This window comes from Phodopus roborovskii, unplaced genomic scaffold, assembly GCF_943737965.1.
Source record: "Phodopus roborovskii unplaced genomic scaffold, PHOROB, whole genome shotgun sequence".
Taxonomy (NCBI): domain Eukaryota; kingdom Metazoa; phylum Chordata; class Mammalia; order Rodentia; family Cricetidae; genus Phodopus; species Phodopus roborovskii.
In genome coordinates this window covers 25,488,152-25,560,240 of record NW_026126410.1, presented here as the reverse complement: position 1 = coordinate 25,560,240, position 72,089 = coordinate 25,488,152, and the positions used below count along the sequence as shown (strand labels likewise).

The 72,089-nt window shown below is 35.0% G+C and overlaps 1 protein-coding gene across 1 annotated transcript; it reads left to right on the top strand.

Annotated features, from left to right (window-relative positions):
• Nucleotides 1-41,299: 41,299 nt before the first annotated feature.
• LOC127220778 (ferritin light chain-like) lies at nt 41,300-49,979 on the top strand. Its single transcript, XM_051182689.1, has 2 exons — nt 41,300-41,344; nt 49,605-49,979. Exons 1-2 carry the CDS (start codon nt 41,300-41,302, stop codon nt 49,977-49,979), a joined length of 420 nt encoding a protein of 139 aa, XP_051038646.1.
• The last annotated feature ends 22,110 nt before the right edge of the window (nt 49,980-72,089 follow it).

Below are 72,089 nucleotides of genomic sequence, written 5' to 3'. Positions count from 1 at the left end.
CAATACAATTTTCATCAATAATTTAAACACAATTCTTTATAGAAATTGAAAGAACAATACCAAACTTCCCATGGAAAAACAAAAGCTCAGGGTAATTAAGACAAAATTGTACAATAAAAGAACTTTTGGAGGTATCATCATCCCTGATCCCAAGCTCTACTACAGAGCTACTGTTTAAAAATAAAGCATGGTGCTGACATAAAAAGAGATTTGTGGGTCAATCCATTTGAATTGAAGATCCAGACATAAATCTACACACCTTTGGATACTTGAATTTTGACAAAGAAGCCAAAAGAGAAAAGAAATCATCTTCCACAAATGGTGCTGGCATAACTAGATGTTTGGATGTAGAAGAATGCAAATGGATCCCCATCTATCACCCTGCATAAAACTCAAGTCTAAGTGGATCAAAGACTTCAACATAAATCCAGTTACACTGAACCTAAAGAAGAGAAAGTGGGAAATAGTCTTGAATGCATTGGCACAGGAGAAAATTTCCTGAATAGAATACTAAGATCAAAATAATAATAACAATAATAATAATAATAATAATAAATGGGATCTCATGAAATGAAAAAGCTTTTGCAAAGCATAGAACACCATCAGTAAGACAAAAGAGCACCTACAGAATTGAAAAAGATTTTCAACAGTCCTGCGTCTGACAGAGGGTTGATATCCAAATTATATAAAAAACTGAAAAAACTAGACATAAGAAATCCTTAATAACCTAGTTTAAAAATGGAGTACAGACCTAAACAAAAAATTCTCAACAGAAGGATCTCAAATGGCATAGGACACTTAAATAAATGTTCCACAAACACTTCTCCACTGTTGGTGGGAGTGTAAACTTGTACAGTCATTTTGGAGATCAGAATGGCAGTTCCTCAGGAAAATTGGAAATAGTCTACCACAGGACCTGGCAATTCCACTCTTAGGCATATACCCAAATAATCCACATCCATGCAACAAGGACATCTATGTTCCTGTTCAACTATGTTCATAGCGACATTATTTGTAATAGCAAGAACCTGGAAGCAAACTGAAGAATGGATAAAGAAGACGTGGAACATGTACATAATGAAATAGTACTCAGTAGGGGTGAGGGGGATGAGGGAATGATATCTTGAAATTCCCAGGCAAATGGATGGAACTTGAAGAAACCATCCTGACTTAGGTAACCCAGTCACAAAAGGGAACATTTTATGTATTCACTCATATATGGATTTTAGATACAGAACAAAGGATCACCAGCCTATAATTCACACTACCAGAGAAACAAGAATACAAAGAGGAATCTAAGAGATTCATGCAAGGTCCCTCACAGAAGGAGAAAGGAAAAAGATCTCCTGAGCATATTTGGAGGAGGGTGCAGTGAGTGGAGAGGGAGTTAAGAGAAAGACAGGGGGAGAAGAGAAGAGCATGTGGGATTTGGAAGATTGATTCAGGTGAGGAATAGACAAAAGTAAAAAAAAAGAGAGAGAGAGAGATCATAATAGAGGGAGCCATTATAGGTTTGAAGACAAAACTGACTCTAGAGAAATGTCCAGAGACCTACAAGGATGACCCCAACTAACAGTCTGAGCAACAGTGGAAAGGCTACCTTAAATGTCTTTTGCCTGATAATGAGATTGATGTCTAATTTATGTGTCATCCTAGAGCCCTCATCTAGTAGCTGATGAAAACAGAAGCAGACACCCACAGCTGAACACCTAGCCAAATTCCTGGAATCCAGTTGCAGAGAGGGAGGAGTGATAAGAAAATGGGGCAAGACCAGGCTACAGAAACCCATAGAGACAGCTGACCTGAACAAGGCGGAGCTAATGAACGCCCCACCCCCACCAGACTGATAGCTCAGAAACCAGCATTGTACCCACTTATGGGTCTCAGTTAGAAGGCCTGGGCAGTCTAAGGGACCTCTGATAGTGGAAGCAGTATGTATACCTGGTGCACAAAAGGAATTTGGGAGCACATTCCCCATGGAGGGCTACTCTCTTAACCTAGAGTCAGGAGGGAGGGCCTAGTCCCTACTCCAAATAACTTGACAGATTTTGTCAATCCCCCCTAACAGCATCACTCTCTCTGCGCAGTTGGGGGTGGGGGAGTGGAAAAAGGTCAGGGGCAAGGGAGGGGTGGAGGGAGAGGGAACTGGGATCGATATGTAAAATAAGAAAATATTAATATTAAAGAAATGTTCCACATCCTTAGCCATCAAGGCAATGTCAGTCAAGATGACTCTGAGATTCCTATTTATACCTGACAGAATGGCTAAGATCAAAACCGCAAGTAACAACTTATGCTGTAGAGGATTTGGAGTGAGAGAACAATCTTCCATTGCCAGGAGGAATGCAAACTTGTAGAGCTACACTGTAAATAACTAAGGCACTTTCTCAGAAATTTGGGAAAAAATCCACCTAAAGAACAAAGGATACTACTCTTGGGCATATACCCAAAGGATATTCCATCCTACCACAAGGACACTATATACATAAAAGCTTTATTTATAACATTCAGAAACTGGAAACCATCTACATGTCCTCCAAAGAAAGGATAAAGAAAATGTGGTACATTTACTCAATGGCATATTACTCAGGTGTTGGAAAAAAAAAAAGTTACATCAGAAAATTATCAGGCAAATGGATGGAACTAGAAAAAAATCATTTTATTTGAGGTAACCCAGGCCTAGAAACATGAACATGATATATACCCACTCATGAGTGGATATTAACTGTAAAGGAGAATGATGCTACAATCCACAAACCCAGAGAGACTATGTAAAAATGTGGGCTTGAAGAGGACACATGGATATCCCTGGGAAAGGGAAATAGAAGAGATCTTTTTAGGTGGACCGGGGACAGGCGTTGATGGGAACTTTAGAGATTGGGGGTGAGTAGAGGAGGAGAACACTAAAAGAGAAAACTGAAAATGGGTGCAGGGCAACATTCCAGTGCCAGGAAGAAACATGCTGGAAAGGAAACTCCCATGATTCTACAAGTATGACACCAGCTGAGACTCCTAGCAATAATAGATATGTAGCCTGAACTGGCCATTTCCTGTGACCAGATTGAATTCTACCCCAATTTTCACCAGAGAGCTTTCATCCAGTAACTGATAGAAATAGATTCAGAGACCCACACCCACGTATTAGACAAAGATGAGGGGATCCTAAGGAAGAGAAGGAGAAGTGTTATAGGAGCCAGTGAGGTCAAGGACATCACAAGAAAACCCACAGAAACATCTACCATGGCTCACAGGAACTGAGAGTCTGAAACAATGACCAGGGAGCCTATATGGGATCAACCTAGGCACTCTACATATATGTGACAGATGTATAGCGTGGTCTATTTGTGGGACCCCCCGCTCAAATTGGCATCAGGTGCTGTCCCTAATACTTTGGCTGGCTCTTGGAACCTATTCCTGGAGAAAAGAAAGAGAGAAGGATGGGAGGTGAGCAGAGCCCTTTTAAAAGAAAACAGTGAATATGCACAGGTGGTGCTCTTAGTGGCTGTAGCTGAGTAAGTGTCCTGTCAGAACCTCAAGGACAGACCAGTACAGATATTTGAATACTAACATCTACCCATTTCTAAACAAAAACAGGCAGAGGAAACATATTTACAGAATGACATCTCCCAACAGGAGTGGATTTGGGGGAGATACAAAGGGGACATAGAGGTAGGGAGCTGTAGGAGAAGATGGGAAACTGTGGTGAGGATGCAAAACAGTAAAACAGGATGTAAATAAAGAGAAAAAATATAACATTTCAGCTTTACTTAATTTGATGTTATAAAAAAATGTTTTAATGTTAAATTTAACTGGCAACTCCAGGTATTTCTTACATTGGTTCCAACTCCACTGTGTCAGTTTTTATTATAGTCATGAATATGACAATTCTGAAATATTTACAATACATAAAATGTCTTTTCTTACTAGGCCACACAGACTAGACAACAGTAGTAACAATATTATATTTTTTATATTTATTATTTTTTCTTATTTTACATATCAATCCCAGTTCCCTCAACAATATAAATTTATTTCATGTCTAAAGTAAGAAAATACAATTCCTACAATAATTCCTACTTGATAATCTCTACTTCTGTTCACCAGGAAGTAAAATATCAAATAAAATACAATTTACACTACTAATGGTAATTCTATAATATTATTTATAGAAACAAAATTCTTTTTAACAAAATATAGCTAATAATTTTAGATATTTCAGTTGTAAATATGCATTTTATTAGTATTCTAAACCCAATGAAATTAATATTGTCAACAATTTTATCTACTACAACAATTATTTCATTCACATGAATTAATTAATAATTGATTCTAATGTCTCTTTTTCATAACATTTGTACCAAACCTTACCTACTTGGGGTATGGGGTTCAAGACAAAGTTCCTCTATGTAGCCCTGGCTGTCCTGGAACTCACACTGTAGACCAAGCTGGCCTCAAACTCACAGAGATTCTCTTGCCTCTGCCTCTTAAGTGCTGGGATTAAAGGCATGCGTCATCACTTCCCAGCAAAAACTTACCTATTTTGACTTTTTAGGAATAAAAAAATGAAATATGCCTTAATGTTTTCTTTTCCTTATTAAATCTCTGGAATTGAATTACAAGTTTATCTAGAGTTCTTTTCAACTGAATTTTATTTAGAAAAAAACTTTAATTTTCTAACAGAGAAATTGGAAAGAATAAGAAACAAAAAAATAGGAACCAAATAAATAAGATAATCTTTCATCGTGTACAAAGCAATACACATATTGCAATTTACTTAATTTTAGCATGTTTAGTGAAGGTTTTACAAACTTGTCTTCTCAGTTTTAACAAAAAAAAACCTTATTTTAAAAAAAATAGTGACTGGTTACACATCATGATGTCCAGTATATTCTTTACATATAATTTCTGGAATTGTTATCTTTTTATCAAACAAGTATAGGTAAGGTTATGTACATAAGATTATTCATGAGTCTCTAGTGAAATTATTTTGAATTTTCATTGGCTGAATTTAAGCATTATCACATTATTTTTCTGTTACCTGTGGTATGACACCAGTTTTAATAGAAATTTAAATCTTATGCATAGTCATCATAGTCATTGTAAGTTGCAGCACTTGCCATAGGATTATATATGTTACAACACTATTTAATAATTAAAATTATTCTAACAGCACAAAAAAGTTATGAAAATAAAGAAAAACAACAATAAATAAATAAATAAATAAATAAATAAAAACAAGGACTAATCCCCTTTCAGAAAACAAAACAACAAACCAACAAAAATCCCTAAGTGGTACATTTATTACCATATACCTATATTTTTCCTTTTCAGTTCCTAACCTTTAATTTCCAAGTATATAATTACAGCTACTTGTTTTGTCTAAGAGATCTTCTTTTAAATTTTCATCTTAGGTCAATCTGATATTTTCATAAGAAATAATATAGTTATTTACTATTAAATTTTTTAAAACATCCTCTAACCAACTTAAGAGCCCTAATACTATATATTTATTTATTATTTGTGAACATTTATGCATATAAAAATGAGAAATAGAATTTACTAAAATGTGATATAAGCATAATGCTAATTATAATTTTAAAATTACCAATATTCAATGCATTCCAATAAGTGGTTTAATCGTTATTACATTTATTTATTTCCTTTATTTAAACTAAAATTTCTAAAATCATGAGCACATTGATAACTTGTAATAAGTTTTCTTTGTTCATTTAATGCAATTAAAATATCACATTTATTAGAGTAACAAAATTTTAATGTCTTCAAGGGAAACATTGTTTAACAAAAATGTATGTTTAAATTTCTAATTGCAGCATTCATTATTAAACACTAAAATTTTCAAAGGAATGAAAGATGGAGGAGAAATAATAAAAGGGAAATAATTTCATATTACTATGGGGTTTTGCCTTGTTTTATACTATGTTTGACAACTCTGACATCTATCAATTTGATTGACACCTGTCAATTTGATGGATGGGAAACATAAATCACATTATCTTGTGTCAACATTCCTCTCAGAACAATACTTTAGCATACATTCCATATTGTGCTCTGAACATGACCCTTGGGGTAAAAAGGAAAACCTGTAACACTCACCAGGATTATATTTACTTTTTAATCCTCCTTTGACGTAAAAACCAAAACTTTGAAAGTAAACAATTCAGAGATATTAAAATTACCCCAAAGAGTTTGAGAGCCATTAGAAAAATATTGAAAGGACTGCTAAGATTACATTCCATGCAAATATGCTTTAGTCATAAAGTCATTCTAGAAGACTCATTCTCAAAGGATCCAAAGCATTCAATACAAGTTTAGATTTTTTAATAAAATTTATTTCTTACATATTTTCAAAAGCTTTGTGAAATTTTAATATATTTTGGTGCTGCTTTTAGAGCAAATGGTTTATTTACAACCTTGTAAAATATTGCAAAAATTATAAAACCTATGGCCATTATAAAGTATGACTTCAGATGATGACTCGTTGCATAATCTGTAAGTCAGAACTAGCCCAGAGTTTGTGAATATATTACAAATTGTCATATGTAAGATGTAGGATAGGTAAAAAAAATCTTTTCCCAGTCTGTGAGCTGCTGTTTGGTCTTGTCCACAGTGTCCTTGCCTTACAGAAGCTTCTAAGTTTGAGGAGGTCCCATTTATTAATTGTTCATCTCAGTGTCTGTGCTACTAGAGTTATGTTCAGGAAGAGGTTTGTAAGGATTATGGTTTTTCAGCCTGCCACCTGGTCTTGTCCTGCCCGCCACGCCAGCCCCATATAATGCACAGAGACTCTGTATTTGATATTATGCTGTTGGCCAGTTACTTATTTTTTATCAGCTAGCTCTGTCTTTTATTAACCCATTTCTAAGAATTTCCACGTGGTCTTACCAGTGAGAGGCGACTGGAGGTTCTGCCTCCTCCAGACTTTCTATCTTGACTCCTCCTTCCTACTTCCTCTTTACTCCTTGTCTCCTAGTCCTGTCTATCTTGCTTTCCTATTTGCCAACAGTGCTTTCTTCATTAAACCAGTATGAGAAACATATACAGAATGATATCTCCCATCATCTCCTCTTTTCTGTCTAAATAAAAAGAAGGGTTTTAACTTTAACATAGCAAAATATATCACATAACAGTTATCAAATAAGAATCACAGTTAACACAATTTAGTCCATTAACATTTAGCAAGATTTGAAGAAAATATTCCATCATCTATCCATTCTTTGTGTCTAAAGTCTAAGTAACTTATCTTTAATCCTAATTCATGAAAACTATAACCATAACTATCTGTCTTCACCTTCTTCAAAGACCACAAAAGGATAATATATAAGCTCTAGAAATGACAGAGACATCTTGTTTTGTCAGTCATCTGAAGTTCTTCTGTAATCTTCCATCTTCAGCCTATAGGCCATAGTGTGTCTAGCAGACTCTTCAGCAAAACAGGAAACTTTAAACTGTCTTCTTATATTGTCAGTTTATCATTCATTTTTCTCTGTGTGCTGCAGACTGTCTGGCAGACTCTTTCATGAAGCAGGAACTCTGTAGCAATGTCCATCTTGAATCAGCAGTCACTTTTCTGTGGGTCCTGCATGTCCAGTTTATACATCACAAAGTCAAACAGTCCAGACAAGAGCAGTATCTTGTCCAAATGGCTAGTCTTGCCATATTGGAAGCAAACTCCACAAAGAGTTTCTTCAATGTCCATCTTCTTTTCTGACACAGGTGGTGTTGCCAGGAACAATTATGTCTCACTGTCAAGAAAAACCCTAAACCATTTTAAATGCCATATTCTGTAGGTCTTTGAAAGGTTTGAAGAATTCCTATCCAGCTCAAATACATGTCTGTATATCTAGAAATCTTAACTATAATATCTGACTACCATAGGTACTATCTATAATCTCTATTGAATTATACATTACATTTCTAAATGAGCTATATAAACACTATACCTAAACAAAAGAAGAAATATACACATCATAAGATTGACCTTAAATTGTATCAATAAATGAAAATCCATTCCAAAACAAAGTATTCATATCTATACCATAATCTCCTTTTTACCTTTAAAAAGATTTGGCTGTGATCATTAACCATTTATAACCAACCCCATTTAAATGACAAAAACATTTTTAAACAATATTGAGGAATTTGGGCGTTGTTCTTTCTATACTACTTCCTGCTGATAGGGGGTACTGTCATGGGGGATTCGAAGAAGATGCAGAAATCCTGGCTGTAGTCTGCAAGCCTGCTTTGTCCAAGCTGTTTTGAATATTGGATCACCAGTGACTCTGTTTCAGGGGTTCTGGCTTGATCAAACCACATTAGTCTGGAAGGAATCCACAGCTATTTATTTTCTGTGGAAAGAAAAATAGAAATCCTTTTCCCCAGTAACTTGTCCTTAGACATAATTTTTGGAGTCAAAGCATTTTTAAAATATAAAAATTGAATTAATCCAGCAGCAATTGTTTTAATAGTTATTTCCTCAGCAAACAACAAAGACAATATAATGTCTCCTATACCAATTTGTTAAAGGCTGCCTCTTACTTTCTCTTCTAAGAGGTTCAGTGTGGCTGGATTGATGTTGAGGTCTTTAATCCATTTGTACTTGAGTTTTATGCAAGGCAGTAGATATGGTTCTATCTGCAGTCTTCTACACACCATCATCCAATTGTGCCAGCACCATTTGTTGAAGATGCTTGCCATCCCCCCCCCATTGTATTAACTGTTTTGTCGAAAAACGGGTGTTCATGGGTGTGTGGGTTTATATCAGGATTTTCTATTTGATTCTATTGGTCTACCTGTCTATTTTTGTGCCAATACCAGGTTGTTTTCAGAACTATAGCTCTGTAGTAGAGCTTAAAGTCAGGGACGGTGATGCCTCTTGAAGTTCTTTTCATTGTACAGTGTTGTTTTGGCTATTCTGGGTCTTTTGCTTTTCCATATAAAGTTGATTATTATTTCCAAGGTCAGTGAAATATTGTGGTGGGATTTTAATGGGGATTGCATTGAATCTGTAGATTGATTTTGGCTGATTGCCATTTTTACTATAGTTATCTTACATATCCAAAAACATGGGAGATCTTTCCATTCTCTGGTATCTTCTTTAATTTCCTTCTTTAATGACACAAAGTTCTTATTATATGGGCTGATATCCAAAGTATACAAAGACCTCAAAACACTAGCCAACAAAATACCAAACAGCCCTATTAAAAATGGGGTACAGAACTGAAGAAAGAATTCTCAATAGAGGAAATCAAAAAGGATGAAAGACACTTAAGAAAGTGCTCAACATTCTTAACTATCAGGGAAATACAAATCAAAACAAATTTGAGATACCACCTTACTCCTGCCAAATGGCTAAAATTAGAAACACCAATGATAACTTATGCTGGAGAGAATGTGGAGAAAGGGGAACACTCCTCCACTGCTGGTGGGAGTTCAAACTCTTACAGCCATTTTGGAGATCAGGATGGCGGTTTCTCAGGAAAATGGGAATCAGTCTACCACAGGATCCTGCATATAACCAAATGATCCACATCCATGAAATAAAGACATATGTTCAACTATGTTAATAGCAGCATTATTTGTAATAGCAAGAACATGGAAGCAACATCCACTGAAGAATGGATAAAGAAGATGTGGCACACCTACACAATGAAATACTAATCTGCAGCACCATGTACTATTTGGACAATCAAGAAATCTTAACAAAAAAATGAAGAAACCTCTTTATTTATAGGATTTTATTTATTACAGTTCACCTTAATGTTTAATACCATGTCATTTTATATTCATTAGATGAATATAAATTTGCTAGTATTTTAGTATATGAAAATTGATACCATTTTCACTACACTGATAAAAATCAATATAATTCTTTTCATACAAACAAATAACTCTCTTCTCTAATGTTTTATTTCTGTTGCTTCTAAGTCTTCTTGTTACTGTGCTCCTCTGGCTGTTGTTCCAGCTAGAAGAAATTAGCTTCAACTCCCATGATGTGAAATGGAATGATAGAGCAGTTTAAAGCACAACAAGACAAATGGAACCATTGCAAACATTAATTTAAGCACCAGGACATTATTCATTGTTTATTTTTGTCTATTTTGTTTGTTCGCTATTAAATTATCAGGCTTAAATTGCATTTGCTAAATAAAAAAAAAAGTCCAATCCATTTAGTTCTGTGCAACTTTAGTGGTATTCTGTCTAACCTTTCTTGCAGAGACATGAACTCAATAGTCTGAAAATATGATCACTTGAAATAAATTAAAACTTCGCACCATTCTACCTCACAGAGCTTGACTCTTTATTGATTTTGAATAATCATTCAAATTTTATATCTAACTTGGCTACAGCTATATTGTTAAACATAATAATAATCTTATTAAGTATCCTAGAAACTAACTTTGAAATACAACATAGCTTACGTCCGAGTAAGTTATTTAAGGTAAATTTAATCTCTTTTCGTGAGAGATATTTTTACTTCTTATCAGAATGTATACCTCTGAATTTATGTTGTAGAACAGTTTGTAAACATAGAGAAAGTGTTATTCATGTCTGGAAATCCTTCTTTGAGGAAATCCTACTTCTCATAGCTTTATCTAAGAAACATAAGTAGTACTAATGAACTACTAGGTGATCTAGAATTCCTAACAGAAGGAATAGTTTAGATCAGGGTGGTCAAATCACTATGATAAACTATCTATAGTTTTGAAAAGCATACAGCTATGCTTTCAAAGAACTTAACATGTTCTTTTGAGGTCCTTATTGAAACAGCCACTAAAGCTACAACAACCACATCCTGAATCATATAGGTGGCAAAGGCCTTGGATTCAAAAGTACAAAATAAATAAATGAATGAATAAATAAATAAATAAATAAATAAATAAATAATAAAAGATATAAGAAATATGTTGAAAACTTGTTCAATCTGGAAAAAAAACCTTAATTTAACCATGCATTATTTATTTAAATATGTTTTGTTTTGTTGAGTTTTCCTTATTGTTGTTGCTTGCTTGTTTGCTTTTTATTGTTTTCTGACAGGATCTTAAATAGTGCTTGCCACCCTCTTTTCCTAGCATGTATGTACCTATACCTGGAGAATGGCAGTCAGCCTGTGATCCTTCTGCTTCTACCTCTCCAGTACTGAAGTTTAAAGTCATGCACTACCACACCAAGTTATGCAGTACTAGGCAAGCACTCTATGACTACCAAGTATCACAGGCTCCAGGATCAATGTGAATAAATGAAAACTTGGATGTAAAATAGGGAAAACTTACAAGTATCTGAAGAAATGTATAAATGAACAGGGATATATAATGTAGTAAAAAAGTATTCATAAGGGGGATCAAATACAAGTTACTCTTTAATGTATAGAAAATCTTTCAAACAAAAAGTAAATCATTTTATATGAAATTTAAATAACATCATTATGTTTCCATCGTAATTTCTCATTCAACTGTAATACTTCATAGTCTGAGAAATAGGAATTAAGTGAAATGGTATAAGGAATTACATGATTTTTAGTAAATATGGTATCAGAAAAAAGAAAACTTAACTAACTGCTTCTGAAATAATTCACTTGTCAAAAGTGATGAGGGAAGAAGTTATGCTATAAGCTACTTGATATGTCAGGAAAGGACCCTAATATTGCTGTGCACCCCCAGAACATTACCATCAGGTGGCTGGTTGTCACAAGTAGGCACCTCACTAGCCAACTAAATATATAGTGTGCTCATTTAGTGTTCCAAAAGTTATAGGCAGAGACACAAGCTAAACCAAACAACTGACAAATAACAAATGTATTTAAATGACTGATAATTCCAATTGTTTCTCAACCAATTACATAGCCTGAGTTGAGCAAGTATAGAATTAGAGTGAAGGCCCCTTTTCTTTAAATTGTCTTTGTTATAAATGGAGAAACCAGAATACAGAATACAATTTATTCACAACCTCTTGTGTGTGTCTTTGTGGATGTGTATGCTCATGTATATGCACACACACATGCACACACACACGCACACACACACACACACACACACGTGCCTACATATACTCACATCCTTGTGACTGTGTGCAGGAATATAGAGTGGGCAGAGGTCTAAATCAATTCTCTTTCTTTAATCATTCACCTCATTCTTCTTTGAAGTAGGATCTGTGTGAACCTCGAGCTGACATCATTCGCTGAACTGACTGGCCAGGAAACCTCTGATATTCTTGTTTCTTCTACATACAAAGGCTACTTGCTTTTCTTTTATTTAAAAAAATATATTTTTAAAAACAATATATTTGGATTCTGGATTCTGGTCACCCCTATCATGTGTTTCTTCAGATCCTCCTATTTTTTTTTTTAGATGTCTTTATGTACCCCAATGAGGAAAAAGAAAGGGTGAGCATTTTCGGGGATTCCAGAATCAGACAAAAACAAATAGAAGAGAAAGAACCAAAGACAAAACACAAGAGACACACAAATGTGCACATATTGACATACCATAAAACACAAGTCTAGAAAGCATAATACATGGAAAAGGACCTGTAAGATTTTAACATAAAAATGCTGACAAATCATTATGAGACCAAGAACCTTACCAAAATGCCTTTGAGAGTAGTGATATATTATTTATGATTTATTAAAGCTTACCTGAGGGTACGGAAAACAAAGATAGCCATGCTAGTTAGCCATAGAAGCTGGCTAATGGTGGCATACCACTTTAATCCCAGGACTCAGGATTAAGAGATAGACAGATCTCTGTTAGTTCAAGCCCATACTGAGCAACACGAAATTGTTCTAGTCTTAAAGAAACAGATCACACAAGCATGATATCAGCACATGAGATCATAAAGCCTTTAATCCCATCATTAGGGAAGTATAAAAAGCAAAGGGTCCCATGTGGAGTCTGAGTTTGCTGGAGAGCTCATGGAGATAGGATCAACACTTTCAGCCTAAAGTAGAGGCAAGAGCTAGGCTCTTTGCTTTTCAATCTCCAGCTTGAAGCTTAAACCCCAATCTCAGTCTCTGTTTGGTTTTTTTTTTAATTTATTTTTTGGGTTACATTTGAGTTCATTTTGTGCTGGCCATGAATTACTGGGCATGGGACCTGGCTATAAGAGTGGTTATATAACCCATGAGACTATGTTGAAGGAAAGTAATCTTTCATTTGAGAGTAGTTTTTGAGAAAATCTTTTGGTTTAGGGATGGGATTTTAGTCTATTTTTCCTCTCAACTCTTGAACCCCAATAAGCTGAGAACAGTGGCCTGTGCATGCTGCCACAATACTTGTGAATTTACATGAACATCAGTCCTGCTGTGTTTAGACTTGTTTCCTTGTTGTTTTCTATCCTCATGTGGCTGTTACAATCTTTCTATCTTTTCTGCAGCATCCACCAGAGCCCTGAGGGGTGAGATTTGATAGAGACATCCCATTTGGGACTGAGACATCAAAGGTCTTTCATTCTGTTCATGTTGTTCATTTGGGGATTCTCTGTTCCTATTCCTTTCTCCTGCTAGAGGAAGCCTTTCTGATGATAGCCATATAAGGCACTATGAGTATAGTAGATCCTGAGTATAGTATAGCATCACTGGGAGTCATTTGATTGCTATGTTAATTTAGCAGAATGGCAGTATTTGTTTTTCTCCTATACTGAGGTTCTTGGCAACCTGAGTAGGGTTGGTATGTTCTTACCTTGTGGAGTACACATTAAATCCAATCAGATATTGGTTGATTAAGACCAGAAACTTTGTGCCACTATTGCATTGGTACATCTTCAGGAAAGTCACCATTGTACGCTGAAAACTGTGTAGCTTGGGTGAAAACATTGTACTTGTTTCATTTGGTTGTGTGTAGAGTACACTCAAGTACCCTGAACACTAATCAGTAAGGATGAAAGTTTTAGGTAGTTACCAGCTCATCTTCTCCATTCTCAGTGTGTAGGTATTGTCTTCAACAATAGAACCTTACCATCATTTTTATAGAAAAACCAATTGCCTAAGCAATATGCTATTTGTTTTGAAGGGTACCTGGGGCCTTTTTTGATGTAACTCATTCCCAGAACTGGAGACTTTACTAGGTGACAAGGAATGCCCAGTTTGGAAAGCGAAACATTGCCACCACCCTAGCCACAAAAGCGTTGACCTATAAATTGTCCTGCCTGCAAAATATGCTAGGGTAATGGTAGCACTGAAGTTGTTGGGGAAGTCAATTAATGTCTGATTTGACTTAAGATACACTCATTGAGACAGAACCCAAACTGAAGACTCTTTTGGTAACTCATAAAGACAGACTAGTTAGCCCAAATGTCTAAGGTAAAACCAAATTCAACTAAAATTTTTAATAAAATGACTCCTAATGATATTATGCTATACTCATAGACCAGTGATGATGATTTACCCAGTAATCATCACAAAGGCTTCCAATAGCAGGAGATGGGAACAGATGCAGAAACCCATAGCCAGACATTACACAGAGAGAGTCTAAATTGAAGGTCTCCATCAAATACCTCCCTTGGAACTCAGGGAATCCTGTGGAATTGGGGAACAAAGATTTTAAGACACAAAGGAATGGACAATAATAGGAGAGAAAACAAAGATCTCTGAACAAACTTACCAAGGTGCACATGAGCTCACAGAGACTCAAACAGCAAATACAGGGCCTACAAACACAGAGAACTTTGTGTGTATTGTAGCTATTAGCTTAGTAATTTATAGCATTTATGACTGATAACTAGTGGGTCTCTGACTTTTGCACCTTCTCTTGGTACTCTTTTTCTCTAGTTGCGTTGTCATATGTAAATTTGATATAATAGTTTTGCATCGTTTTATTATATTTTATTTTGTTGTGTTTGGTAGTTACCTCTTACCCAGCCTGTTCTTGTCTAAAGATAGATAAACAGGAACAGGGAATAGATTCAGAGGGGAAGAAAGCTGGGGAGGAACTGAGAGGAGAAACTATAATTGGGATATAGTGTGTAAGAATAGCATCTATTTTCAATAAAAGGAAAGAAAATAGATTAAACCGATTAAAAAAAAAAGCATATACTAAGCTTTGAATTTTAGGTGTGTGACTCACAGAATTACCTATGAATTGTAAATTACCTGTATATTCTAGGACATATTTACCTAACTTTGAACATTAAAAGTGCAAGGCCTTATTCTAGCATAAAATAGCATAGATGATGTATTCCTGGCATCAGGGTGAGGGAATATATTTCAGGTGCCCTTCACTACTCTGTATTAACTCCAGTCAGACTGTTCACATCACATTTAGTCAACAGTCATTGAATGCTAACCATTTCAATGGCCAATGCTATGAAAGGTGTTTAGGTCTGGGAGGCACCTTTTCACTGGAATGAATAATGGCTAGCAGTGAGAGTTTGCCTGGGGGTAGTATTGAAGAAAGAAATATATATTTTATACAAAAATTTCTTCCTGAAAATGATTAATTTCTAAGCCTCTACAGAATATTATTTGGTGCTAAGCTAGATAAATCATGAATTTCTCCAAAGAAAAGTTTTCATCGTTCAGTTAAATCACAGTTGAGAGATTTGCTTAAAATCTATCATTTAGATCAAAGCTGAAAAAAAAAATAGACAGACTTAAAAGCTCTGAATCAGAGTGGAACTGCATATGCAAGAGTTCTTTCTCGGTATCCTGTTTGCATTGTGTGTGCTGGAATGATTTACTATCTTTGTGTTCACAGTCGGGGAACAGCAAACACTGGTCCCTAACCAGTAGCTGCGGTAAAAATGTACCATGTGATACTTACATGAAATGTAAGCACTTCCAGGCAGTTTCAGTCAGTGGATGCTTTTAATTGTAGATGTTAACAGTGCTAACAATATCTTCCTAGCTCTGTCTTATGAATTAGAATTTCACGGAGAGGTTTGCTTTTCTACCATGTGACACTAAATTTTTCAGTCTTGCATAATTTGCATCCCCATGACTACTGAAGTTTTCTTCACGTGTTATTCACTTATATGTCTGTTACATTAGACTCATCCACTCATGAAACTCAAGAGCTGAAGTTTGCCTCAAGTAGAAAATATAAATGTCATGGAAATGAAAATATCAATAATCACTTCTTTCATTGTGGAAGTGCAAATGAATTATAAATATCATTGAAAATTTGAATTGTAATGTTTCAGAATTTAAATAGCCCAGCCATTTGAAAGCTAGTAAAATATTTGGTGCTGTCTTTCTTTTATGCACTGAAAACTATATTTTGGAAATGCCATTATTGTTATGGTAAATATTAAAATCCAAACCTTTTTTTTTCATTTTTGCAGTGAAGTATAAACCCATAAATCAAGTCAGATATGCACATATAAACACACACACACACACACACACACACACACTAATTCTACTTATACTTTGAGAATTTCATACTTGTATACAATGTACTCTGGCCCTCAGGATGTACCCAGGCCAATTCTACTTGAGAGGGAATGGAATCTGTTTCATTGTAGAAGTAGCTGTAGCCTTGCTAGAGTAAGTGTAACACTACTGACTTACTCCGAGGTTTCTGATCCCATGCCAAGCCCAGAGTTTCTCTGTTCCTGCCTCTTGCAGCTCTGGATGTAGAACTCTCAGCTACTTTTCAAGTTATGTCTGTCTGCCTGAGCACAGCCATATTTCACACTTCTGAAACTGTATGCAAGCCCCAATCAAATGTGTTCTTTTATATGAGTTCCATGGTCCTGGTGAATCTTCACAGCAACAGATAATACAGATAGGGAGAGTGTTGAAATCCAGCTTAAAAAGAACAGTAGGATTTTGTGTTTAGGATGGTTACTTGAACATTATTGAGTAAAATGATGATACTCTAGTTACTGGCTTTGGTTAAAAACTCATGCATACTCCTGGAGTACACTTTAAAGCTGTGAATACTCCCAGTTGTCAATTTTGGATCTTTATAAGAAGCATGAATAATGGGCCAAGATCATAAATTTGGGTGATGGAAAACAAAACAAAACAAAACACAGGTAACATTTCCATAATCCAATATAAGAGCTATTTCCAATCACACGATAATTGTTATGCTAAGAGTACAAAACAAAAAATGCATAAGAGATCCTTCAAAAGAAAATACCACATTACTTAAAAACTAGGAGTGTAAATCCAGAGAAACAGTATAATGTTATTAAAGCCCTGAAAGTAAATAACTGCTAATCGCTATTAGTAATATTCAGAAATGTGATCCCTTCAAATCTATAGAGGGATGAGCACTAAGATAAGCTAAGATGAAAGCAATGCTTAAACACGAACTCAGCATTGCAGAAGATGCCTAGAGGAATCCTACACACCAGTGGGGAATAAAGGCATTCCCAATTATGAGAGCTTAAGAAAGATTAAATCTCATGAGAAGAATAGATAAATAGATGAGAACAGGAATAAATCAACATTTCAATTTAGCAAGCTAGCAAACCTTTAACATGAATAAACCAACAAGGAAGGAACCTAACAAAACTCAGAAATGAGAGATCTGTTACCTCTCAGTATAGCACTTAATGTCAATGGCCTTAAATCTCCATTTAAAGTATGAAGATTCAGAGGGTCAAGCTTACTCATAACCTTAATCATTACACCCAGGAGTCTTGTACAGGCAGATGATTATGAGCTCTAGGACAATCTAGCTAGTATAGAGGATTACAGTACATCCAGGGCAACACAAAGTGACCCCATGTCTTTTCTGGGAGGGGTTTATTGCTTCAACAAAATGTCATGACCTACAGCATGGACTTATGGAGGCTCTTTTATTTTAATTGAGGCTCTCTCCTTTCAGATGATTTAACTTGTGTCCCATTGGCATAAAACTGTCCAGCAGAGTCTTTCTCAAACAAGCAAACAAAGGGGGAAGGAGAGGAAGAAGATGAAGACTGATTAAAATCCAAGATCTAGAGAAGTTTCCTTGATGAAGGATGCAGAATGTATGGTTGTGAGCCTAGACTTTAATGGCTGAATTATGCCTCCAGCCCTATGAAAGTGATCTTAATGAGCATTTCTCATCATTAATCCTCTAAAAATTTTGGATCTAATAAATGACAAATTTTACTACATATACCTGAGTATTTTTCTCAATGATCAGATGTTGATTTATATAATTAGAATAAAAATTAAACCATGGGTTTCACTAATATTTGTCTCCATGATATGTTTGCATCTATTATGAAGTAAAATTTAATTATATCTCTATCTCTATCTCTCTATCTCTCTCTCTATATATATATACATACACACACACACACACACACACACACACACACACACATATATATATATATATATACATATATATATATATATATATATATATATTGAGTGACTGGTAAGGAAATTCAATGATGTAACACTTGCCTAGCATGAATGAGACTATGGGTTTGATTCTCAGACCCACTTGTAAGCCACTAAAGTGATATAAGTGGTCAGAACCCCTCCTCCAAGGGCATCTAACTTCCAGTTTCCACCCATAGAATATTCTAACTGCCATAACTGTTGGACACTGGCTCCCCCCTCTACACACACAGAGTAAAAAGCCCACTGGACATGAAATCCCATCCATCTCCACATTGGAAGGGTCCACTCTAAAAAGTTCTGCCCCTTCCCAAGAAGCTCTGCATAAGCCCTATATCCTGATCAGTTTGCTAATATTTCTCGCTGAACCAGATGCAGCCACCTTTCTGTTTTTTCCCCCTCCTAATCTCCAGTGCGAGGTTTCCTGGTGGTGTAGTATTGCTCAGCTCCTGGCTACCACCAGGATACCTTTCCATCTGAGCTATAATGCTTACACCACTGCAGACAAATAGTAAATAGACAATTAAATACAATTAAATGCTCAAATAAACAGTATTTGCTATGATGTTTCATGAACATAATATATTAATATTTAAAATTTTTGACATTGAAATAGCAAATATTCCTACCTATTCATGACATACCAAATTTTTATAAAGCTTAAATCTTTCTTACAACCCAATTAAAAGTTATCAAAATAACATTAACAGTACTTTCCTTTGACAATAATGAAAATATAGGTCCTGGACTAAAGATATCACACCTGAAACATGTAGGAAACTAGATACAATATATTTAACAATCATTTTTCAAATATTAAATAGCTGGCAGCACAGGGGTATGATTCAAGAGATAGGTGAGAATTCAGCTTATCCACAAGTAGCATTTTTAGCCTAGAACACCCTTAGTAAACCAGAAACATACAGTCATGCATGTAGCCTGAGGTGGTATGATAGAGCTCAGATTAGAGGAACACATTAAGTTCTCAAAATAGCTGTTTCTTTAAATCATTGTTGAATACAGGTGTGGACAAAAAGGGTAAATCTACATGGACTTGCACATTCACTAGCCCACACCTCCCATAGCACACAAAAGTGTACATAATGGTTTTCCCTCATTAGATCAGAAAGTTCTTAAAATTAAGGGGAACATTGGCTAGAAATTTTGGAAGGGCTGTAATCTAGTATGTAAACCACACACAGAAACTAATTGATTAATTAAAAACTTTTATTTGTAAAGTTTCATGATAGCACAGAGTTGAAATGCAACAAAAATATATCCTTGAAAAAAGTATACAACATTCTAATTTTAATGAAATTCAAATAAAATTTTGGCTGACAGGATTAGATTTCAGAAAATATGAATAATAACCAGTAAAATAGAAATAAATTAAGTAATAGAAGAGATGGAGGAAGGAACAATGCAAAAATGTGTTTCTGTGTACCATAACCAAGGTCTATTGAAAAGCTGCATATATACGTATTGGCAGAAATGATAATGATTGATTTTAATTGAATTTTTGATCACTGTCTTTGTAACATTTCATTGTTTTCAGTATGTTATGGTCTCTACATCCACTCATATTTGAAAACTACATTTAAGAAGCTGTGTTGTGGGCTATAGCTCAATCAGGACAGTTCTTGTCCAGCTGTGTAAAGCTCTGGATTCAAGATAAATCACTACATAGGACTGGTGTGGTAAGGCATGCAATACTTAGTGTGCATGGGACATTGAATAAAGGGGAGAAAGAGCTGAAAATCAGTCTCTGTCACATAATGAGTTCAAGGCCAGCATAGGATATATTGAGAGCTCTACTCAACAAACAAAAAGCTGAGTAATAAGAACATATTTTATGTAAAAATATATATTAAAGAGTAAAATGTAGGGAAGGAAAATAGAAATATATTGCAAAATTCTAAACTTGATAGAAAATGGCATAATAATATTTGAAATAAATAGGCAAGCATATATACATATAGAATAACTTTTAAAATGAAGATTGAAAAAGATTAAAAATATTTTGTTTGCCAAAAGTGCTTTACTGATCCATAACATCTTAGGCAATATAGGACTGGAAATAAACTAAGACAAAGAAAAATGTTCCTGGGGACAGAAGATTATTCTGTCAGTAAAATGTCTGGTACTGAAGCATGTAAATGCAAGTTTGGATCACTGGTATATACCAAAGGGCCCAGAATAGCAGAACATATCTGTAAACAAAGTGAGTGGCAGAAATAGATGTATGCTTGAAGATCATTCACTAACCATATTAGTCCAATGACTGAAATTTAGGTTCAGTGAGATTCTCTGTTTCAATGAATAATTTGTTCACAATTTGATTGGTGAATTTGATTATAGAGATGGCTCAGTCAATAAATTACTTGTGGAAATAAGATTTTCAGTGTTTGGATCTTCTTACAATAGTCTTTTAAATAATTAGGTCTTTCATACAATTTTCCCTTTCCTTTCCCTCTTCTAAATCCTTCCATCTACTATCCTTTTCTTCCTTTCAAATTCATGACCTCTGTTTTCATTTTTAACACACACACACATATATGCATGAATACATATGTGAATATGTATTATTCCTAAACATATAAAAATAATACCATTCAGTGTTGTGTATAATGTTATTTTTATATGTACATTTTTTTAAGGGATCTTCATTTGGTATTGGATAAGAAATTGGTGCCCTTCCATGGAGAAGACTATTTCTATTAATCTCAGCATTCCTTAGTTGCCTGTAGCTCTTTCTGTAGGGTTGAGGCCTGCTGAGCTCCCTATCTAAAAGGCCTATTGGTTTCATGGTGCTCTCTGATCTTCACATAAGCACCATGACTCTTGGGCAGTTGCAGTCATATTATAAATACATGTGCACAATGATTAAAAAATTAAAACCTCTGTATATGAACATGCACAGAGATATCTACACACAAAACTGTACATAGTGTGGGGGGAGTGAGAAAAGAGGGAAGGAAGAACAATAGAAAATTTGAAAATATATGAATGACATATTTCATATTATGAATGAGATTATATTTGAAAATTCTTTAATTTCATAAAGTATATATTGCTTCATGGAGTGGTTACTGTTCTGTACTATTCTGTTGTGGTAAAAAAAATAACATTACCAAAGGTATTTATAGGAGAAAAGTTGAAAAAAATATCACAGGGATGTCTCATGACAGCAAGCAGTAGGTATAGTGGTTGGAATGGAAGGTGGAACCTCACATATTAAGCTATAAGAATGAAGCCATGAGAGCAAATGGGGATGACATGAGGCTTTGAAAACACAGAGGTTTCCTCAGTGACTTCCTCCAGCAATGCCACACCTTCTGCCACTAGCTGGTGACAGTATCATTAGATGGGGACCAAATATTCAAACATCTTAGGCTATGAGGAATATTTTCATTTAAAGAACCTCAGCTTCAAATATTAAAAGTGGCAACCTAATTATTTTGTTTAAACAAAGCAATATCACCAAAGGTACTAAAATATATTTCTTAATAATAAATGATTATAAGCCTGAAAGTATATATCTGTAATAACTAAGTTTCTAAGGACTAATGAGGAAACTCCAGGGTTGAGGTGAGAAACAAAATCTTGCAATTAGAAATGTCAACATTTTTCTCTTAATAATTAACACAAAATTACTGAAAAACAATTCAAATACGACACAGTTGTAACAAACTGTCAAAAAACTTAACACAAATGAAAATATATAGAATAGTCAACCAATGAAGAAAACCAGAATATACATTTTAAGGGACATGGGAGTTACATTCACCCAAACAACATGTTGGCAACAAGAAAACGAAAAAGAAAAAGAAAAGAAGGAAGAAGAGAAGAAAAAAAGAGAACAGAAAAACTAATCTCTGTAGAATGAAAACAAATAAGTTAATAACAGAAAAAAAGAACAACCTCTCATTAACTAAGCAAAACAGTCATGAAGTAATCCCTAGGTAGAGCACTCCCTTGACACATAAGTAATAGAAGTAAGTAAAAGAAATGGATAGAAAAAATTGAATTACAAAGTAAGTGTACTACCTGAAATACCAAAACATCATCAATTTTAAATGACATTTAGTAACTCTTGCAGAAAAATAGATTATTACTTATGTAAAGTTCTAGAAGAAGATACTTTTTAGAAAACATGTAAATTGGTTAATTCCTTCTTGAATCTTCCATCTGTTCTGTAACATCATAATTACTTACACTTATACATAGGTAAATTAAAAGCATTTCTCACCTGCAATATTAATTAGATCCCTAACACATCATTAGTGGCTTCCATATTATGCTGCACATTTCTGCTTGCATCAGGTAAGATTCATGGGAGAAATGCAAGTCTGGTCAGAACAATTCAAATGTGTTGTTTATTTCTGAAGAAACAAAAGATGCCTAAAGCAAGTATACCAGTACTGTAATATTTAATGAGCCCAATTAAAGTTTGATAAAATAAATGCAAATGATATATGTATAAGGTATGTTTAAGAAATACATTTAAATCCATGTGTCTGCCTACTAAATGTATTCTTAAATGGAAACTAGTGAAATTAGCTATTGTTTCAAATTCTGTTGAGGAGCTTATTTTTGGCAAAGTCATTAGCATTTATACTGGACAATGCTTCCCACCTAGAAAACATCTACAAATTCTGAACAAAATACACATACCTTGAATCCTTAGGCAATTTGAATGTAATGAATAACCTTGATGAGAGGGCAGTAAGTGCACAATGAACAGCATGTAGTTTGATTTGCTTGAAGAAACATATGGCCAAATTTTAGAAAATAGAATGACTATAAAACATTAACAAAAACATAGTGGACAGGACAGAGGAGAGAGGGAAGGAGGGAGGATGAATTGCATACTATCTAAAAACAGCAGTCATAAGAATATTTTGGCAGTCCTAGCACAGAGGGCATTGCCTGAATACTATCATGAAAGAACTTGAATGTTTCCTAGCTGAAAATTTGGACACTTAATTGTCCAGGCACACATAGTTTCACTCAGTAGAATCATCATTTCAAAACTTCCTTATAACTGTTGGATGATGCTATTAACAGCGATCTCAAAGTTTGTAACTCCTCAGATTCAGAGTCTCAGAGCCTGGCAGCTGATCCTGATATCCTGAATGTCCACTTGATCTCAAGCTAATCACCTGTCCTCACAAAGGGTGCCTTTCTTAGCAGTGGTCAGAAAAAGAGATGTGACTACAGAAGTGTAAAAGGCTGGAAAGATACAATGCATTGATGTTGGTTTTGAAGATACAGGGAAAAGGAAGGTAGGCACCCCCTAGAAATGAGCCAAGAAGAACGTGGAATTACCTTCAGAATCACAGGGGGAAATAGTTCTGCCACTATGATTTTACCCATAAGGAGCTTGGACTTCTGGTGTGCATATTTACAAGATAATAGAATTATGTTGTTTTCTGTTTTCTGGTATAATTTTATGCAATAATTTTCTAAATTATTTCTCATTTGTTGTGAGGATATATATATATATATATGTATATATGATAGATAGATATGATATGATATGATATTTTTGTATAAGCACAAGCACACTTTTACCACAAATCAGAGGACAATATCTGAGTTTGTTCTGTCTGTCCAGTGTGAGTTTCCACTATCAAACATAGGTCATAAGGCATGCATAGCAAATGCTTCTATATCTTGAGACATTTTGCAGTCCCAATTATAATAGCTTAAATCACTAAATTTGTGATCATGTGTTGCCATAAAAATAGAAAATGGAAGCCAAATGGTATCTGTTTTTGACACAGAAGAGGATCCACCAACTACATGACAGCCTTCAATTTCTGCCCACAAAAGGGTGAAGAGTTCGAGGCATGTTCTAGCAATGGAGTTTTTCTGTAAAAAAAAATAAGTCAATACTTGAATGGGAACAAATAGAAATTAAGTGCTTCTATTATTTTCAACAATTGGAAAAGTAACACAAGTTTGATATGCACATGACAAAAGAGAACTTGACCTACAGTAACAGAAAATGTCATGAATATGGATTGATCACAAAGTAGCTAAGGTAAGAAATCAGCAAATAAACATTTAGAGTCTATTTTTACCTTAGCTTAATAAAAGTGGCAACAATTTTGTAATTGGTGATTAGAAAAATAGCAACAGGGAAAAATAAAATTACAAAAATGGACCATATGATAGATTTTATATAAACATGAAATGTATGGCCTCAAAAGCAGATTGAAGTTAACAGGGTAAAAGGATCAGTAAGTTCCAAAATAGACCAATCGAAATTACAAAATATATATAAAGGAAAAAGCAAGCATAAGAACATAAGGTGATACTAAAAGCTTTAGTTACACTGTGACTGGACTGAAGTATCAGTCCAAAGTATGGCTGGGAAGATATATTTGGTTACAATTCTTAAAAAAACAAGCATGTAGAATGATGTTCAGATCTCCAGTACCCATTTAAGCCAAATGAAGATAACTGCCTGAATGTAATTCTAGAATAGTAAAGTGGAAACATGGGACCCATGGAGCTAACCGGTAAGCTACACTTAACGTATTTGGGAGATCTGTGTAAAAATGAGGAACCATGATACAGAGAACAGGGAACAGAATGATCTAGGACACTTCAATTGTTAAACCTGGGCATTCACATGAACACACACATGTATGCACGAATGCACACACACACAAACATACACATACCTATACTTCTGCATGACTTCACACATATATGCTCCAATAATACACACTCTTATGTACAGCACATACACAAATGCATAAAAGTGAGAAAGAAGGAGAAAAGAGGAATTGTATTAAAATATTCCTCAAATATTTCAACCTAGAAGAATAAAAATTTATAAAAATCAACAACACCAAATGCATAATTATAAAGAAAATATTAGTAAGATGATAGAGAAAGATTATAGTTAAAATTAATTAAATAAAATTTAAATGGGAGAAACAGTGAGAGACAACATTAAAAATTCTGTGCACAGTGAAAATATCTTTCAATACTCAACTTGAAATAAAGGTAGTTTTATAAAACAAACAAAAAAAAAAACAAACAAAAAACAAAACCAGAGAATGTGTTGCCAAAGGAAAACACTACAAAAGCATCAAGAATAGGGCAGACAGGCCATCAGAAGAAAGTCCAACTGTCATAAAGAAAGTAATCACTAGAAATAAAAAAATTAAGAATTTAATGTTAAATATAAAAAGGACTCACCCTCCCTAGGGAGCAGAAAGGGGATGGGCTTTTTTATTCATAAATGCAATTCTTATGATCACTATAGCAGCATAAGACAAGGAAGTAAGTGAAATATCTAGTATATGGTTTTCCAGATTCCTGGAATCCAGTTCAATATTAACACCATAAATACTTAGTATAGACTATGAAGGTCAAAAGATTATATTGACATCTTTCGTCTGGTATGTCACTTATTCTTAGAGTGCTTGCCTTTCAACCTTTAGTTCATAGGTTTGATATATATTACTACACATGCACACATTTAACCACACAAGTATATAAAATTTTAAATGAATTATTTTAAAAATTCAGAATTATAATAAAAATATTACACATTTATAAGAAATTCTTAAACGTATAATTAACCTAAAACATTCAGTCAAGTGTAAAACAGAACAGAAATAGAAAAGATGTAGATTTTTTAAAACTTATTTTATATTTAATAGTCATGTTTCTACATGTGTTTCTGATTAAAATTTAATTATGTTTGCTAATTTTTAGAACAATTTAACTTATAGGAATCAGACTATACTGTAAACCACTGTTAATGGAAAAATTCATATTGCATAGATATTTTTCTTCAGGTGAAGCCTATTTTATTTCACAGTTATTATTCAAATATATCAAACCCAAAATTCAGAATGACTTTGTTCTCATAAAAGGAGAAGAAATTTAAATAATTAGAATCAATCCATAAAACTTTCAGGAATCTTCACAAATTAAAAAAAAAATCATAACATCCTCATACATGATATAGAATAATAGTAAGGAAGAGTAAGAATTAAGTCAGGAATGGAGAATTATATATGGAGAACATGGACTAGACTCATCTTTTGCCTGGTATTCATGATAAAGGGAAAGTTTTAGAACTTTTAGTCACTCTGACCTGTGAAGAAGAAAGCTGCTGAAGGAAGTTGGTTATTCAGTCAGAAATAAATAACTAAGCATAGACATGTGCAAAATAGGGAGCAGACAGCCCAGCCTTTGTCCTCTACCACCAGGCCTTGGCTAGAAGTGAGACTGGGACCAATTCGGGTGGACTCTCCCCTACACCCTTCCCCAGGAGTTCCCTGGGTTGGACCTGGATACCACTGCCCCTGTGTCTTCTCACCATCAGGAGTGCTCTTGGAGCTCCAATACACCCACACACACCCCCACCGAGAGCCTGCACTCCCCCTAACTTGTGCCCTACCCTGCCCACTGTCCCATCACTCTGGTTGAACACTGGGAAAGTGGGTGGAGCCAGACACCTTCAGGGAGCAGCTTTGAACACATGAGACCTGCCTATCCACATGGGAACACCCAAAATTTCCACCTGCCTGGTATCTGACCATGGGCGCTGGTCCTCTACTGGAGTTCAGGGACCTTGCCAGAGATCTGCCTATCTCTGCAGGACCACTCTGAGTTCCTGCCAGCAGGATCTTTGACCCCCATCACAGGGACCCTGCTGAAGAGGCCTCACCTGGAGAGTGCAAGGCCCAGGCTAGTTCTGCCTATAGGCACAAGTAACATCCTGAGTTCCAACCTTTGGGATCTTTGACCCCCATCTACAGTCTTCTGCTGGAGTCTGATCACTGACCCCCATCACCAGGCCACTGCCTGTGGAGAGACCGCCTAGAGAGCTTAGACCACCCAGAGCTACAGTCTTCAAAACTCTGACCCAACTAGCCCAGCAGGGAAGCACCATAGAGAGAGGGAGAGACCCCAACAACACCTACTGGAAGAAGCTATGGGAAGACAGCAATACATGAAAACACCTAATAACAGAAATACAAGCATGAAACCACCAGAATCTAGGGAATCTACACCAACTAGACCAGAACATAACAAAGCAGATGAAGCAGAAGGGAACAACTTAAAAATTACTGTCATAAAAATGATGGAGGCCATCAAAGAAGATGTGAGAAAATCCCTTAAAGAAATGGAAGAAAAAAGTGGACAAAAAAAGTGGAAGAAATCAACAAATTTCTTAAGGAAAGTAAACAAAGTACAGAAAGCCAAGAAAAAACAATTAAGCAGGGTAAAGAAACGGTTCAAGACTTGAAAACTGAAATAGAGAAAATAAAGACAACACAAACCAAAGGAATGCTGGAAATAGAAAAACTGGGCAAAAAATCGGCAACTACAGACACAAGCATAACCAACAGAATTCAAGAGATGGAAGAGAGAATCTCAGGCGTGGAAGATAAACTAGAGGAAATAGATTCATTGACCGAAGAAAATCGTAAATCCAACAAATCCTTAACACAAAATATCCAGGAAATGTGTGACACCTTGAAAAGGCCAAACCTAAGAATAATAGGCATAGAGGAAGGTGAGGAAGCCCAGCTCAAAGGTGCCAAAAACATATTCAAGAAAATCATCGAGGAAAACTTTCCCAATCTGAAGAAGGACATGCCCATGAAAGTACAAGAAGCATACCAAACACCAAATAGGCAGGACCAAAAAAAAAAAAAAAAAAGAACTACTGGACATATAATAATCAAACAACTAATATACAAATAAAGAATATTAAGAGCAGTAAAGGAAAAAGGACAGGTAACATATAAAGGCAGACCTATCACAGTTACACCTGACTTCTCCAGTGGAAACCCGCAAGGCCAGAAGGTCCTGGAAGTACTTAAGAGTACATGGATGCCAGCTCAGGCTTTTATACCCAGCAAAACTCTCAATCACTATAGATGGAGAAAACAAGATATTTAATAACAAAGCCAGATTTTCCCCAATACATATCTATAAACCCAGCCCTACAGAAAGTTTTGGAAGGAAAACTCCAAACCAAGGAAGTTAACTACACCCACAAATATGTAGGCAACAGATAATCGAACTACACCAGAAACCAAGAGTAAAGCAGGACAAATATTTTCAAAATACCACTCCCAGCAATACACCTAAAACAAATAAGCATCAACATTCAATGGTCCTTACACCCTCAATATTAATGGTCTTAACTCACCTATAAAAAGATGCAGGCTAACAGAATGGATATGAAGACAGAATCCATCCTTCTGCTGCATACAAAAAACACATCTAGATTCAAAGATAGACATTATCTCAGTGTAAATGGTTGGGAAAAGTTTTTCCAATCAAATGGAACCAAGAAGCAAGCAGGTGTGGCCATCCTAATATCTAACAAGTTAGACTTCAAACCAAAATTAATCAAAAGAGATGAAGACGGTCATTTCATATTCATCACAGGAGAAATCCATCAACACAAAGTCTCAGTTCTGAACACCTATGCACCAAATACAAAGGCACCAATATTCATAAAAGAAATGCAAGTAAAACTCATACCTCACATAAAACCTCACACTCTTACAGTGGGAGACTTCAACACACCACTCTCACCACTAGACAGGAACATCAATCAGAAACTCAACAAAGATGCAAAAGAACTAACAGAAGTTATGTCTCAACTGGGTTTAACAGACATCTATAGAACATTCCATCCAAACACAAAAGAATATACCTTCTTCTCTGCTACACATGGAGCCTTCTCTAAAATCGACCACATACTAGGTAGATTAACAAACCTCAACAGATACAAGATAATAGGAATAGTCACCTGTATCTTATCATGCTTTAAAATTGGAATTCAACAACACAAATCACAGAAAACATACAAACTCATGGAAATTGAACTATACCTGGATCAAAGAAGAAATAAAGAAATTAAGGACTTCCTAAAATTCAACGAGAATGAGGACAAAAATTACCCAAACTTATTGGACACCTTGAAAGCAGTGTTACCAGGGAAGTTCATTGCACTAAGTGCCCATATGAAGAAAATAGAGGATAGTCACATAAGAGAATTAACAGCACAACTAAAAGACTTAGAACAAAAAGAAGCAAACTCACACTGGTGGATTAGACACCAAGAAATAATAAATTGAGAGCTCGAATCAACAAAATAGAAACCAGGAAAACAATACAAAAAATCAATGCAACAAAGAGTTGTTTTTTTGAGAAAATCAACAAGATAGACAAACCTTTATCCAAACTAATGAAAAAGCAGAGAGAACATGCAAAATAACAAAATCAGAAACAAAAAAGGTAACATAACAATGGACACAGATCAAATGCAGACAATTTCCAGGTCATAATTTGCAAACCTGTATTTCCACAAAAAATTGATAAATTCAATGAAAATGGAAAAATTTCTTGATAACTACCATTTATCAAAATTAAATCATAGAATGTCTATAACCCGCAATGAAATAGAAGCAGTCATTGAAAGCTTCCAAACAAAAAAGGCTGGGCCAGATCGCTTTAGTGCAGAATTCTACCAGAAATTCAAGGAAGAATACCAATACTCCTCAAATTGTTCCACACAATAGAAACAGAAGGTTGATTGCCAAACTCTACGAGATCACAATAACCTTGGACCCAAGCCTCACAAAGACACAACTAAGAAAGAAAACTACAGACCAATAGCCCTAACGAACATTGATGAAAAAATACTCAATAAAATACTAGCAAACCGAATCCAAGAATACATTAGATAAATAATCCACCATGACCAAGTACGCTTCATCTCTGGATTGCAGGTATGGTTTAATATATGAAAATCTATTAACGTGATATACCATATAAACAATTTGAAAAAGAAAAACCACATGATCATCTCCCTAGATGCTAAAAAAGCCTTTGACTAAATTCAACACCCTTTCATAATAAAGGTCTTGGAGAGATCAGGGATAACAGGAAAAGATCTAACATAATAAGAGAAATATACAGCAAACAAACAGCCAATATGAAACTGAATGTAGAGATGCTTAAGGTGATTACTATAAAATCAGGAACAAGACAACACTGCTCTCTCTCTCCATATCTCTTCAATATTGTACTTGAAGTTCTAGCTAAAACTATAAGACAACAAAATGAGATCAAGGGGATCCAAATTGGAAAGGAAGAAGTCAAACTGTCTGTATTTGCAGATGATATGATACTTTACATAAGCAACCCAATAAACTCTACCAGGGAACTCCTACAGCTGATGAACACCTTCAGGAAACTAGCAGGTTACAAGATAAATTCAAAAATATTAGTAGCCCTACCTTATTCAGACGACAAAGAGGCTGAGAAAGGAATCAGAGTAACATCACCCTTTACAATAGCCACAAACAACATAAAGTATCTTGGTGTAATGCTTACCAAAGAAGTGAAAGACATATATAATATGAACGTTGTGGCTCTATAGAAAGAAATTGTTAAAGGAGATACCGGAAAATGGAAATATCTCCCATGTTCTTGGATAGGTAGAATAAATATAGAAACAATGGCAATATTGCTAAAAGCAATCTACAGATTCAATGCAATACCCATTAAAATCCCACCACAATTCTTCACTAATATTGAAAGGATAATAATCAAGTTTTATGGAAAAACAGAAGATGCAGGATAGTCAAAACAACTCTGTACAATAAAAGAACGTGAGGCATCACCATCCCTGACTTTAAGCTCTACTACAGAGCTATAGTCCTGAACACAGCCTAGTTTTGGAACAAATATAGACAGGTAGACCAATGGAATCGAATTGAAAATCCTGATACTAACCCACACACCCATGAACACCTGATTTTTAACAAAACAGCTAAAAAATACAATGGGGAGAGGACAGCATCTTCAACAAATGGTGCTGGCACAATTGGATGAGGGTATGTAGAAGACTGCAGATAGACCCATGCCTGTTTACATTCATAAAACTTAAGTCCAAATGGATCAAAGACCTCAACATCAATCCAGCCACACTGAACTTTCTCTTAGAAGAGATGTAGGAGGTACCCTTGAACAAATTGGTATAGGAGACCCCATCCTGATCATACTCCAGGACCACAGACAATAAGATCACCAATTAATAAATTGGACCTCTTCAAATTTACAATCTTTTGTAAGGCAAAGGTCACAGTGGACAAGACAAATGGCAGCCCACAGAGTGGGAAAAGATTTTCACTAATCCTACATCTGAGAAAGGGCTAATCTCCAAAATATACAAAGTACTCAAGAAACTAGTCAAGAAAACACCAAATAACCATATTAAAAATGGGGTAAAGGACTGAAGAAAGAATTCTCAATAGATGAAATCAAAAAGGATGAAAGAAACTTAAGAAAGTGCTCAACATTCCTAGCTATCAGAGAAATGCAAATCAAAACAACTTTGAGATACCATCTTACCCCTGCCAGAATGGCTAAAATTAGAAAAACCAGTGATGACTTATTTTGGAGAGGATGTGGAGAAAGTGGAACACTCCTCCACTGCTGGTGGGAATGCAAACTCATACAGCCAATTTGGAGATCAGTATGGCGGTTCCTCAGGAAAATGGGAATTAGTTTACCACAGGACCCGGCAATCCCCCTCTTAGGCATATACCCAAAGGATTCACATCCATGCAACAAAGACATCTATTCAACTATGTTCAAAGCAGCACTATTTGTAATAGCAAGAAACTCGAAGGAACCTAGATCCCCTCAACTGAAGAATGGATAAAGAAGATGTGGCACATCTACACAATGGAATAGTACTCTGCAAAAAGTAAATAAATAAATAAATAATGGAATCTTGAAATTGTCAGTCAAGTGGATGAAGAAACCATCCTGAATGAGGTAATCCAGTCACAAACAAAGGAACATGGTATGTACTCTCTTATATATGGATTTTAGACCTAAAGCAAAGGATCATCAGCCTATAATTCACACCACCAGAGGAACTAGGATACAAGGTGTATTCTAAGAGATTCATATAAATCCCTTCCCTGAAGGGGGAAGGGACATGTCCCCAAGAGCACACAGGAATTGGCAGGGGCAGCAGTGAATGGAGAGAGAATTAGGAGAAAGAGAAGGGGAGGAGAGGAAAGCCAGTGTAACTAGTAAGATTGAGTCAGGGTAGGAAGAGAAGACAGGAGAGAGAGAGAGAGAGAGAGAGAGAGAGAGAGAGAGAGAGAGAGACAGAGAGACAGAGAGACACAGAGACACAGAGACACAGAGACACAGAGACACAGAGACACAGAGACACAGAGAGAGAGAGAACATAAAAGAGGGAGCCACTATTGGTTTGAACCAAAAACTAAACCTAAAGAAAGGCCTAGAGACCTACAAGACTGACTCTGACCAACATTTTGAGCAACCGTGGAAAGGTTACCATAAATGCCCTTCCCTGTTAGTGAGGTCATCAACTAACTTATCCACCTTCTTGGAGCCCTCATCTAGTACCTGTTGGAAACTGAAGAAAACACGCACAACTAAACACTGAGTTGAATTAGAATCCAGATGCAGAGAGAGAAGACAAGACCAGGTTGCGGAAACACATAAAGACAGTTGACCTCAACAAGGAGGAGCTAACGCCCCCATAATGATGGCTGTGAATCCAGCATGGGACTGACTCAGCCCCCCCCAATATGGGTCTCAGCCAGAATGACTGAGCAGTCTAAGGGACCTCAGACAGTGGAACCAGGATGTTTACCTTTTGCACAAAAGGACCTTGCGTACACATCCACCATGGAGGGATACTGCCTTAACCTAGAGACAGGAGGGAAGGCCTAGTTCCTACTTCAAATGACTTGACAAATCTACATGACCCCACCTGGATGGCATTGCCCTACTTATGGAATTGGGATGGGGGAATGGGAGGGGAGGGTTGGTCAGGGTGCATGTGAGAGGGCAGAGAGGATAAGAGGAAGGAAGGAAGGGAGAGTTGGAGGGAGGGAGGGGAACTGGGATCAACATGTAAAATAAAAAATAAATATAAAAATAACAAAAGAAAAGAAAAGAAAACAGGGAGCAAAGATAGCTACCCTATCAGCCTCTGCTGGTTCTATCTCCTAGGTTCATGTATATGAATAATTGCAACACAGTTTGAAAAGATTATGAAACTTAGGACTTGGAATATTGATGGAGCAAGTATGTAGAGAGTTATAGCCTCACTCTACTTCCATTCATTCTCTTTGCTTCTCTTAGTCTATGAAATATGTGATGAGCTAACTTCCTACCCGCATTGCCAAGCCTTCTTTGCCGTTATTGACTCTAATTCCCAGAACAGTAAACCAAAATTAAACTCATTCAAAGCTTGGTCTTGACCATGGTACTTTCTTATAGCAAGGAAAAAAACAAACTAGTGACAAAGTAATAAAAGTTGACAAAATTTTCATCATGAACAGCAGGATAATATTGAGTAGTGAGTGGAAAAAATAAGAAATTGAGGAATCACTGGATGTAATTTATGCATAATTAATTCAGATTAAAAGTTCCTAATACTATAAGATGTAATATTTTTTTACTAGAGGTCTTCACTAGAGCAATTTAAGATTTCATTCAGTGCACTGTTGTGTGAACCTGATTTGATGTTTAACAAGGTTTCCAAGGGCCACATTTGGTTTTCCTGACAGTTGTCACAATGAGACTTTAATTACTTCCAAATGCAAATTCTATCCTTTCTTTGGTGAATAGAACCCTTACTTAAATATTTCTGAGTCCTGGTGAGATTTACATAGTGATCTCAGCCGGACATATTTAATGAAAGAGTAATCAAATAATGATTTTCAAAAGTGCAAATAAATATGAGCATGCATTTAAGAACTCTTTGTCCCACCACAAATTAAATAAAACAGGGGGATGTTCTTAAGGATTCCTCCTCCAAAGAGGGGAGGAAAGGAGTCACATTTTCACAACAATAAAGATTAAGTCAGCTTTAAGAAACAGGCAGTCACCCTGTATGAATATAATAATTTAGAGGGGGTTTCTCAGAGACCGCCACAGTATAATGAGAATTCCTTTGGTGCAGTCAACAATGCAAAAGGGGAAAGTAAAGATTAAATATTCTACTTTATTTCTTTCAGGTGTCCATCTTTTGACTTATTAATCAAATGATAATGTCTGAATTTTTATCCACAGAATTCCCAGTTTCAATCACAAATGTTTGCAAGAATAAAGGCACAGGTCTAGATGGGAAAGCAAAAATCCGACTCCCAATCAATGTTAACAAAATTTATCACAGAAAATTCTGTGTCTGTGTGGCTCTTACTCTGCCTCTCGTACTCTCACCTTATTTCTCTTTTCTTCCTCCTTTCCTCTATCCTTAAACAATCAATTGTTTTAAATGCAATTATTGTGAGTACCTTTTAGGCTACTATATATGCATTTTGATAACTTTTGAATATGAACCTCACTAATATAAAAGGAATCAAGGAAAATATACAATTCAATATTTAACTATATGTGATACATTCTAACTTTATTTTATGCCTTCATAAATTGTCTAAAAAAGTATCAAATAGAACAGTTTATCACAAAGAATTACACAATTTACTATTATGAGTGTAATTGAAAATGTAAATTAAATATACATAAATTGAGGTACAAATGAACTCACATTTGTAAATAAATTTGTGAATTTAATATATTTAATATTATATATAATAGATACATTGTGCATGTATAAGAAATCCTACTTGAGTTTGTAAATTTGTTTTCTGTTTCAGTTTCTTCTCATATTTCTTATTAACCATTGCTTTTCTATTGCTTCTTAAGAAGATGCCACACTTTTTTCATTAGCTGATATTTTTATTTATGTTAAAACTAATTTGGGTGCATAGTCCATTCGAATATTTCACGTAGGCCAACAACAATTTGCTGCTTCATTACTCTAAATGTCCCTCTTGTTACCTAAAACAGTTCAAACAACTTCTAGAACTATCCAGCTTATGCATAGAAAATCATTTAACCATTAGGCTCTCTATAAAAAGTATCAGTGCCATCCATGCAGCACTCTTGTTTGTCATAGAGCTACTTCGTTCCTTCATGGAAACATAGAGAATTCTTAGACACCTCCATGAAAATACCATGTGAGACACCATGTGAGAAAATGCAGCAGTTCTCTGCCTGGGTGTGCTTCAGGGAAACAGTTTGCAGGTACAGGTATGCAACAAAGTTGAACCTGGGCTTCACACTGACTGGCTTTCCTTTAGATACAGGGCAACAGATGTGTTCAAGAAATTGAAAATGAGAGAATGTGTACATCAGTATCAGGGAGTAGATTTCAAGTATCCCAAGTAGAGAAGAGGAACTTCTAAAGAGGATCATCAATCTGTAAAACAAATTGCCTACCTTTCAACAGTCTAAACGTGACTTTAAACAGATGTGAATGTAATAACAGTGCACAAGAATTAGTAAGACACAAATTTATACAAGAAATTACTTATACTTCAGTTGTTTGAGACATAATTTTTCATCTTCAGTGTTCTAATGTAGGCTTCTGTAAAGACAAAATTAAATTATAATTTTAATGAACATTAAAAAACACATACATGGGGATTGAGAGATGTCTTGGTGGTTAAGAGAATGTTTTGCTCTTGCTTGGGGCTTCAGTTCAATTCACAGCACCCACATGATGCCTAACAAATATCTGCCCCTCCTCTTCTACGGAATCCAGGATTCTGTTCAGTCCTCTGGCAGCATCATTCAGGTTCATTCTATAAATGTACACATGCAGGCAAGTCATTCATAAATAAAAGAGAAAAATAAATTAAAAAACACAGTCCTCAGTAATTATTCTACAGAAAAGTTAAGGGCTCTTAGATTTGTAAATTGTTTGAGATGAAGATGCAAAATATTGCCATTTTACTTTCAGAGAGTACATATTTTGATCCAACCTGAAATACCAACTCTTTGTCCTATTGCTCAAAAATAGCCTTGACTTTATTAGCAAAAGCAACTGACTATTTGATTTCTAATTATAAGCAATTCTATTTAGCCAAATATTATAAAAGGTCACAATACTTATAAATAAAGGAAACCTGCGGGGTTGTAATAAGATATGTACTTGACACTAGAATTAGCACAAATCAAGACATTTTCCATTTATTATAACAATTTTTATAATGAGAATGGCTTGGGATATTTAATTTTCTAGTTTCATTGACTTTTCATAAGATATTGAATTTCCTATTTATTAGTATACATAAGTACTTTTAATATCTATTAGTATATATACTGTTTGTGTATGTGATTTATATTTGTGTACATAAACATCTATTAAATAGTATATTAAAAGTTACCTGCTCCTTGTAAGAAACAGCATATATATATATATATATACATACATAGTGCTTTATATATATATATATATATATATATATATATATATATAGTGCATTATGTATCTGTAAAAGGATGTCATACAATAGTATTATAATGTTCAAAATCTCACATTAAGTGTCACATTAAAGTGGAGCCTCAATTTTTCATTTGAAAGCATAGATACAATGTGGCCAAATTTTAGTATTATTATCAACACCTATAGCATATAGACAAGAAAGGATAAAGCTGAATAAAATCTTGTGCCTTTGCCTAAGAGATTTAAGTATCAAGTATCTACCTCATTCACTGTGAAATAAGACGACGTGCTATGATAACTATGATATACTTAACTAATACTTGAGTAGGTTTTTTTCCTATTTACTATAATAGCATCATCATTATAATGCTTCAAAGTAATGTAAGTGTATATAGTTACATAATTATGATGTTTATTAACAGCATTTTTATAAGATTGCCATATATTTTGGTGAATATTAACATGTAAACATATTTTTAAGTAAGTTTTAGTGTACTGTCAATGAAGATTGAGTAGATCCTGACAATTCTCCCAAGTTCTGAGGCTGGTGAGAGTTGGGTCAGGTCTCCCACCTGATACAGGTGGCGAGGGGTGATGGGAGGCATCTTCCTTTCATTATATAACAAGTGTGACCTGCTCTACCTTTATAAAATAGATTCTTAACTTTCTAAATTATTTTAAAAATTACATTTATGTGATACATGTTTATGATATCTATCTATCAGTACCTCCTTCCAGGTAGCTATACCCTTGAAACACCTCATGGCACTATGTAAGTTAGTTAGGAGAGAGGTCATTTTATGATTAGATGAAATTTAAAACTTCAACTGTTTTAAATTTAAATTTTCTCTATCCTGAATATGAAATGATTGGTTTGATCAGCAATAATGTCTCAATATCTAGGCACAGTGGGCCTCCAAAAGCAATGGCAATAGCCAATGTTGGTTTGGGTTTCTCTGGAACCTCTCTGCAAATAACATGTAGGTGTCTGTCCCTTAATTTTCTGACCCTAGTATTTCCTCTCTCTAGTTCCATAATATCTATACATGCTAAAAGATTATGTTTAAATAGCACTTTTTGGTTCATTCTCTAGAAAGCTCATAAGAGGAAAGTCATAAAACTGAGTATGGATACTGTAACACCAGTGTTGAGAAATCATTACAGCCAAGAGCATGACAGAGGTAGACTTAGGGTATCATCTTTCATGTGACTGGTTGCTTTGTTTCTCTTCTTTTAATGACCCACCATCCATGTGCATAACTCTCTGTATGTCACCTCTTTTTATGTTGCTAGTTTTCATCCCACGCTTATTCAATCTTGTCTTCATAGCATTATCCACACTATCCACTATCTAAAAAATAGATTACTGAAAGATTAGTCCCATGACAGTTCAACTGGTTTTACCAATCTATTCCTTAGAAGAAAATTATGACAATAAGTAATAGCTTTCTTTTTCTTGCTGCTGCCTTAAAATAGCTCTCCAAAAGATGAGGGTGAGTTATACATTCAATACACACTTAATTTGACAAGATCAGGACTAAATTGCTTTTCTGAGTAGTCCTGATTACAGCATATTGTGCTAAGCTGTTATGTCTAACTGTGTAATCAAATATACTATAAACTGTCTTTTCTCTGAAGCATACTAAAGCCACACAAGGGAAGTGGGTAAGAAATATGCAAGTACAAATGCAAGCATTTTACATGGCATACATACATGATGAAATGAGGCACATGGTGTTTTCTCACAGTCTGACCAACTAGACCTTTAAACACAGAGCTCTGGATACATGGTGCTGCATCTTGGATTAGCACAATATTATAGAGCACCACACAGGCAGAAACCCATTAAAAAACCTAGCAGTTTATGGACTGCCTGTGTGGCCAGATACCTAAAGCTCAATTTTCTAACAATGGATCTAGTGAAATATTTTCAGTTATTTACACCATGTTCTAGTCTGCCTGGTTTCTAGAATTTGTTGTGTGGGACTTTTATGAACGAGTATATGAGATACTTCTTTATTCACTTAGAAAAATTCCAACACTTCAATATTTTGTTTTAATTACATGATTAAGGGTCTTTTATCTCATGCCTTGTACTTATTAATTATTAGTTTAAGTAATTTTACAGAATAAACACAGGCTTTCCAATAGCATATTAAAATCAAAATTCCACCTCTTGTATACTGCATATTAACTAACTGAATTTCAAGTTTACTATGAGAAGCCAAGGACTGAGAATAGCAGACACTATGTTGAATGAAAGAAAAACTTGAGGAAATTACACTGCCCTCATTCAGGTCTTAGTATTGAATGTGAATAATGAAAATGAGAGTTATTGATAAAAGAACAGATTAGGGCCCAACAACCATACTAGAGACGCATCAAGAGAACCACTCTGATACATTCAAATTATGCTTGGCAGCAGGACATAGGAAACTCCTGAAGCAAGGCATACTTTTCAAAACACAAGCAGAAATCCAGTTTTCCACAAATGGAAGAATAATAAGGAAATTTTGTACCAAAAAAATGGAATATTGCTTGGCTCTAAAGAAAAATGAAACTAAATTTTTTAGAAAATAGAGGGAATTAGAATGTATAATATTAAGGAAGGCCACATAAACACACACAAAAAATATTTTTGTGTTTACATTTATTTGGATCCTAGATTAATTGTGTGTGCATTTGTGTGTGTGTGTGTGTGTGTGTGTGTGTGCTTCTAAAAAGATGCACATTTGAGTATCTTAGAACTGTAGGCATGGTAACTATTGGATGACAAAGGAGGGTGGATGCAGGAAAAAGACACATGAGTTGTGGAAGAGGAGATGGAATAATAATATTTTTCTAGATCTAACTTGACATGGAGTTTGGTGGCAGGTAAATGCAAAAAGATACATTTGATAATGAGTTTGGGAAATCCAATGAGAATCTCCAGCAGCTTTACTATGGCTATTTTAAGCATACAGAAATACTTAGCATGTGTAGAATTTGGTCTGATTAAGTTTGGTGTGTGATTTCTTATAAATTGCAAATATTTTATAACAATTTTTTTTTTAAAAATGGCAGTTCTGAACATATTTCCACTACGAAAATTATGAATTTATATACAGATATTGTATCTTTCACAAGATTTAATTCAAAATGGGGCAAAGATCTAAAGCAAACAGGAAACTATGGAGTTTCTAAGAAAGAGGAAAATTTAGTTCATTTGGGTAATATTGGTGACATTTTAGAAACATATCAAACCCCTCTTCAATAAAGAAGATATTTGACTTTATTAAAATTAAATGGGTTTTCATGGAAAAAAGCCACAAACAAATATTACAAATTGGGTGGAGAGGGGTTTCTAAAATGTAATTCTAATAAAATTTGCAACTGTGACAACATCAGAAAGTGGAACAGTGATAACTGTTAGGAGTCATGACAGAACAACTTGGGGAAACAGCTAGTAAATTTCTTTCTTAAAAAGCACAATATTAATTAATGATTGGGCAACCATGTTACTTAGTATTATATAAAGGATTGCATAAAATCCTGCATTCAGATAGTGTAGTTCATAAGTGGCATTCATTAAATCTATAAAGGAAAACAACAAAGAATATGTAATAGTACATTCTCATAATGTAATATGTTGAAATTTTTCAGAACTAAATGTGAAATTTGAGCTATCAAGACATGAAAAGACATTGAGGAGATAGAATATGTCTTACAAATTGAAGAAGGCAATCTATAAAGAAAGCACTTCATATTATACTCCATTCTGGCAGAACTGTTTAATTGTGTTCTACAATGCACATTAGATGTCTATTGCCTCTTCAGCACAACAAACCGTACATACTATACTTTTTCATCTACCCAACAGCACCATGGGATCATTTCTGAGCTCATTGGTTTTCCCACCTCCATATAAGCCACACCTCTATTCTATCCCTGACAATGTCACTCTACTTCAACTCTTGTACCTCCCTTTCATCACTGTGGAGCTATTGCTAAGGCAAATTATTGTTTCTTGAATGCTAGCAACATAATACTTGGAAGTCAGTCTGATAAGCAAGATGACTACTTAGTGACTAGAAGTGAGGGGCATATGTGAGGGTGGATATGTAGGGCAAATAGATGACCAACAGTCCAAGCAAGAGGCATAGCAGGAAATTCCATCATTATTCAGAATGTTGTACAATTTAAATCTTATTATTTATTTCTGGAACTTTCAAATCTGATTGGAGATGACTCTGTGTAGCTAAAACTGGGGAAAAAAATAAAGCTCTGAAAATAAACTTACCAGTGGTTTCAGGGTAGCCCATTTGAAGAATGAATAGATGGTGCAAAGAAGATTTCAGTTCAGTGAAATTATTCCAGACCACACTATCATAGTGAGTAGAAGACACTCATGTCTCTAAAATCTTAGAGCTGTATCACAGAGTGAGTCCTAAGAAAAACTATGGTCTCTAGTTAGTAATAATGTGTTAATTTAATTAGCTTGTCAACTCTGACAAATATAAGACATTAATTTAAAATATTAACAATCAAGAAAGATTGTGTTTTGTGAAATATAAAACAGAAATGTGAGAGAATCTATGGTAGCATATACAAGATTATTAAAAGAAAATATATAACTCAAGATTTTCTTTTAAAATATATTCAGTATTGTCCTAAAGATGACAACTACAAAAGGGAAAACAGGGTTATTTCAGAAGAACAAGGTGAGTTCATCGCGTCTGTGTACATCTTCTAACAGTCAAAGAAATAAATATGCCATGGATTATTCAGATCAACACTTTGAAAATCAATGGGCTCCCAAAGCTTATGTGCTCTTTTGAGTTTCCCTGGTGTTTACACCAACAGTAACATTTGTTCTCTTGAATAAATAGATGGTCTTTGTTTGTGGCACCTGATCAAAGCTAGTACACAGGTGTGAGTTTCCCATGGGAAGGAAGAGAATAGGGCTGTAGCTTACACTAAGCTGCCCCCATAGCTTTTGATGTCTTGACTTCCCACATAAGCCTATGGAATACCTGCTATTGATAGCATTATCAAGAACTGCTTTTGTTATTTCTGAATTAATTCTGTCATTCCAAAAATATAAGTAAATGTTTATGTTTTCATACATGCCTCTCTTGCTACCTTCACTAAATATAACCTCCATTTCCAGTAGTTTGTTATATAGATCTTAGATTATCTATATGTTATGCTAATTAAAAGTTTTCTAAGACCAATATATTGATTTATTGCAATTGTAAGAATAATTTCATCAAAATTGAATTAAAGACAAGCTACTCTGTATATGTGCATAGACTCATGTGTGCATTCATGCATTCATTCCAAAGCATGTGCATTACAGTATAGCTAGATGGTATTGTTTGTGATCAGCAGGCAAAACAGGATAAAGGGCATTTTGTTAATATCCAAGATGTAATCAGTTAGCTACTAGAAGAAACGAATAAAATGGTGTGGGCTTTTCTTGAGGAAAAAAAAAAGTGTCCCTAAGAGAAAATGGGCTTTGTGCTCTTAAAAGTACAAAAAATGAACTTAGGAACACAAGTTATTCTAAGAATGGTAACAGCCAGGAGGAAAAATTCCTGCAGCACTGTGAGAGTAAAAGATTAGTTTAAATCCTACCACTCATTATTGCTTATGTACAGGGTCTAGGGCAGCTGCCCTCTACTTTGGTACTCTTTCTACTAAATTTTGCTGAGATTATTTTTTTCTCAGATTTTCACCTCCCAAATCATATTTGAAAAAGGATTCCTTCAGATTGCCTTTACAGTTCTCTAGAGTTCACTACCTTAGCACCTCAAACTAAAGATAAATATGATACAGAAAATACAAGAAAAAAGGTATTCTTAACTTCAAAGGAAAGTACCAAAGGCTGGCTCTTTCCCAAGGCTACAGATACCAATGAAGAAAGCTCTACAAAAAATACTGTGTTGTATTGATAATGTTACTAGTTATTTTTACTAAAGTTGTGTGCAATGGCCTAGTGTTTCAACTTATGTTTTGACACTATATGGACTATTGTGATAGTCCATTTATTTTTAAATTATTGGAGCTTTAGAGTACTTTGGTGGTAGATGGGGAAGCAATTTGTGGTATATGTTCTTTTCCTCTCTATACAAAAGTAAATTGAGTCTCTAACCAGCCATTTGAACTTGTCAATGAATAGCTATATATAACTATTTTTATTTCAGCTTCCTACTATCGTCCTATGATTTTTCATTTTCCCTGTAAGTGAAATAGTAGTATTCAATGACCCAATTTATGAGATTGCTGCAACTTGTAAGCTTGGAATAATAACGATTTTTATTAAAGAACAAATAATGCATTTAAATGACTCTGAGAAGCTCGTATTGTACAGTAAATGCAAAGTAAGAGCAATTTTTCATTGTTGCTAGTTGACCATAATCTTTTTTCCTCCACAAACTAATTTCTATACTTGTCTGCACTTTTTCACATCTTTGACAATGGCCTTATACTGAATGTCACTGTCTTAGTTAATTTCTATTGCTGTTAAAAAGTCAGAAGTAACTTGAGGAGGAAAGGGTTTACTTCATTCATTCATATGACCATCGGTCATATGCTATCACCGAGGGAAGTCAGGTCAGGAAATCATGGCAGGAGCATGGAGGTAAGAACTGAACCGGAAGCCATGAAGGAGTGCTGCCTACCTGTTTGCTCCCCATGGCTTGCACAGTCTGTTTTTTCATACAATTCAGGACATCCTTCCCAAAGGCACGTCTGCCCATATCACTAATCAAGACAATGCCCTATAGATTCACCAATAGTCAATTTGATGGAGGTATTTTCTTGATCATGGTTCATCTTTCCAAAGAACTCCAGTTTGTGTCAAATTGTCAAGGAACAAACCAAACTCTGGTCTTTGGCTTCCTACTGATTTCCCATAGCATGGCTTGCAGAATGCTATAGGCAGATGAGGATGGATGCTTTTGTCCTATGTATTACTCTATAACTTACCTGCTCTTCTATGTGTCTGATGACAGTTATCTTGCACCAACATGCTTGTAGAAGATTCCTACTGTAGCTACAGCATGCTCCTAATTTTTCTGTGCATAGTATTTTATTTATTTCTATTAAAATAACATTTTTTCCATTTACTTTACATACAGACCACCTTTTCCCTTCCCTTCATTCCTCCCCAGCACCTGCTTCCCATCTAACTCCTCAGTTTCCACTCTTCCCAAGGGCTTGAACAAAGCATGGTACATCAAGTAGAGACAGGGCCTAGCTACTCCCCTTGTATCAAGGATGCACAAGGTAACCCAGCATGTGGAATAGGATCAGGACAGGTCCTGATCTCACTGCTAGGAGTCTTACAAAGAGACAAAGCTACACTGCCACACACATGCAGAGTGCCTAGTCAATGGGGTACCACTAGCTCAGGTCAGTTTTCTCTGTGGATCCCAGTCCATCCCAGTCCCTTTACTCATACAATCCCTCTTACCTTTCTTCACCAAGATTCCCTGAGCTAAGCCCAATGCTTGGATGAAGATCTCTGCGTCTGCTTCTTTCAGTTACAGAACAGAGTATTTCTGATGACAATTGGTGTAGTCACAGATTTGATTACAGTAGATGACCAGTTCAGATACTCTCTCCACTATTGCTAGGAGTCTTAGTTGGGTTTCTAGTTTCTGTGTGTTTCATGGGTATCTGTTGTGCAATAAAGGGCTAGAGAGATTGTTTAGCAATTAAGAGTGCTTCCTGTTCTCATGAAAAGCTAAAGTTCAGTTCCTAGAACACACAAGGCAGCTCAAACCTATCTGTCCTTCATTGATCACATACACACACACACACACACACACACACACACACACACACACACACACACACTTTAAGTTTTAAGAAGAAAAAAAAAGATATATTAAGACAGTGAAGACATTGGAAACAACAGTGGCAATCTTTACCCTAAAAAAAGGAAGGAGATACATGAATTAAGAATTACAATTTAGGGTTTTATTTGTAGGTTTCTGGGGGTTTCTCTGGTTCCAAGTTTCTTCCTCATCCCAAAATACAATCCATTAAACTTCTCTTTTGTTGCACTCCCCCTCCAACTGGCCTCCAAACTGCCTCCTGCACTCAGCCTTCCCAAGTTGCTCCCGCTACTTCCCATCCATCCATCCTCTACCCCCAGTTGATCCAGGAGATCTTTTCTACTTCCTGTTCCCAAGGAAATACCTCTTTGGGGTCTCCTTATTATCTAGCCTCTCTGGGGCTGTGGATTGTAGGTTGTTTAACCTACAATTTACTCTGAATATCCACTTATTAATACATACATTTTATGTTTGTCTTTCTGTGCCTGAATTATCTCTCTCGGGATGCTTGCGGCTGTGGGACCAGGCTTGCAGGAAAAAGTGCTTATTACAATATTTTAATAGTTCCATTCATTTGTCTGTAAATTTCTTGAGGTTATTGTTTTGTTTTGTTTTTTATCAGCAGAGTTATAGTCCATTGTGGAAATGTTGCACATTTTCCTTAGTCCATTCTTCGATTAAGGGGAACCTAGGTTGTTCCATGTTCTATTACAAATAATGTGGCTATGAACATAGTTGAGCAAATGTGTTTGTGGTATAAGTGTATATCTTTTGGGTGTATACTCAAGATTGGTATTGCTGGATCTTGAGGTAGATAATTTCCCAATTTTCTGAGAAACTGCCATAGTGATTTTCAAAGTGGGTGTTCAAGTTTCACTCCCACCAGCAGTGGAAGAGTGTTCCCCTTACTCCATATTTTCTCTACCATAGGCTGTCATTAGTGTTTTTGATGTTAGCCATTCTGACAGATGTAAGATGGTATCTCAGCAATTTTGATTTGCATTTTTAATTGCATTTTCCTAATGACTAAGAATATTGAGCAATTCTTTAAATGTCTTTCAGCCATTGAGATTCTTCTGTTGAGAATTATCTGTTTAGATGTATAGCCATTTCAAAAATGATTATTTGGTAATTTGCTGTCTAGTTTCCTGAAGGAGATTGCTAAAGATTTTTTTCCCTTTCTTTAGGCTGCTGTTTTTTCTTGTTGACTGTTCCCTTGGTTTTAGAGAATATTCAGTTTCTTCTAAAATGACTAGACCTACTACCGTCACTACTGTTACTTTAGCTACCACTGTTAGGAGCAGAATGATTTGAGTAAACAATATTAATGGCTCTGTATTAGGGCAAAGATGACCTGAAAAGAAGAAATTATTTATTTTCAAGTGTGAAAGCACTCTAACATTTAGCTTTAAAATCAGGGCAGCAGCCCTTAGATTTATCTTCCTTTACTTCCCAGCCCCATATCTTCATTTTCAGTGTTTTAAAAAATATTTCACAGTCAGGATTTACCTCCCCTCATAACTTTACCTCATACCATAGAAGAGTCAATTTTGTGTTCAAATAAGAAGAAAAAAATCAATCAACACGTTGGTTTTATTTCCTTGGCAAACTAATTAGTTAATTAGTTAATATAAGTACAGATTTCTTTAAAAAATTTAAAAATTCTGGATTCTAAATTTATTTTTGCTTTTAATCGCATTATTTTTTCTGAAACATTCTGATGAATTATAAAAAGTCTTTGTAACTAGTCTTGTGTTGAAAAAAGAACAACAGAACAACAATAAATGTGTTACTTATCCACATTGCATGTCTAGAACATGAGAAGACCCTATATGTTTGTAACTGATCATGACTCCAGACTTTCCTCTATGAATTGCCAAATTTCTTATAGAAAACTAAAAGCTCAAAGATTACACTAGTTTGAATAATGCTATAGGAATTTTAATATCTTGAAATACAATTTGAGATTTTATTGTGGGGTAAATATTGTAATTAAATATATTAAACTCTTCAATTTATAATAAGTATTTCAAATTGATCTTATGGTTTCCCTACTTTGAAGTCACTCTATTTTTGAGTTAGGTTTCATTAAAGAAATGTTAATTACAAACAGCCTCTTTTCAAAATATCTATTGTCTCTTTTTGAATAAGAATAAAGTCTACATTTTAAAATAGAAATCAAACTTAAATAATCTTTTCTATCCTATAGATAGGTCCCACAGTTTGACATTCAAAATATATAAAGGGAAAATAACCATAGGCTGTACTTGATAGTTTGATTGACATGTCTGCTTTATTCCCTTTGGCAAGTTTAAGTATTTTATTATGCTGTTCATGCTTCTTTTTATGTGGTTGTAATTTATGACAGACACATAAATGACAGTATCAAAATTATTCTTGTTTTGTATTCCTGTTAGCATAAAATAGCTTTCGAAATCTCCTTTCTCTGACAATTAAATGTTCTGTGATGCAACCCCACTATACAATTTCTGGTCAACTCTGTTTGCCATTGTTCTTTGTATATGGATCTTGGAAGTATGTTTTCTTATCCTTTTGTCTACTTTGCTCTCCTCTTATCTTTCTCACATATCTTTCTGCAGGACATTTTTGTGTAACTTCCTATTTTGAAAGAAGGTTGACTCTGTAAGCCCAGAACTAAGCATATAATTGGAATGCCTTTTAAATTTTTAATTATCATTTTCACTCCCATCTATGGTTCTTAAAAACTGCCTTATTTGAACTGAACGAGGCCATTTTTATATGAAATGAGGTTCCTCTGTATTGCCATGTTCACAGCATTTACATCAAAGAAGTCTTTTCAGGATGCATAAATTAAGTTTGGGTTCCTGAGAAAAAAAAAATGGTGATCAAAAAAGATCTAGTCCTTACCTCAAGATATGGAAAGCTTAAAAATAATCAAGAGCCACATGAACCCACAAGTGCATATAATACCATAACTATAATAAGTCAATAAGACATTTTATAAGAGCATTACAAAGTGACCTGAACTAAAATAAATGCTTTTGGTAATTGTAAGAAAAAACTATAACATTTTATAAGCCACAGTCAATAGTTGTCTCCATTTTGCTAAATGAATTGTTTCTTAATATTTAAATTTAGTTATTCTATGTCCTTTTCACATTATGTATCTTGATCCTATTCATTCCAGTCCCTTTGCATTGACCTCCCCCACCCATACTACCCACACTGGATAAACCCTGGACCTGATCAGCTGTAGGGAAGATCCTCCAGAAAGGAAATGGGGTTACACAAGGGTTTTCTCTAAAGCTGAGGTAGTTTGAAAACTACTCCACTAAAGAATCCTATTTGTATACCTGTTCCTTAGTTGGGAAGGGGATTAGAAGGTGTGAGATTGTTGGAGAAGGTTTTGAGTTTTAAAAGACTAGGATGTTTCAGGGTCTCTTTTATTTTTCTGCTTCCTGCTTGTGGAAGTAAGCTCTTAGCTACTGCTTCAGCCCACTTCCTGCCTGCCGCCATACTCTTGGTCATGATGGTCTCAGACACATTCACTAAAACTGATAGCAAATTCAAAATTAATTGGTTTCTTTTATAAGTTTCATTGTAAGACCCTCAGAAGGAGGAGTCTCCCAGTTTCGGTTGGTACCCCCAAGAACTCAATGTCCAGTCCCATTGCTGCAACAAGCAAGAGGCTTTAATGAACACAGGCTAGAGAGAAGCCCCCTTCCCCAGTCACAGGTGTTTTTAAAGGCAAAACCCACAAGCTTAGGGAGGGGGTGTGACCCTCTGTCCTTTGAGGGCGGATGGTCTCGCCATTAGGGTCAGCAGACCTTAGGGCCTCAGGGTGTGCTAATTAATCTTGTCTGGGCAAACAGGAGGTACTGTTATCTCCTTGTTTCTTAAGGACCCCATTCACCACCTGCTGACTCACAAGAAGAGGAGCAGTTTAAATTCTTGGTATCCTGTTATCTCATGGCCTTGTGAGGGGAAGTTAGTAAATTCCAAGGAACTGATATTGGTCTGGGTTAGCTTTCCAGGTCAGTCTGTCCTTCATTTCAAGTGGGTGGTTTCTTTAACTTTACTTTTGTTTCCTTCATCGTTAGCCATGGTATCTTTTCATACTGATAGAAATGTACCTATAGCAAAATTCCTAGTAAGCCTCATACTTGTAGTTACCCTACCTCAGGCTATTGAGTTCTGAGAACTTTAGGTACATCCACCATGGGCTGTGCCCCAACAGAAATCTTTAAGTCTGTTAAATTGAAAAAATCTGTGAGGATTTGACTGAAAAACAAGCATGATTCTTACACTACTTCCAAGGTTGTGGGCAATAATTTCCACAGCTACTCCTCCAGCAAGCAATGGGATGCTGCAGGCTGTTTTCAGACTTAAACTAACAGTGCCATCACTCCCACCATTGTCTCTCGGACAAAGTTCTCACAAGCTCTAGCAGGTTTAAAGAAAAGCATAACAATTTCCATTGTTTAACAAAAAGGTAAAAAATGAAAAAATAAAAATAAAAAAGAACCTTGATTTGAAAAGTCCACTTATACACTTATGGTCAAATGTTAATTGAAATTAGAGAAAATACATTAAGAATAAACATGATGGAACACCACCATGTAAGAGAAACTGCAGCAAGCCTACCCAAGCTGCGGTCTTCCTGTCCCTGGAGCCCAGGCCATCCCACATGTGCATGCTCAGCAGGCAGGCACTTCCTCCCTGAGCCAAGCTGCCATGCCTCAAAGCCCAGAGAGGCTAACTGAAGACACCTGACCCTGAGACACCAATGAGAAAAGGGTATACAGCAGAGTCAAGCGCCTGAGCTAATGGGACCCTAGGAAGCAGTATAAAGGCAGCCCTAACTTCCTTAATACACGATTCTGCAGCATGCTCTGCTAGTCACTGACTCCCAGTGCCTGAGTAGTTAGTGCTCTGTCTTCTCACCCCTTCTCCCAAGGGGTGTCCAAGTAGAGTAACCCGCAACAGCTCTTTAATAATGTGATCCTTTTGTTCATTTTTCCCCTATTATTTGTGTTTTTTTTTTTTTTTTTTTTTCATTTCCTTGTGTTTTCCTTCTGTATCTATAGTGCTACAGATAGAGCCTGGAGTAACTTTCATGTAAGACAAGGGAGCCACTACCACTGTTGCTCTTCAGTCTTCCAACAAGTTTGAGGTTGCAAGAATAGCGGGTGCGGAGCGACTCCTCAAGTTTCAGAACGACCACAGGGACTGCGCACTCTTCCAGGATGTGCAGAAGCCATCTCAAGATGAGTGGGGTAAAACCCAGGAGGCCATGGAAGCTGCCTTGGCCCTGGAGAAGAACCTAAACCAGGCCCCCTTGGATCTTCATTCCCTGGGTTCTGGTCGCACAGACTCTCATCTCTGTGACTTCCTGGAGAGTCACTTCCTGGATGAGGAGGTGAAGCTCATCAAGAAGATGGGCAACCACCTGACCAACATCCATAGGCTGGCTGGCCCCCCAGCCAAGGCAGACTATCTCTTTCAGCGGCTCACTCTCAAGCATGACTAGGAGGCCTCCCTTTCCAAGGGGCTCCCTCCCTCTGCTCTGTACCAACCAGCCTCAGGACCCTCATCCGAACCTCTCAAGCCACTAGGCAGCTTTGTAACCACCATGAAGCCCCTCTCAGATCTTGGATCAAGTAAAAATAAAGCTTTTTGAAACAGCCAAAAAAAAAAAAAAAAAAAAAAAAAAAAAAAAAAAAAAAGAAAAAGAAAAAGACAAAAAGAATAGCTTTTCAAACAATATACTTAAAATTATGTCAAATTATCTTCTTATAGTTTTGTACTAATTTTCCCATGCTAATTTCACATGCTATACCACCTGACACTTCAGTATCTGTGAACAAAAGCACAATGACCATGTCCTAAAACCAGTATTTATCCTTCAGATAGTTATCAATTATGTATTTTAGAAACACCAAAATTAATTTATGCATATGTACCATGTTGTGTTTACATGTGTATGTTAAATACACATGTTTTAGGTACATGTATCATCCTATGTGTTTTATATGTATGTGCTAGAAAGGTCAACTCAGGTCTTAGGGTTTGTGTGGCTAGCATTCTAGTAACCAAGCCATCGCCACAAATATATGCCCTTCATTTTTACCTAGTTATCCCCCAATAGACATCTCAGTTGATTGCAACTCTTGTATGTTGTGAATAATGGTACAATTAAATTAGAATATATTTCTTTGATAAAATAATCTCATTCTCTTTGCATTTGTATCCATCCAGTAGTATTTGTTTCCGGTTGGGTTATATAGCTGTTGCATTTGTTTTGATTTTCTGAAGGACTTTCATGCTGTTTCCCATAGTGGTTACTATACCTACACATTCTTAACAATGCTTTCTAAATGTGACTTCCTTTCGGTATCATCATAAGCACTTGCTACCCACCTTTAATTGCCTTTGTCTGGCTTGGATGTTGGTATGATGTTGACTTCATAGACTTATGTCTTTCAAGGATTTCAAAACTGAGGGAAAAATGTAATTATTCTTTTACACTTCCTAAAACTCAATAGCGAAACTGTATAGTCTCACATTCATCTTTGTTTTGAATTAATTAATTATTGATTTAATCTCATTACCCATTGTTGGACCTTTCAGGTTACTCATGTCTCCAAAGTTATATTTTTGTAGATTATGTGTGTCCAGAAATTTGTCTATTTCTTCTTCTTCTTTTTCAGTATATTGCTGCCTAGGTTTTCACAATAACCCCTGTTCTCCTTTCCAGTGTCAGTTGTTTTGTCTGTATCTATTTTATTTTCTTTAATTTTATTTATTTGGCATTTCTCCCCTTTTCTTATGGTACACATAGCTAAAGTTGTCCAGGTCATTCTTTCAGCAGAATACCTCTTACATTTATACCTTGCAAGCTTCTATTATTCAAGATCTGTATTATTTCTGCTCCAATATTTGTCACTTATACTTTTTCTCTTTTGAGATATTTCTTTTATAGTAGCACACAAAGTTCTGAATTCTATGATGGCCTGTTAACTCATCTATGTAATTTCAGGTTTTTTTCTTCTTCTTCTTTCTTCATGCCTCTCCCTGCCAACCACAAACATTTCTCCCTTTTGTTTTCATGACATATATATTCCATTATTCATCTGTTTTTCTAAGTTTTCTTAATGGCTCATCATCTCCCATGATTCCACTTATAGTTTATAAACTAAATGCACAGTTACACACACATACACACACACACACACACACACACACACACACAGCAATTTTAAGTCTAAGTACTGTCTATAAAAGAAAGTGTGAAAATCCCATTTTTTCCTGGTTTGTTTTATTTAAAAATGACTTTCAGTTATACAAATTTTTTGACAGATGTCATGATTTTATTTTCTTAATAGCTACATAAAATTCTATGCTATACATTTATGACATTTGTATTCATGTATCTGTTGAAATATATCAAGACTCATCTTACATAATAGTGCTTGTAAATGGTGCAGATGGTGAATGGTGAACATAGATGTGTAAGCATTTCAGAGGTATATACTAAGTGTTCTTCAAGTATATACTCAAGTGGTAGTTCTATTTTTATTCCATCAAAAAGGACTCATTGGATTTCTACAGTAATGATAATATATAAGGAATGATTTCTAGTAAAAGTAGAATTTTTTAACTAGTAAAACTTGATTTGTGGCATAGAATATGGTCTGTTTCAAGGGAAATTTCATGTGCTTAGGAAAATGGTTGGAATGGTACATATATCACTGTAAAGTCTATTTGATTTATGGTGTAGTTATCTGAGGTGTCATTTTTTTACTTTTTTGCAAATGCCCTAAGAGTGAGTGTGGCGCATTAAAATTACACAATACGGTTATATGAAGATCTGTCTAACCTTGCATATCCAGTAATATGAGTTTTATGGAGTCACAATACTCAAGAGACTCACAAAACAAACAAGGAATAAGGGTCTCCATACACATTTATATTAACTTTAAACATTTGCTATGGAAGAGTGGCCTGCTGGAGTTCTCTTCGAGGTGTAGAGGAAACTACATTGCAGTTGATTTCATGAGTTATTACCCAGAAGTGGCCTTTAGTGTGAGGCAGGTGCCATACTCTTACTACTCCTCATTCATTCTAAATTCATTGGTTCCCCATGGTGGACTTGGTTGAACAGGTTTTTTGCTCTGTCCTTGTGGCCTTAACAGGATTGATTGAATATACATATGTCTCATATCCTCAGGGAAAAAGAATGCAACAGATTTACTGAGTGAGACATGTTCATTCTTTCTTATTTATCCAAATATTCCCCTCATGAAGGTATTTTTCCTGAGTCTTTCTGTTGGTTACTACTTTTCTTTCATCTCTTTTAAGAATCCTTTAAGAATCTCCTGTAGTGCTGGATTAATATACATAACTTGATTTAGTTTACTCTTTTATTTTGAAATGTATCATTTCCATGTTGATTTTAGAAGAACATTTTGCTAGATATCACAACCGTGGTTCTCAGTTAATTTTTCTGAAGGGTTGATGTAGTGGGATATTCACTTTGTCTCCTTCTGTTGCACTGACCATGCCCATTGGGGGGTGGATCCAGGGGCAGAAGTGACCAGGTCTGAAGAGGAGGGGGAGGATTCTCTCTTGAAAGCACCACAGGGACAGTAGGACTTCCAGAGGCATTCTTGGAAACAGGAACCTGCTGGTGTTCACCTATGTTGTGAATATTTCTCCCTGAATAAACATCTGTTCGGCTTAATTGTTTATCCAGATCCTTATTAAACTGTGATAGGTGGAAACATATCACTCTATACCTTGAGGGTTTCTATTGAGAGGTCTTTTCCTCAGATCAGTTTGTTCTTAGAACATTAACTATACAGTTATGCTGAAAATGTTTACATGTTATAAGTTTTTGGATCTAAATACTTCATACACTTGTATATAGCTTTATGACATTGTTGAATTATTTTTATATGCTTTTAAAAGTTATCTGAGTACCTTTATCTACCATATGTATTGTTAGTGTTGACCTTTTCATATTGACCCTATATTTTGTGTACCTTATGGTTACGGTTAATTAATATTTAATATTTACTGATGTCCAAATAAATTGTGGCCTTAATATTGTCTTCCTTCCTTAATATCCACTCTTTTATTTCTTATAGTTCATTAATAATATTTTAAACAGTTTTTTTATTTATTTAATTGATTCTGGGTGTGCTTTTTAAAATCCTATCTTCCTTGATGATTTTTCTCAATGTTACTGCAGATGTTATTTTAGAGTTTGAACTACTATTTCTTTTTTATACATGGATTCATGTGAATCCTTTTGGAAATCATAAAATATTTTACAAACAAGATGTTATGTTTTTGTACAGGATTTTGACCATTTCAATATTTCTTTTTTATTATTACTATTATTATTATTACTATTATTACTATTACTAGTATTACTATTATTATTATTATTTCTTTTGTTTGACCCATCTATCCTATTAAAAACATTTTCTTGAAACTAAAAGTCTTCCTCTTGAGGCTTTCAAAGGAATTATAATTTAATTTATTTAATTCTTTAGTTCCAGTATTGACTTTGCTTTTGTTTTTTTGTTTTTTGACTTCTGTCTCTTTGCTAAGTCTCTCATATATATTATATACTTTCTTTTGAATTCCCCTGAATTTTCTTTTTATCCTATACACTTTTAAGACATTATGAATATTTTTGAATCATATTTAATTAGTTCTTTCCTTCTATTGCTGCAGAGTTGTGTTGCTTTTCAGGCATCACACATCTTAATTTTTAACTCTTACATTGATAATGCCTCTCTCTGGAAGCTTTGCTTAAGATACCAGTTAGCTATAGTGCCTTGTTTATTGTCCTACACAAACCCTTCCAGTACCTAATTCAGTTTGTCTTGCTGTAATTAATGCTGTTGCCAGTGGAAAATACATCTGAGTCCCCCAGGATATGCACATTTCATGAGAAAAGCTGAAACCCAGGCCCCTCAGAGCACACTGTGATCAGCAGAAGGCAGAAGAAGCTTAGCAGTTTGTGGAGCTCTCTCTCTCTCTCTCTCTCTGTCTCTCTCTCTTCCTCTCTCTCTCTCTCTCCCTCTCTCTCTCCCTCTCTCTCTCTCTGTCTCTCTCTCTCTGTGTGTGTGCGTATGTGTGTGTGTGTGTGTGTGTGTGTTGGGAGCATATAGAGATGAGACTGTCCATCTAAAAGGGCAGCTGGCCAACTGCATTTAGCTGTTTCTGAGTGGCACTCAAGAGTGGAACTACTATAATGAATAAAGAATGGATCATGGTCTTTTGTACCTGAAAATGGGTTAAATCAACTTTAGTATCCAATATCTGTGTTGGTGGCTTTGAGAAATCACTGTAGACAAACCTATTTAACAGACAACAACAACAAAAAAATTCTGGGGTCAATGTGTAAGTGGTACTACTACTTATGTGCTTCCCAGGACGTAGTAGGACACGTTTTCAAGGTACTCTTTGGCTGGAAAAGAAGCAATGGGATTCCCCATCAGTTTCTACTGAACGTTTCAAGCCAAGGGATTCAAAATATGTTGTCCAAATTTTCTCAATGACAGAAGGATGTCTGAGGATGCTGGATGCTAAGCTACTAACACTAATTTGCAACCACTTCTGAAAGGTCCTGATTTGAAGTCTCCAAGCCTTAGAGCTAGTACCCTGTTGTTTGTGAAGCTACATAGTTGTTTTTGCAACATTGAAAGGGTATTAAGATTTGTGCAACAATTTCCTAGGGAACTGTGACAACCAAACTACAGAAGGGACAGCTGTCTAGGTACCTTCAGGGATAGATGATGGTTTGTAGGTTAGTGTCACATAAATTTGCCCACAAGACAGAAGGTAGGTCCAATCTTAAGATTTTCTCTATGTTCATAGTAGCATTATTTGTAATAGCCAGAAACTGGAAGCAAGATAAATTCCTCAATTGAAGAATCGATGGATAAGATATGGTACATTTACACTACTCAGTGAAAAAATGAAAATAAGAACAGTGGAATCTTGAAAATTGCAGGCAAATGCAAAGATCAAGAAGAAACCTTCAAGAGTGAGGTAACTTAGTCACAAAAAGACATGCTATGTACTCACTCATATGTGGGTTTTAGACATATAACAAAAGATTCCCAGTCTACAATCCACACCAGCAGAGAAGCTAGGAAACAAGGAGACCCTAAGAGAGGCATGTGTGGTCCCCTGGAAAAGGGGAAAGGGACAAGATAACCTGAGCAAATTGAGAGAGGAGGGGAGAGGGCATTAGGAAAAAGAGAAGGAGAGAAGAGGGCATGAGGGAGAAGGAAGATTGAATGAGGGAAAGAATAGAGAAGAGCAAGAAAAAAGATACTATAATAGAGGGAGCCATTACAAGTTTGAAGAGAAATTTAGCACTAGGGAAATGTCCAGAAATCTACAACGATGATCCCAACTAACAATCTAAGCAATAGTAGAGAGACTACCTTAAATGCCCTTCCCCGATGATGAGATTGATGATTACCTTATATGTCATCCTAGAGCCTTCATCCAGCAGCTAATGGAAGCAGAAGCAGACACCCACAGCTAAACACTGAGCTGAACTCTTGAAATCTAGTTGCAGAGAGAGAGGAATGATGAGCAAAGGGATCAAAAACCAGGCTGGAGGAACCCACAGAAACAGCTGACTTGAACAAGTTGGAGCTCATGGACCCCAGACTTATAGCTGGGAAATGAGCATAAGACCGACCCAAACCCCTTGAATGTGGGTGTTAGTTAGGAGGACTGGGCAGTCTATGGGGCCACTGGTAGTGGATCAGTATTTATCCCTAGTATATGAATGGACTTGGGGAGCCCATTCCATACAGAGGGATACTATCTCAGCCTAGACACTTGGGGGAGGGCCTAAGCCCTTCTCCAAATGATATGACAGATTTGAAGATTCCCCCATGGAAGGCCTCACCTTCTCTGGTGAGTAGGAAGGGGATGGGGATTGGGAGGGATACAGGGAAGGGATGGGAGGATTATGGGACTAGGATTGACATTAAACGAGCTTGTTGCCAATTTAAATAAAACTATTATCATATATATTTAAAAAACAAAGATTGGTCTCTACCATAAAATGAATTTTAGAAAAAGAAGAAAAGGGGTTGAATAACCAGCAATTTTCCCGAATAGAAACTTAAAGGTCCCCAAACTAAGCACAATATTCTCTAGGACAAAGTACTTCAGTTTTCTGTAATATGAAAGAGAACCTGCAAAGTGATTAACCTGGAATATTTAGAACATAAATTTGTAGAGCCTGAGTATTGTAGATCTGGAGAGAATGTTATCTTGAGCAGTTTTTATTCCCTTTTATTATCAGGCTGCTGTCAACATGTCTGTTCTAATGCTCTTTACTCTAACATGAAATTATATACCAGTATCAACTGTATTGACAAACCTCCCCCTACATTAGCCATTAGGTGAAGTATGCAATAAGAGCAACTTGTAACTTGCAGTCATCTCCAAATTTTGCTATAGCTCTATAGGTCTTTGTTTTCTTTCCTGAAATGTATGATTTCATGCAATTTTTTTCCATCATGCAACCTACCATTAAAACTAATTAATCCATTTTTCTGAGCTATGGGCATTCATATTTGGTTCAGAAGAAACAATTGTTTTCATGATGCATTTTTCTATCAATAGCACTATGAGTTTGGATTGCTGGAACCTTCATGTTACACCTTCTTTATTGAAAGATGTCCTTGTTTCAAAGTTAATCTGAGAAAGGGAAATTGAATACTTTACATTGTTTACTACATCTCTTCATAAAGGCTGTTTAACCACATGCTCTACAATGTCTTTGCCAAACTCCCACTACTTTCTGGCACACTGCATCACAATCCAGTTAAATAACTATTATTTTTTCCTTGAGTTGGTCCTTTGTTACGGAAGCAGACATTGCCAGGCCCTTTTAGTCAGCCTTCTCACTGACATCACCCAATCATTTTCTATCACACACTTGCTTTCTATTCCACTAATTGTTATCATTTTAGTTTCCTTCTTTATCTTAATAGATCTAATTTGAAGGTTATTTTCTAACTCATTAACATAGTTTCTTATAAATGGATTTTCACCTTTATCTGTGCTTCTGTTTCACATGTCTGATTACTATCTATTTCAATGAAATTGTTCACATTTAGAAGTGTGTTTTGATATTTTTTATTTCTAAATCACAATATATTTCATCATATTTACCGTTCTCTTTCCTCCTTCTAATCCCTACCATGTACCCCACCCCATTGCTCCCTCTCAAATTCTTTTTCTTTCTTTCAATGGAGAGTTTTGACTGGAGAATTTAAAACCATATTTGTTAAACTTCCAACAATTTAGTGTGCTTCTCCTTCTTTTCCCCCCATTTATTTTTTTTAATAATAATTGCATCATCAGAGGACAGACTCCATTATTTTATATTTTTATCAGTGCCACAAAATATTGTGGGATTAAGTGTGCAGCCACTACAGGTAAATTCAGCCATGTTTCAAAGCACATGCAAGTATGTACCTTCTAATTGTTGAGTGAGATAGTTCTACATTAAGCAGTTTATTCTGTTTCACATCCTCTGTATTTTCATAGATTATTATGTTCTTCTATTGTTTACAGAGATTCCCTAAACATTTTTTACTAAATTTGTACACAAGCAAGCATACAAATAAGCAATGAGAATACAGTAAATAATGCTGCACTCTATTTATCTGTTTGTTTTTCAGTACACAATTCAAACCCAAGACGTGGCACATCCTAGGTAAATGCTCTGCTACTGAACCACACTCATGGTTGTTCTGCTGTATTCTATTATTTTACTTACTGATGAGTTATTTGGGGATTTGAATTTTTTCCTTCTTTGCTTCTGTTTTCATTCTGAAGATTCATTAAGAGGCTTTTATCTTTTTTTTCCTCTCCCCCTAAAGTTTAGCTACAAATTCTGTTAGTATACTTTTTAATATATGAATTTGTGTAAATATGTGTGTGTATGTGTATATATATGTGTGTGTGTGTGTGTGTGTGTGTGTGTAAATACATGTGCAGTTGAGCTTTCTTGTGAGACTAAACACCTCTGAGCACATGGAGGACAAAAGAAGATGTTAGTACCCCTTTCCATCACTCTCTCATTTTTGTTTTGAATTTAAGTCTCTCCATGAATTTAGGGCTCCTGCCTTTTCTAGTCTAGAAACTTTCAGTTCCCAGGGATTTTTTGGGCCCTTCCCCTACACTCTGAGCTGGTACAGGTATTTATAAGGATATTTGGCCTGTTATTAAGCTTATATATTTGGAAAAATAACCATTTTTATTTTTGCTTATATCTCTGCTATGATATATCATATGACATTACACATAATTGAAGGAAAAATAGCATTCTAATATGTCAAAGTGGTTAGTTTTGTTGTTGTTTTATTATTTCAAAAGTTATTTTCTGAAATTTTTACTCATGTCATTTAAGACATTGAAAGAAAATTACACTGTTTTAAGACCTGCCAATCTTGATATGTTATAGTTTTATGTCTATTACTACATATGGTTTTGATCAAATCTTATCTTGAGGGGTGTATTTATCTGTTAGGAAATGTAGACAAATGACACAAAATGTTCAAAGACAATTGGATTTTTGTCATAGATCAATTGATATTGACACTGAAGTTTATTCTAAATACAGGTTGATAGTATTTAAATTTTGCCTTTATCAGATTGCAATATTTTAGATTTATTCGAAGTATGTGTTCTGTGGGAACACTAGGGTCTCTTTTTATAGAGAAAATTTTCTGTAACTTAATTTACTATAAATGTGATTTTTACCACTAAACATTACATAAATAGATGATGATACAAGATAGGGCTAAATTTCAGAACTATCATGGGTCACAGACTCCTGTGAACAGGCCTTTATTTCTGTGTCCAAATGATATAATATATATTTATTATTCTCTCTTTGTTTTATTCCAAATATTGGAAAGATGCATATTTTGCCTCATGGGTGCTAAGATTTTTAAAAGAGAGGCTCTTGTAATATTATGATTTAATAAAGCTTGCCTTAATGTTCAGAATGCAAAGCTAGCTACAAGTCATAGAGACCAGGCAGTGGCAGTACACAACTGTAATCCCAGGACTCCAGAGACAGAGACAGACAGATCTCTGTTAGTTCAAGGCCACACTGAGCTACATGAAATTGATTCAGTCTAAAAGAAAAACAGCTCACACAAGGTGTTTTCAACACCTGAGATCACAAGCCTTTAATCGCACAACTAGAGAGGCAGTATAAAGAAGCAAAATCAGTCTTGGGCAATTAGTCTCCTGTCATTTTGAGAGTGCATCACAGTCTAAGATTCTGAGGCTCAGTGAAGAGCAGTGCAGTCTGAAGATGCAATCTGAGATTTGGTGGATCACATCTGCAGTCTGAGCATTGGTAAAGGTGAGAACTCTCCAGTGGCTGCCTGCCTTGCTTTTCTGATCTTCAGCTTGAACCTTAATATGTGCCTAGCCTGGATTTTATTAATCAGGTTACAAGAGGTGTTATGCAATTTCATAGTGTATCTCAATGAGTATATTTGGCAAAAGATGGCCTAGGTGTTAAAAGAAGTGTTCTTGTTGATAACCCTAGTTCTGTTCCCAGAATCCACATGGCAGTTCACAATCATTTGCAATTCCAGTTCCAGGCAACCCAACATATTCTTATAGACAAGTGATTATTATATGCACATGGTGCAAATACTACATACAGGCCAAATATACATACATATACAATAAAAACAAATCAGTCATTTAAGTATATGCAAACAAATAGGCATAGCTCTGTTATAATGGAATGTTATTTTCAAAAACCTAAGAAAAGATCAACTGTAAGGAGTAATGTTTTTCCACCTGCCTCCCGGTCTTGTCCTGCGGCTGCGCCAGACCCAAATAACACACTGAGACTCTGTATTTAATATTATGCTGTTGGCCAGTTACTTGTTTCTTATTGGCTAGTTCTGTCTTAAGTATTAACCCATTTCTATGTATTTCCACTTGGTCTTATCGAGAGCAGAGGAATGGTGGTTCTGTTCTCTCCAGACACTCTGTGTTGACCCCTCCTCACTACTTCCTCTTTCCTCCTTGTCTACTAGTCCCTTCTATTTCCTTTCCTATTGGCCAACAGTGCTTTATTCATTAACCAGTATGAGAAACATATATACATGATGAAATCTCCCATCAATCAACTTAGTTTTTTATGAGACACACATATATACAAATTTCTAAATTTTGTGAATTCTCAACAACTAGAATTCTGGTATAAAGGCTACCAGAAATCCAAATGTTGCCATTTATTTACCCTTACTCTTAGACATATATAGGAGTACCTATTTGAAACAAACAAAAAAAATAGAGATATAGGAAAAAGAACATTTACATTGTTTCCAAGAGAAGTTTATTGAGAAATGTGTCATTACAGAGCCATGGTTATGATAAAATGTGTCTTAAATAAGGTTCACATGATGTGGGCTGGAAAATCAGCTGTAAATGTATAACTGTTATAATGTTAAAGGAAGAATGACACAATTTTAAAGATCAGTGATCAGAAGTAGAAGAAAACATAGGATAGCCACTAAAGCAGGATGACATACATGATTGAGATAAAGTTAAAACTAATGTGAACAGCCTATCATCTTTTGCACTAAATAAAATCCTTCATATGTATTTTGTTTTGTTTTTGTTTTTGAGACGAGGTTTCTATGTGTCTTTGGAGGCTGTCCTGGAACTTGCTCTCGTAGACCAGTCTGATAGTCTTACTTCCATATTTTTTCCTAAACACTTGAGAGACAAATATTTTGCCTGTTGACAGCAAAGTTTCAAATGAAAGGAATTATATACTTACAAATTGTAAGCAAAACATATTTTCAGATAATTCAATGATATTCAAATGTTTCCATTTTTTGATATAATGGTATAAATTTTCTTTAAATGGATATATATATATATATATATATATACATATACTTATATACATACATACATGTGTGTGTTTGTGTGTCACTAACATTAACAACATGAATCTTCTTGAGTTACTTGTTGTATATATTTTTTCTTAATTATCCTACCAACAAAATTATTTGATTTGGAAACAATGGCATAATAAAAGTTTGGCTATTGTTTAATATCTCTTTTAAAATTACAATTAATACTATAGAAAAGTAACTATAATTTTTAGAACAAATTAAATGAGGGTTATTAAAATTTCTGTAAGTTTGGAAATATTTCAATAAGTACCAGAGCTATTTAATAATACATTTGTAAAATAAAATTTTAAAATTATTTTTTCTCAGAAAATCAGTATGATTATATTGTGCCAATTGTATTGGTCCCCCAGTTTAGGAAAGATTATTAAATGGTAAGAAAGCTCATACCTGGACCAGTATGGGCATCTATGTGCTCATATGCTAGTTGAAAGACAAAGAAAGGAAGGAGTACTACATGAACACAAAGGGAAAGGAGGCAAGGAAAATGAGTGAGAGTGAGCAAAAAAGAAAAAGTTAAGGATGTGGCAGAAGAAAGAAGAGAGGAGGAAAAGATAAAAGAGCATAAAGCAAAATGAAATAATATGCAAGTAATCCATATATCAGCAAATTAAAGCCTCCTATTAGACTATATTAAACTCAGGGAAATAAGTACAATAATTAGTTGAGGTAAAAACCTCAAGCACATACTTATCCATTAGCTGACAAAACTGATCCCTGGCCTAAATTAAAAATGAGCCTGGACAACTACTCCTCATTGTCTTGGCTTTTTGGACTACTTCATAGGGCTTGCACTAACCTTTAAAGCATGTTGCATGGGCCCTAACACTTCTTAGGATTTGTCTCCAGCCTTCAGTCTCAGCTCTTGTTGCATCAGCTGTATAGCTGAGCATAGCAGCTTGGTTATCCGGTCTTTTCTGAAATCAGAAAGGCTTATTCGTGGTTGGCTTCTGCTTCCCTTTTCAACCAGCAGATGTTCACTAACTGCACATCCACGACCTTCATCCCTCCTATACTCACACAGCCAGGACCCTTTTGCATGGCCTTCTCTCTCAATTTGCTGCCAAGGCCACATTTCTCCTGCCATCACTCTTTGAATTCATCTCTCAGGCATCTATACTTCATTACATTTTTAATTCTTTGTATATGTGCACAGTTGCTGTCATGAAACTCAAGTAAATTATGAAGAAAAATGTACTTCATTGCTTTGTAAGATTATTTTTATACTGCATAAAATATGTTGATGAAATCAGTGGGAACCTATTAAAGCTAACTCCTGAAAAATAAATCCACTCTGAATTAACATGGCAAATAAACTCCTAAAATTGAGAATGGTTGAAATTTTCACAACCTTTAGTAAAGTATTTAATTGCAGACAATAAAGAGATTTGACACAAGATTCCTGGTTTAGGCTTATAAGCAAAAGAGATGATTTCTAAAGCTATAACAAACTGAGCAATGCTGAGCTGACATTCTAGTAGGATGCACAGTTTTTCTTCTCTTACTTCAAAAATACTGAGTTACGGAAAGCTATGAGATATTTGAATTAAAATTCTGTGTTTTAATCTCACAGGCTTTGCGTTCTCACATAGACCAAGTTGTTCATCATGGTGTTGCTAGTGATGCTGAATATCTGAATCATCTCTTCAAACAGAAAACCCATGAGGATATCTTTCCAGTTGCTACAGAGGTATAAATGAAATCAAAGATTCTCTTCTGTTTTTGATACAATGTAAGCAACATTAACCAACACTCAAGAGAAAAAGCACAAGTCCAGTGCTCTGTCACATGCTTCTGCAATGAGATATAATTGGTATCAATTTAATTCAAAATAAAATGTGTCAAAATGTGTGTGTGTGTGTGTGTGTGTGTGTGTGTGTGTGTGTGTGTGTGTGTGTAGTCAAGGTATTTTCAGTATTCCATGACAATAGTATTTCTGGAAACATGATTTGAAAATAAGAATTTGCAGTGGATTTTGATCTCCTTTCACCTCTCTGCACTCTCACGGAGAAGCCAAAAAGGAGCTGAAGCTGCTTTGACCACAAAAGTGTTAATGATAATTTTGATGTCATTGTTTATAGGACAAAAACAGAAATATTTTGCTTTCACTTCATCATGTTGCCTCACTTATAAATATTTTCTTCAGGGATCATTGGGGGAAAAAAATCTACCCTTTAAAATTATTTCTGAAGACAGAGTGTGAAGATCCTGAATGGCTCCCAACTGCCAAAGTGCAAAGTAATTTTTTTCCCCCCCAAGAGTAATTCTAACAGTTATAGGGGAAAAAAAAAAAAAAAGAAAAAGAAAAGAAAAAATCATCATTTACCAGATGAGGGCGGCAGAGGGACATGATTCAGGCAAAAGAAGGGTCATGTTGGGTTGTCAATAAAATCCAACATGAGCTATAAGAGAAGTAGTGATAGTTCCTAGGGTTCCCTTAGAAGCAACACTCAGCCCTCTCCCCCATTCCGTTGTTACTGCTTTATCCTGCTGTTTTGTCTACTATATTCAGGAGTTTTTATATTTCATATAAACATCCACCCAAGTATTCCTATAGAAAATAAAGATTTTTAATTCAAATATTTTCCAATCAGTTGATAGTTGATATCCCTTTAGGCTACCCCCCCAGCTTTATTATTGTATAACATTGATAATCCCATCTGTCTTTTTAGATTTGATAATCTTTCATAAACTATGTCATTATCATCATCATCATCATCATCATTATTTGGTGTTTTATTTTTAATTGATTCATGCATCTTATGCCAAATTATTTTAGAAAGCTTTTTTTCCCCTTTTCCTAAGACAATTATATGAATCTAAGATAATGTTCACATATAGTACAAGTTAATAGATTCTGAGTTTATTGGTCTTATTTTACATAGCTCTGTGAAGATTTTTATCATTTTATCATGAAAATAATTTTCTATATCATAGGATTCATAAAAGTACACTACTATTATAAAAAATTACTTATATTCAAATTTTAGTGTATATATCTTATCACTTATTTTTTAGTTAAATAGTAACTCAAATATTATTATAAAATATTAGATAAAATCCTCTCTGAGGAGTGGATGGGGGGGTCAAGTGAGGAGATGGTGGGGGGAATGGAAGGATAAGAAAGGGAACTCGGTTTGGTTCATAAAATAAGATTGTATTTAATTTAAATAAAATTAAATATAAAAGTCTGCTAAAATTGCTTACCTGTCAGCATTTACTTTCCTTTTTCTTAAAACATAGTAATAATACACAACAGGTGAATTTATTTAGAGAAGTATTTAAATACTAACACTTCTTGATTTTCTTGCAGGTAAGACTAACTGAGGGACCCAGTAGCAATCCATAAAAGATGGCATGTTTGATGGAGGGGGTGCAAGGAGAAGATGGACATACAGCTTGCAAAAGACTAGACATGCAGCTCTCATATCCTGCATAGATGTATATGCCAAGAGAACAGCAATATTCAGGCTGTTATAATAACTGATTCCATTGCACAGAAAAGGTGACATGAATCATGCCACAGCTATTCCATGATGAACAAGTTCAGTGAAAGAAAACAAGCCTGGTTACATTTGTACTTGCTCTCTCTTATCATCTAACCTATGAGTTTATAACTGGTGGATTTTTATGTAGACATGAAGTACCAACAAAGGGAGTGAGACAGTTAGATGAGACTAAAGTTTTAAGGAGAGAGGATAGTAACATTTTTATATTTATCAACATAGTATTTTTCATCAAGGAAATGTTATTAGAAAAGGCAATGAAGTGAAAATTCAACAGAAGACCATGCTCATAACTGACAAAATTAAGAGCAAGTTGGTATTGTAATTGGTAGGGTGCACAACTAGGTAAAACAATGGAAATGTCTCATTTAGTAGTGTGTATAACACTGTCCAGTACAAGGAAAGCTAGCCAACAGGAATGAAGCATCCAGGGAAGCAGAGAAAAAGCTGTGTGTGTGTGTGTGTGTGTATGTGTGTGTGTGTGTGTGTGTGTGTGTGTATATGTGTGTGTGTGTGTGTGTGTGTGTGTGTGTGTCAGCACTACCTTGCATTAGAGAATTAGTTGTGTAACACTTTGCTAATACTAGATCCTATCGACAGGCAAATACATTATAGAAAATGGTATATTTGCATATTAACAAAATACATTCTTCCAAATACTTTTAATCATTTCTGTTACTAACAATAATAAATACAATATAAATCATATGAAAATAATTCTTATACTATATTATCTAGTGAATAATATAAGAAAAATGACCTGAATATATACACTATGGGCATAATAATTTTCTTTATGTGACTGGGTGAATCCATACTTGTAGACATCTGATTTTATGTCACTCTGTGTCACCTTCATGCTCAAGTGTGTGGGCACACACCGATATATGTGGAGCATGTGTATATGTGTTTGGATGTACACTTGTATGATTGCTGTTTGTGACAGGCTTCTGTAAACCACAGAGCAAGCTAGATGAAAAGAAACACTTGCTCAAGTACTGATGCTGAACTAGTTTCAAAATTTCTTCTGCATTAGTAAAACTTCTCTTTTTGCCCTTAAGACCTGTCAATTGGCTCACTCACAGACAGCTATACAACCTAGGCAATGTCCTTTCTTAAATTGATAAGAAGATAATCATTACACTGAACATAATCAATATGTTGTGATTATAAATTCAGTTCATCTACCTGTAACAATAATAATCAGGGGAATAGCAGAGGACAGCAAGGAAAGAAATATCTTAATAGGTTTCTTGAGGAGAAACCTGACGCTAGGGAAATCTCCAGGAATCCACACAGATGATCCCAACTAACAATCTATTGCGGACTCAATCTTCCTGCTCACTCATGCCCTCCTCTCTCCTCTTCTTCTCCCCATCTCTTCTTCTAATTCCCTCTCCCCTCCGTCTATGCTTCCAATTTGCTCAGTTGATCTTGTCCTGTCCCCCTTCTCTAGGGGACCATGTATGTCTCTCTTAGGTTCCTCCTTATTTCCAAGCTTTTCTGGTGGTGTGAATTGTAGGCTGGTCATCCTTTGCTCTATGTCTAAAATCCATATACGAGTGAGTACACATAAATTTTGTCTTTTTGTCTGGGTTACTTCACTCAGGATGGTTTCTTCTAGTTACTTCCATTTCCCTGCGAATTTCAGGATTCCATTGTGTTTTTCCACTGAGTAGTACTCCATTGTGTAAATGTAATACATTTTCTCCATTCAGTCTTCAGATGAGGGGCATCTAGGTTGCTTTCAGGTTCTGGCTATTACAAATAAGGCTGTATGAATACAGTTGAAAAGATGTCCTTGCTGTATTAATGTGAACCTTTTGGGTATATGTCTAAGAGTGGAATTCAGTGGAATTACTGGATCTTGAAGGAGACTAATTCCCATTTTCCTGAGGAACCACCATACTGATTTCCAAAGTGGCTGATTTCCAAGTGTATGAGTTTGCACTCCTACCATCAGTAGAGGAGTGAGTGTTCCCCTTTCTCCACATCCTCCCCAGCATAAACTGTCATTGGTGTTTTTGAGTTTAGCCATTCTTACAGGAACAAGCTACTATATCACAGAATTGTTTTTGATTTGCATTTCCCTAATGGCTAAGGGTGTTGAACACTCTCAGCCATTTTAGATTCCTCTATTGAGAATTATCTATTTAGTTCCATGTCCCATTTTTTAATTGGGTTGTTTGGTATTTTGGTGACTAGCTTCTTGAGTTCTTTGTATATTTTGGAAATCTGTCAGATGTGGGGTTGGTGAACATATTTTCCCATTCTGTGAGTTGCTGTTTTGCTTGTTGACTAGTCATTTGCCTGCTAAGTAGCAGGGAGGAAATTTTCAGATTATTTAAATTTTTACTTATTTTTATGTATCTTTACCCAAATTGTGTGGTGTCTTCCCAAATCTTGTTTAATCAACTAATTTGGACGGGCAATCATGAGGAATGGCAAAAGCCAGTTTTGCAAGGGGAACCTCTGCTGCTTCCTGACCAACAACTAATAAATGGGTATCCCACACCTGGCACTGGGATTTGTGTTTACTGACTCCTAGCTATTAGGTTCAACATTGCTCAAGCTTTGCAAGATATACATTTCAAATTCTAATATTATGGTTATAGCAAAGTAGTGGATTCCCCATGGCAGTTTTTGTACACCCTCTTTCTTGATAGACCTTACCTCCCCTCTAATTGCCTTTATTCCCCTACTCCTAATTGCTGCTTTACAATCTCCAACCTTCTCCCATTTGCAATTTGCTTTTCAGATAAGTGCCTTCACACATAATATGTCTGTCTACTTCACTGCAGACACAAGCCCATAGCACAGCCCACCTAGATCACCAAACAAATCAAACAACTGATAGTTTAAAAAACAGAAAATTAAAAACAGAATGAATTGATGAAACCAAGCATTAATAAATAAGATCAAGATGTTTGAAGCTTTAAAAATTGGGTTCAGTGTGTAAATAAAAGTAAATCAGAAAAGGCAAATGCACATTTTACATAATAGTAGAAACATAGGAGTCAAGGTCATAGTTAAACTTTGAGCAAAACATATTGAAATTATTGTCTCAATGAGCAGGAAATGAAATGATATACACAGTAACAAAACTCAAATGATAAAGTGTCAGTCATTAATGGTGTTCTCAAAATTTTGTATACAATAAATAACTTAATGCATTCTATCTTTTGGGATTTTTTGTTTGTTTGTTTGTTTTTGAGACAGGATTTCTATGTATACCCTTGGAGCCTATCCTGACGCTCTCTCTGTAGATCAGGCTGACTTCAAACTCACAGAGATCTGACTGCCTCTGCCTCCTGGGTGCTGGAACTAAAGGTGTGTGCCACCACTGCCCAGCAATTCAATGCATTCTGAAAGATCACAAAACAAGAATTTCAGGATGATTTATAAAATAAAATCCCACTTTGTAGTCTACTGAAATATGAATTCTGAATAAAATTGTTGTGGAAGCAATGATGATCTATTATCTGTTTGAAGGAAAGAAAAATACACTTAAAATCAGAAAGCTATTGCTAAGATAAAGTTGGGCCTGTGAGTATTTGGAAGGAGTATGAAATCAGATAGAGATACAAAAAGCAGAATAAATCATATTTAGAACAGACTTCTAGAGAAAGTGGGGCATGAATAACATTTGCAAACGCAGATGAATCCATGCAATTTAAGAGGCAACTCATATATATGCTAAATATGATATGCCAATATTTCAGAAATGTATACAGCTGATAAGTTATAGAACTTTATTCAGATGCTCTTCTGTATCTGACTAACAATTATTTATCAGGATTAAAATATTAACAACAGAGATAATAGTATGACATGCTATTGTGTGCATTTCACACTGAATATGAAGCTCTATTTATAAGCATAACTGTGGTGTTAGAATCTTTCAAAAACTGAAACTGACTTCATTAATGCATTGCTTAGCAAACGTTGTTTATTTGCTTTTTCTTGATTCCACATCTGTTTTAAACTGACTTCTAGTAAATGTCACTATGATAGGCATGATTTTCTAAAGCAAATTGAAGTGTTATGACACGGGTTTTAATTCATTTCAAATAACATCCTCAAGTAAAATATTGTATCAAAGTGTCTTCATCACATCTTTACTACTTTCTGTGACTGAAATATTTCAGAAAGAAAAAAATCATAAATATTTTGTTGTTGCAGTCTTTGTTCAAGGATAATGTCTCTTTGATCAAACCTCACATTTGCTCAGGTATGTAATTCAATTGGAAACATTATGATTTCTTGATTTTCCTCATTTTTTTTTCTAACAAGAAAACATAACACTGGGTTCAAAGATATTTTAACTCACACTTCAGCTAATAAGCACTTGAATTTCTTTGCTCAAAATAAAATGGAATGTAAGACAACCACATCCTCTCATCTTTATATCTGAGTGAAATAACAGTCTATCAGAACAAAAGAGGATAAAGAGATGTAAATATATGTGCTTGTCTGCTTTGAAGAGGATGGATAGGAGAGTCTTGGCTAAGAGATGTACAAGTATATTCAAAATAGAAATAGCACTAATAATTGAATATACAATCATTTACTAATATTACTTTTGCAAAATCAAAAGGATAAGTCAAAGTTTCCAAATACTAAATTGTTCTAAATTGTACATTGAATATATAATGTAATTAAATAAAATATAGTAAAAAGTGAACAATACTTAGAATTTCATCATCTTAGTAACTGTAAAGCTATTATGACTCCACTGTCTGACACAAAGAAACACTCCAACTCAGTCATACATACACACATGGATTTATGTGCATGTATACAAATATACCTCAGTTTATTGTTATGAAAAAAAGAAACTCTAAGATAAATTTACAAGATATTGTACTGTTTGTATAAGGAAACTTTATATTTTCTCTTTTAAAAGTTCTTATAAAATCATGGTTAAATTTAATTTAGAATCCCTAAGGGGGATTTTAAACACTAGAAAAAATATTATATTAAAGAATTTTCCCAGTTAGATTCCAACATGTTATAGTTAAATATTTCTGTACTTTGTAATAAAATAGTTTTCTCCTTTTTCCTTTTGAAAGTCAAAACTTTCATTCTTGCCAATGCTATTGTAATCTAATATTAATCTATTTCCTGTAGAGATGTATATGTAACCCCTGGAGTCAGCTCAATTAAGTCATTGTGTGAGTTAATTCCTATTTATTGTCATTTTCTACCCTACTGCTATGATTGATTTTATTTCACTTATAGTTGAATAGATAATTTGATTATTTCTCTAATTTAATAAACACACATAAAATAATTAAATTAAAGCTCTCCATTGAAATTATATTAATCATAGGTTTTGATGTACTAATTTTGGCACCAAGATGGTGAATCTAACCTGGTTATTAATCATTTGAGTTTTTCAAAAGAAGTTAGATAATTTTTATTCACTTTATAAATGAGTTTTCAATTTTTGATGTAACTTGCAAAGTATTTTTCTCTCTTATAGTTATGTTTTATTAAAATTTATATTATACTTATCTGGTATCCTTTATACCTGTTAATAATTTCTAAACCTTGTATCCTTTTTATGAGTTCATATATGAAGTTATGAAAAAATTAGAACATACTTTAGAAAAATCTTATCTCATTTATAAACTAACATTATTTAAAAGATGTAGATTTACATACTTATTTTGTTTATCTAGTCTTATGCATGTAGAGAATTATATTCATATCATTTCTCTCTCTCACACATAACTAAGTTAATCAAATCTACTGATACTTTTGATAATATTGAAAATATTTGTTATATAATTATATATTTCATATAATACAATAATAATAAATAATTTAAAATATAAATACAAATGATTTTGCATCAAGCAAGAAGTATAAGTATTAAACTAAATCATATTCTTTACAATTGTTTCCATCCTATAAATCATAGATCAAGAAAAGTTCTTTGGATAAAACAAGTTTTTACACTTTGTATAATAAATATATACACCAGTGCATGAAGTGGTTTGTCCTTACTTCTTTGTGACTGACCTTCTTAGAGATAATACACATTAAAATAAGGGTTGTTAATGTAAATTTTGTGAATGGAATGGCTTTTGCTTAATGACATATGATGACCCCTGACTTGCTAAACTTTGCAGGTTGCTTTAAACTACTAATAACTATCAATATTGGATCTTCACTGATAATTTCTTAACCATATCAAAGGAAGATAAACATTTTCTAGTCCTTGTATTTACTTGTATTTAATGTTGTATTAGTTACTTTTCTTCTTGCAATAACAAAAATATATGCCAGAAGAAACCAAAGGAGAATTGGCTCTGGTCACAGTATCTCTGGCATGTCACCTCATCAGAGCAAGGCTGGCATGCAAACAGCTGTTCTACCTTACTAGGGCTTCTTACAATGGCTGGCTAGGAGAAAGAGCATAGGCCACAACCACAACTGGAAGTAATAAATATAGACCCCTCCTGAGACCTCATTCTGTCCATCAAGAGCCAAGGTGTACATACTCCCCTATCTTCAAAATAGTGATAGAAGATAGGAAATGAAATCTGAAATATGAACAGGAATGGGGCCATCAACAAGATCAAACATTTACCCAGCATCCTCATAAAACAAGGGACTAAATCTTACAGTTTCTGTCAGAGACTTTGTCCTTTCAAGTCCTCACAGGTACTCAGAAAAATCATCAAAATTTTGTATGAATGTTACCAAAAGAACTAAAAATGCATATTAATGGGTTAGACTAGCTAACAAAGTATAATTTAGGGCCGGAAACCATGACCTGTCAAGGACCCACTAAACTTTCAGTATCTGAAGATGTCAACAGAATCTACTGTAAACCCAATCAAACTTGGCAATAATATATTTTAGATCCCTGAACCCTGGTATATGAATTTTATGAGAGTTCATGGATTGTTCAATTAATCTCTGCCTCCCTCCTTTTTCGTTGATAGAGTAAAATATAAGTTTTCACACAAATATGAATATGACTCAAACAAGAGATCAAACCATAATTTTAAAATTTACTTTGTATTTCATAGGCATATTCTTGAAACTATTAATCTAAAATATCAAAGAAATCTTCAAGAAAGGCTTTGCATTACTAATTTTTACACTTATATG

Excerpts from the sequence above, each read along its gene's own strand:
- LOC127220778 (XM_051182689.1), top strand. The coding sequence starts at position 41,300 with ATGACAACTACAAAAGGGAAAACAGGGTTATTTCAGAAGAACAAG. Across the intron at positions 41,345-49,604 it reads GGTTATTTCAGAAGAACAAG|TCTTCCAACAAGTTTGAGGT; the intron begins GTGAGTTCATCG and ends GTTGCTCTTCAG.